General features: G+C 44.1%; 1 protein-coding gene and 1 long non-coding RNA gene across 3 annotated transcripts; one reads left to right on the top strand and one right to left on the bottom strand.

The window, feature by feature from the left end:
* Positions 1-23,745: 23,745 nt before the first annotated feature.
* On the bottom strand, positions 23,746-49,091 carry LOC132592807 (uncharacterized). The gene is made up of 3 exons (XR_009558331.1): positions 48,810-49,091; positions 34,438-34,550; positions 23,746-24,926 (listed from the first exon to the last, which is right to left on the bottom strand). It is a non-coding gene; the product is annotated as an uncharacterized LOC132592807 (long non-coding RNA).
* On the top strand, positions 48,304-65,979 carry FST (follistatin). Of its 2 annotated transcripts, none has more exons than XM_035100573.2 (6): positions 48,304-48,555; positions 50,737-50,928; positions 53,276-53,494; positions 55,627-55,851; positions 64,559-64,789; positions 65,600-65,979. In XM_035100573.2, the coding sequence occupies exons 1-6, from the start codon at positions 48,474-48,476 to the stop codon at positions 65,677-65,679; spliced, it is 1,029 nt and encodes a 342-aa protein (XP_034956464.1). In that variant the 5' UTR covers positions 48,304-48,473; the 3' UTR covers positions 65,680-65,979. The 2 variants fall into 2 exon arrangements, with proteins under 2 accessions (XP_034956464.1, XP_034956465.1); XM_035100574.2 differs by having other exon boundaries at positions 65,320-65,979.
* Positions 65,980-72,089: the final 6,110 nt, after the last annotated feature.

Here is a 72,089-nt window from a genome sequence, read left to right as displayed (position 1 = left end):
TGGACCATAGCACGCCAGACACTCCTGTCTTCCACTGCCTCCCGCAGTTTGGTCAAACTTATGTTCGTAGCTTCGAGAACACTGTCCAACCATCTCGTCCTCTGTCGTCCCCTTCTCCTATTTCCCTCAATCTTTCCCAACATCAGGGTCTTTTCCAAGGATTCTTGTGTCCTAGTCTGTGCTTTGGGTTGGAGGGGGCACCTGCGCAAATCCTTGAGCATTCTTAATCTGATGGAATATATTCAGTGGTGTTGCATCATGCGGCTAGAAAGTCCCACTACCTCGGAATGTTGCATACACTCAGAAAACAAGAAGACTAGAAGCTCTAGACCTGTGTTCAGAATCACCAGTCACAAGGAGGGTTCTACCCAGGTCCAAGTGAATTAAAGTAAAATGAACCTCGAAAACCTTCTCTGCTCAACACAGAATGGTTGGAACAAATACACTGGAATGAGCAAACCATGGGGAGGTTAGGAGTGGGACTTGTGTACAACCCTTGCCACATCCCTGCTTTTAAATATTGTGTGTTCAGATGAATGCCTGAGCAAGGCTTGAGAAAGTATGAAACCTGAAAGGGTGACCAAAATAACGGCCATATTTTTCTTCTTCTTTGACAATCTGAGAGACTGCGGTGCCCATCTCATTTTGTGTCTGCACATCTGGGATACTGGGGCAAATAAAGTTGAGGATCAGTTCTAAAACATCAGGGGGGAGATGCTGAAAAATGTCGGATGAGTATTAGAAGTTCATTGAAAACAATGGGGTTTTTTATACAAATGGTCAGAGAAATTAAACTAGATAAGTTGTTTAGTTTCAGCCCTTGATTAAAAGGGAATTAGTGTTAGTCAGCTGCTCAGTGTCTTCTTCATTGTTGACAACAACAATTGCTCTTATTATAATTGTGCCATGTACCAGGACAAGGCACTGAGCTGTTAATTTATTACAGTTAACACCTCCCATTTTCAGATATGCTCAAAGCACTTTGCATTCCTTGTGTCAATCAAGCTTAAAGCATCCCATATAGTTAGCGTCTGTTATTATCTTTATATTAGCAATAAAAATGGAGGCTGAAAGATATTAGCATGCAAATGCCGTCCATTGGTTTCATGGCTGAGATCAAATCTGAACCAGTGACTTGCCTGTTTTGCAAACAGCACAATCGTATACATGTTTACCTGAGGTAGTTCCTGTTGTGTTCTAATAAGTAAATAGGCGATGAATTCAATGAATGGGAATCAAGGATAACCAGATTTCATTAACAGTTAAGACAAGGGGGGGATCACAATTTAATATTAATCCAGGATTCTTGCAGTGTAGTGATATTTGTGCACATTGATCCCAGAAACAGGGAACAATTTATCTAAAATAAACTTTTATGTATTATTTACACTTGGATGTCGTATGATGCCACTCTCCTTTCATAGTACAGCAGGAAGTTTCTCACTATGTCCTATTAGATAACTTTCAAACGGCAGGATTTTAAGTGGCTTCTGCATAAACAAAGGGCTTACGTTGGCCATCTGTAAGCTGCTGCGCCTGGACAGCCACCCACTTGTACCCCTGACACAACTACTCTGCCTTTTTCCAGAGGAGCACTCCAAAGGTTATTTGGTATTCATCAGGCTGCCAAGGTAATACAGAACTGAAAACAAAGTCTCTCTTCTTCACCAGAGGTACCTGGAAACGGTGCCTTTAGAAATTGCTCCCGATCTAATTAGAAATGCATGTCTCCCGCCCCACCCCCCCAAATCAGTGGGCTGAGTCATGCATGCATGTACATTGCTCATTAAGATGTCACTTGATTTCTCATTGCTACGGCAGATCATTCTAATTAACATTTTCTGACATTTACTTGCCCTGTTCTATTACCCCTTCAGCTTCCCTTACATAAGAACATACAGAAGAGCTTGCTAGATCAGGCTGAAAACCATCGAGTCCAGCATCCTCTTCTCACAGCAGTCAATCAGATGCCCAGCGAAAACCAGCAAGCAGAACCTGAACGCTATAGCACTCTCCCCTCCTGAGAGTCCCAGCAACTGGTCCTCAGAGGCATACTGCTTCTGGCAGTGGATGCAGAGCATAGCCATAGCCTCCTGGTAGCCTGATCCTGAAGCTGAGGCTCCAATACTTTGGCCACCTCACGAGAAGAGAAGACTCCCTGGAAAAGACGCTGATGTTGGGAAAGATAGAGGGCACAAGGAGAAGGGGACAACAGAGGACGAGATGGTTGGACAGTGTTCTCGAAGCTACCAACATGAGTTTGACCAAACTGCGGGAGGCAGTGGGAGACAGGAGTGCCTGGTGTGCATGTGTCCATGGGGTCACGAAGAGTCGGACACGACTAAATGACTAAACAACAACAAGCCTTATCCTCTATGAACTTGTCTGATCCTCTTTTAAAGCCATTCAACTTGATGGCCAGCTCTTGCGGGAGCAAATTCCCTAATTTTAACGAAGTGCAGTGTGATGAAGTACCGTACTTTTCCATATATAAGACTAGGGTTTTTTTCCTTTAAAATACAGTTAAAAATCTGGGGACATCTTATACATGGATAGTGCATATGCTCATTTTCTAAATCTGGGGTCCCCAAAAGTAGGGGGCGTCTTATACATGGGGGCATCTTATACACGGAAAAATACGATACTTTCTTTTGTCTGCTTTGACTTTTCCAACATTTGGCTTCATTACGTGCTAGTCTATATGGGGAGAGGCCCATGTGTTTGCTTTCCTCCACTGGCAAAGCTGTGAAGACCTTTCAGTTCAGGTGAGACAAGCTGATAGGGTGTGTGACTGGGTAAAAAAAAACAGCCTACTCGTTCCTCCTCCCACTTTTGCCACCACTGGCATGCTGCCGCCACCACTACCACTCCAGAGTTGCTCAGACAATTTGACTCTCTCGCTAAAGAAATATTCCCCAGCTCTGCCTTAGATGAATGTATTGAACTGTTAGTATTTCTAAGACATAAGACATCTTAAAAAAAAGACAAATATAACTTCCTGGTCCAAGGCTTCAGTCCATTTCTGCTACTGTTTGCATCCATCTTTTTCAGTAGACAATGGATGAGTGTAAAGTCAAACCGTTGGAGAGTTACAGCGCCTGTTGTGGCTGTAGAGACCGATAAATGAGAGACATGCTGGGAATGTGGGTTTGGGAGAGCAGACTCAAGCTGCCTTAAGAAGAATATATAGCAAATGAATGTGACTTAAGTATAGATGTGTGGAGATGTCTGTTGAAGCAATATTGACAGGGGGATTTCCGTGCTCCAGGAAACAACCAGATAAAGCTTAAGATATTCTTGGCAGGAGGCTACAGCAGACATAATGAGGATTAGCAGGCATAATTGGTATCATTTCTATCTCCTAAAGGCATTTATGAGTCATCCCCTTAGTCACGTCCTCACCTTCCTTACTTCTGCTGGAAATGAAAAGTTACAGTTGTGCATGATTGGAGAGGGGCTATAGCTCAGTAGTACAGTGCATGCTTTGCAAGCAGAAGATCCCGGGTTCAATCCCTGATCTCTCCAGGGAAGGCCTGAAAACCCTGGAGAACTACTGCTAGCCAGTATAAGCCAGGAATGGAGAATCTGGCCCTCTAGACCAGGCATCCCCAAACTTCGGCCCTCCAGATGTTTTGGACTACAATCCCGTCATCCCTGACCACTGGTCCTGTTAGCTAGGGATCATGGGAGTTGTAGGTAAAAACATTTGGAGGGCTGCAGTTTGGGGATGCCTGCTCTAGACGATGGTAGACTCCAGTTTCCATCTCCAGGGCCTTCTTGGTAGTGGCACCCACCCTGTGGAACGGCCTCCCACCAAAGGTCAAAGAGAACAACAATTACCAGACCTTTAGAAGGCATCTTAAGGCAGCCCTGTTTAGGGAAGCTTTTAATGTTTGATGGATTTCTGTATTTTAATGTTTTGTTGGAAGCCGCCCAGAGTGGCTGGGGGAACCCAGCCAGATGGGCGGGGTATAAAAATATATTAGTAGTAGTAGTAGTAGTAGTAGTATCTGCTCAGGCCAGCATGGAAAATGCTCAGGGATGATGGAAGTTGGAACCCAATAACACCTAGGGGGCCACAGGTTCTCCAGTCCTGGTGTACATAATATGGAACTTGATGGGGCAATGGTCTTTAATTGTTCATATAAGGCAGCTTCCTGTGTTCCTAAGAATAGAGAGTCCTAAGAAATCCAAAAGTGTGTATGAACTCGTAATGGACAAAATGTTGGGTTGTTGTTTTTCCTGCTCAGTCACTACAAATCTTTGTTTGTCTTTGGCAAACATCTTGAGCAAAACAAAAACCAGAGGCAGCAAAAGGCCAGATTCTAAGGATGTATATTAAATGTGTTTGGCTTAGAAGGGCAAACCGCTTCCCAGTGGGAGCACACTTGATGCAGAGTAAACACGAGTGTGTGCATGACCTAGGACTAGGGTCACACTTCCACCATATCCCAAACTCTGCTCCCCACCCAGAAAAGAAAGGTAAGAAGATGATCAAATATCAGGACAGAAAGGCTGATGCTTGCAATGGGCCACTATGGCAGGCTGAGCAGTGACGGTGACCTCTGACACAAACAAATATATATTTCCCAGGAGCTGACAATACTCCTCACAGTGCCGGCCAAGCACAGTACCTTTGAGGGGCCCCCAATATCTGAAGCTGGATAGTGTAAGATTCAAAGCAAGAACTTCTTCATGCAGTGCATAAACTGTGGGACTTTCTCCCGCAGGAGGAGGTGGTGGCTTTAAAAGAGGAATGAACAGATTTGTGGAGGATAAGACTATCCATGACTACTAGCAATGATGACTATGCTCAGCCTCCACCGTCAGAGGCAATCATGCGTCTAAATATCTGGAAACTACAGGAGAAGAGAGTGATCTTGTGTTTGGGTCCTGCTTGAGGTATATGGGTGGCCACTATGAGAACAGGAAGCTGGACTAGGTGGTCCATTGACCTGACCCAGCAGGTTCTTTTTATGTTTTTATAACACAACAACATTGCAGCATATCTCGGGTTACAGCCGCTTCAGGTTGTGCTTTTTCGGGTTGCGCTCCGTGCCGAACCCAGAAGTACTGGAACGGGTTACTTCCAGGTCTTGGTGCACGCGCATGCACAGAAGCACTAAATCACGCTTTGCACATGCGCAGAAGCGCCAAATTGCAAGCCGTGCGTGCGCAGGCACGCATTGCGAACGCTGCGGGTTGTGAACGTGCCTCCCGCACGGATCACGTTCACAACCCGAGCATCCACTGTATACTAGAACTGTTAGCTCAGATAGCAGAACATGAGACTTCATCTCAGGGTCGTGGGTTCGAGTCCCTCATTAGGCAAAAGCTTCCTACATTGCAGGGGGTTGTGCCAGATGACCTTCCTGGTCCCTTCCAACTCTACAATTCTATGATTCTATGAAGTTAGATTTCACACCAATCAAAAAGAATTAAGAATTCACATTTGGCTGATTCTCCCCACCACCATAAAAAAAATCTGCAATTTGTTCTTGAAGGGTACTTTAAAAATCAATAATAAATAGGGTTGTTGGGGTTTTTAAGGCATAGACATTTGGCAGCATCCTTGCATATTCAATATCTTTACATTTCTCCCTCGAAGCAAGCTCATACGTCCAACATTATCAATAATCAGAAATGTTTTTCAAAAAATGCAATCAAATTTAAATCATTGCAATCAAATTCATGCCAGGAGAATTTGCTTTAGAACTATCCCTCAAATTCATTTTGAAGATTTAAGGAGTGAATAGTAACATTTAACTGTAGGGAAATGTAGTACAGTGGTACCTCGAGTTACAAACGCTTCAGGTTACAAACTCTTCATGTTACAGACTCCGCTAACCCAGAAATAGTACCTCAGGTTAAGAACTTTGCTTCAGGATGAGAACAGAAATCGTGCTCCGGTGGCACGACGGCAGCAGGAGGCCCCATTAGCTAAAGTGGTGCTTCAGGTTAAGAGCAGTTTCAGGTTAAGAACGAACCTCCGGAACGAATTAAGTTCTTAACCAGAGGTACCACTGTAAATGGATAGTCAAGCAAATGCAGCGTAGCAGAGAAAGCAGCTTTGCTGTCAGAATAATACAGTGAGTAAACTGAGTAGTTTTTTGCAGATGTTTGGGCCTCATAGAGTTTGGACGTTTGGCAACAGATCCTTAGCTAATGTTTACAAGTGTCCTCGTCTTGGTGGTTTCGGTGGAACACTGCCAATTTACACAGGCGGAGCATTTGATTCTTGGTTTACATGTGTGTGGGTTATGCATCCCTAATCTTACGCAAGTGAAAACATTCACGTGCTTTCAACGTGTAACCGGGCTACATTTTAGCCACGCTGCAGGCAGTCACTGGTGCTTAGCAAAGCTTTGAAATACTAAGCACAGTTATTTTGTATATTTGGAATATAGTAGAACACATCATTATGTAAACTCTAAATTATCCAACTCTCTTTATAGGGGTCAGCCTTGTATCACGGGAAAAAAATTGGCCTCCCCCGCACTCTCTGTTGATCACCAACAATGTAGACATTCTGAGCAACTGGCTCCTATATTCTTTTGTTCTTGATTTGGCTGCTGTTGCCATTGTACAATTGGAGGAACACTAGGTAATTGGCTGAAAATTGTTCCTACACCCTCCCTGCATGCCTCCACAGCAGCTCCTGCTCTGAAAAAAAATATTTAAGAACCCACCTCCCCAAACAGTGGATGCAGCGATTTTAATACAGCCTTCACTGACATTTATCCACACAAGCATGGAATGTGTTCACACCATAAATTTCCCCCAAAGATTCCTGGGGCTGTACTTGGTTAAGGATGATAGGAATTGTAGCTCTGTGATGGGTGAACTATAACTCCCAGGATTCTTTCACAATAGATGCTCTATGACTAGGCCTTTTGCTATACTGTATTGCATTATCTTTATTAAATAACCTCCCTTAGGGCCTGATGGTGAAAGATGGGTAACAAATATATAGTAGTAAATAAAGGACTGTAAAATTTGTGGGTATATATGCTGCTGCTTCTTTGCGATCACTCATAGCCGAGTAAGATTGTCTTCCATAAACACGGTTTTAACAATGGGTCCATAAGTGACTGTGGAGGCCAATTCTGGACCCTCACATCCTTCCACAGTGGGGACATTGGTTCCTGGGAAGGAGTTGATCACAGTGTGGATTTGCCAAGTGTGCCTTCCTCTTAGCATGTTTCTCCCTTGCGTTTTGAGTTCGAGTGTCTTCAAAGTCCATGACACCTTTGGTAAAGGCTGTTCTCCAACTGGAGTGCTCGCAGGCCAGTGTTTCCCAGTTGTCGGTGTTTATACTACTTTTTTTTTAGATTTGCCTTGAGAGAGTCTTTAAACCTCTTTTGTTGACCACCAGCATTACGCTTTCAATTTTTAAGTTCAGAATAGAGTACTTGCTTTGGAAGATGATAATCAGGCATCTGCACAACATGACCAGTCCAACGAAGTTGATGTTGAAGCATCATCGCTACTGGTGATCTTTGCTTCTTCCAGTACACTGATATTAGTTCACCTGTCTTCCCAAGTGATGTGTAAGATTTTTCAGAGATATGCATGTGTGACTGAATGAGCATAGGTGCATCACACAACTGAGACTGCTGTGGGATCGTGGGTTCCTGCTGTGCATTCAGCTACTCACAGTCATGTAGCCAGACCTTCATGAAAATAGGGACGTCCCATTCCATAATGATAATTTTACTATTTATACCCCACACTTCTTACTGGGTTGTCCCAGCCACTCTGGGCAGCCTCCAACATATATAAAAACATAGCACAACATAAAACATTTTTTTAAAAAAAATCTTTGCAGAGATCTGGACTAAATGCATGGAAGCTGCTGGACGAGGCCCTGCGTCTTAGTAAGTACACATGAATAAAACCAGCTGAAAAGGGCTACATCTAGTCTAAATAACATTTAGCAATTATATGGCAGAAAAGACTGCGAGTCTTCAGCTCATTTGGAACTCAGTGACAGCAGCAGGTTCCCTGTGTTTAAAAAACAAAACAAAACAAAACCACACAGCCTGTTAAAAATGGGTCACCTTACTCTTCTTGGAGAGATGAGGTCAGATCAGAAGAGTGATCCAGACTTCATTTGGAAATTGTCTGTCAAACTAGAAGTTGCTCTTAATCCTCCCTTCCTGTCTGTGTCCTACCTGTGCTGGCTTGCATTGAAAGTTAATTCTCCACTGAACCTACAAGAGATTTAGCACAGCCGGTGCAGCAGTGGCCAAATGCATTACAGTGGTACCTCGGTTTATGAACACAATTGGTTCCGGAAGTCTGTTCATAAACTGAAGCGTTCATAAACTGAAGCGAACTTTCCCATCGAAAGTAATGGAAAGTGAATTAATCCGTTCCAGACGGTCCGCGGAGTAAGCGTTCATAAACTGAAGCAAACTTTCCCATTGAAAGTAATGGAAAGTGGATTAATCCGTTCCAGACGGGTCCACGGAGTACTTAAACTGAAGCGTTCATAAACTGAAGCATGGGTGTAATTGGTTCCGGAAGTCTGTTCATAAACTGAAGCGTTCATAAACTGAAGCAAACTTTCCCATTGAAAGTAATGGAAAATGAATTAATCCGTTCCAGATGGGTCCACAGCGTTCATAAACCGAAAATTCATAAACCGAGGTGTTCATAAACCGAGGTTCCACTGTATTAGCATTCAACATTCTGCATGGAGAAAAGATGTGGCTAGCATAGCTTTCCCAGACATACCTGAGGGCTAAATAAAGCTGTTTCTGACTCCAACTTCGGACTGGCTTGACAATGGCCCAGCTCCCTCTTCATTACCATTTGGTGTGGAAATTGGGTATACATTTCCCATCTGTTCTCTTTGAAATATTAACTTTGCTCTGACAGTGCTTAGAACTGACTCCGATCTGCATGAAACGTTATAAGAGATGCACTCTGTTTAATCACGTTCAGGGATACTTGGGACACAGCTCTGATTAGTTCTGACACTGCTCAAAGGAGAAAACGTTGCAGTTGTACTCTTAAATGGAGAGTGTCTCATATTACAAAATGTACTGCATTGATTAGCTTTTTCTTAAAATAGACGAAGAAGAAGAAGAAGAAATAGCTGTTCAAACATTCTGAAGAAAGACAAAAGAACAAGAAAATAAAGATCAGTGCTCGGAAATTTAATTTCCTCAAAAAGGAAAAAGAAATGCATGCCTGTGGGTAAATTATCAGATTGTGGAATTTTTTTAAAAAAGGAAAGAGTTTCTGAGGATTACACAATCATTTGATTGTGTAATATTTGCTCTGTGATGTAACACTGCAGAGCACCTGGTGAATGAATAGCGAGGGCAATCTGGTAACATTCCAGAATAACAGCACAACAGAACTCAAATACCTCTCCTACTTCGACTCTACTCTAACTTTTTTGATACCCACTTACTAGGGGCAGTGCTGGTGGTTTCTCTGCCATAACTCCCCCTCTCAGCCTCACCTTGCCTCACCCTGAGAAAGCTGATGGGAGTCCTCCTTCAGAACCAAGCGTTTTAGCCAGGAGAATTCCTGTGCTGAGACCACGGTTTGCCACAGCAGCTAGAAATGCTTTTGAAACTTAGATTCTTTTTAAAGAAGAAGAAAGAGCTTTAAAAATTTCTTTCTAGTCACCATAGCAAAGCATGGTGGCGGTTCAGACAAGTGTTTATGGCCACCTCAAATTCTTGGTTCTGAAGGAGGTGTCTTTTTTAAAAATTGTATTCGGATTTCATAGTTTTAACACACCTTTAGTCTTACTGCATACAATTTATTTATTTCAAACAAAAATATTATGGAAAACTGAGGTAAATTGTGCAACTATCCCCTCTCCCCAGTTCAAAGCCCAGTTTGGTGCTTTAGACTGGGCCCCTATTTGGTACATGAATAGGGGTTCACTTCTTGAATAATAAGAATTATATGTCATTGGGGGGATCAGGATTTTAGAGATTCTTAGGTGGAGCATGACCAAAAAAAGGTTGTGAACCACTGACTTCCCTAATTTTCATACAACCCCCCCCCCCAGCATAACTCAAAAACTATACGGCATAGGAAATTTTTATTCACACCCATCGCTGACCTGTGAGATAATCCAGTACAGCAATTTAAATCAAAATCTGAGATGTAGTAGTTATTAAAAATAAAAAATAAGTTGTGTTCTGTTGTGGAACAACCCAATTGAAGAAGATAACAGTGCTTACCCTGACCTCACTGCTGGTTATCAAGGGGCCCCCAACAGTAATCTTCAGGGCCAAAAAGTAGGTCTGTCACTGCATGCAAAGCTTCAGGGATGTCAATTCTCTGCCCTCCCTTTGCCCACCAACTGAGACAATTGTCCCATTCCATTTCATTATTGGGCCAGCCCTGGTGATGGGATATTATGGAGGGTGTCCAATGGTACAGTTCTGTATACATTTTGGTGACCATTCTTTCCAGATTAATGGCTTGGTTGACTTGTTTAGGTATGAGAAGTCCCAAATACGTTAACCTGCCTCTTTGCCATGTGACTGGCCAATCGGTCTAGTGATTACCAGCAGAGAAATAGAAAGAGGATATTTCCGATTGAGGCATGCAAACAAGTTTGCATTCCTCAAGTGTTGCTAACTCCAGTTGTTTTTTTAGCGCTGTCATCGTCAACTTACAGTAGCCTGCACAAATATATCCAATTGCACTGAAAATATCTTGACCATCTCTGGGGCATCATCAAAGATCCCTGCATAAAATCTCTATTTGTCATCCAGAGTTAATGACATGATTTCAGAAGCACTGTAAGGCCCCAAACACAAAATGACTGAGGGGGAAATCTAGATAATTTTAACCAGTCATTTCATATGCTGGGGTTTTACTGCTTTTTTTGAACCTCTTCCAGTCCAAATGAAAAGGCTAACTCAGGTGCTAAGTCTCTGCCTCATTCCCTGCACACAACTCAATAGATAAATTATAAATCTGCATGCACTGTTCCAGTTAAAGGATAACAGAAGTAATTTTGGGTCTTGAGATCTAACAGACTTTCATATCTTCCAAGTGTCCTATTTTCCAGGGACAGTCCCAGAATTACGAAAGCCATTCCGGCTTCTGATTTGATCCCAGACTGTCCCTGTTTCCCCCACCAGTGTCAACATGAGGAAGGTGAGCCGGCACTTGTCCCAAGCAATGGCAGTGGTGGCTGCGAAGGAGCATCCCATGGCTTCTCCATGGCCTCTCAATGGCTGCCACTGCCGCAGCGCTGAAGCAAACCGATCAGGTGAGTGGGGCGGCACACGTGCCCTGTGCCAAGGGGCAGGGCCAGGCGCCGGCGAAATGGGGCGAGCTGGGGCAGGACGCTCCGTGGAGCCTCCAAGGAGTCTGCCTGCCTCCTCCCACTCAGCTAACCTACAGTTGAGGGGGAGGAGGCAGGCGGACCATTTAGGGCAGCGTGGAGCCTGCAGGCACCCAAGCCACAGCATCACTCCCAGGAGATACCCTTGGCTCGGGTGCGCTGCAGGCCCCTTGGTGAGTGCCACCCCGCATTTTGTCACACACACCCCTCAATGGTGACACTTGGGGCAGCCCGCCACCACCGCCCCCTCCTCTGCCCCTGCACTGCTGGCCTCCACCCTTGGGCAGCTTGTAGCAGCTACTGGAGACAAGTGAGGAGGAAGAGCGGCGGCCATCACAGAGGCCCAGCCCCACATGGTGTGCCAGCTCTGAGGGGCAGGCAGAGGGCAGGGTCATCCTGGGCAGAAAGAAAGAGGGAGCGGAGTGAAGCGCAAGGAGCTTTTTAAAAAATCTCTGTGCATCCACATCTAATCTCGCCCCTTTCTAAAATGTATTTACTGGTTTGCGTTTTTCTTTTTGTAAATCGACCAAAGAATAAAAACAAAACAAATCAGGATTAAGGAGTTTTCTCAGGATGGCAGAGGATATGGGCTTTTCTTCTCCCAGCTTACTTTGTTATTGTTTAGTCGTGTCCGACTCTTCGTGACCCCTTGGACCGACTTACTTTAGCAATGGCCAATTTCACTTGAATGAATTTGTGACGGGCGACTATGTATTATGCCTTTGAAGAGTAACTCTCCACTACAAAATGCATGTGTACATCTAATGAAGCACTTCTGGTGGTTCCCCACCTCCCTGTGATTCAACTGGCCTTCACTATGGACCGAGCGGTTAATTTGGCAGGCCCTGCCCTGTGGAACTCCCTGCCAATAGAGGTTCAGCAGTAAACATCCCTCCTTCCAGATGCCTTTTGAAAACTTTTTTGTTCAGACGGGCCTGTGCAAGATGATTTTTTTTCTTTTAACCAATCAGTATTTAATGATAGTTACTGGAGTTTCGCTGATGTTTTTAATGATGTTCTTATTGGTTTTATCCTTATATGTGGTACTCAGTCTTGCTATATTTGGTTGCTTGTAAGTTGCTTTCTGTTGCCTTGGGCAAAATAGAGCAACTAACAAGTTTAATAAATTGTTATGTAGATATTTATGAACATGGGATTTTAAAGCCATCTATTACAACCACCCATCTCTATCAATAGAAGTATTTTGCTTCAAAATGCATGTGAACAGGGGCGAGCTTAAACCAGAAAGCATGCATCACCAGTGGCAAGATATATCTTTAAAATCTGGCCTCGTGAAACAATACCTGTTAAAGTGCCAGCCCAACAAATCACAATGTAGTGTGCAAGGTTTCGAGTTCACTAAAACTCTGGGACGTGTTGGCATCATTGCTTCACAATTAACTCAAGTTGAAAATGTTCTCATTTGGATGTAAGATGCTTCTGTAGATCTGCACGGAATAAAAGAGTAATCAAATACAATCTGCCTGCCTCCTTATAAGTCTTAGCTGGTTACTTAACGTGTTCCTCTGTTTCCTCTAGCCTGAGAACTTTGAGGTCAAGATGAGGTCAAGCTGAGTCAGTCAGCTCTTGTGACACAGCAATACATACATCTGCTAAGCAATAGAGCCAAGGAAAGAGGGGGCTAGTTGGAAACGGAGGCTTCACGTCATTCATTTCGGTTACTACCAGCCATAACCCTTAAAAATTATTAGGCATTCGGGTAAACCAGGAACAGCTGGTTCATTAAAAGAAAGAGGGCGAAGAAAGGGCCCAGGAAAGATGGATCCACCCATAGAATAATTTTCAGTCTCCCTTCCAAAATCTGTTGATGACATTTTTGGGTCTTCGTTGCAAAGGATTTTGTCTTCGAAGGGATTAGAGGAATTTACAGTGTCAGCAACTAAGCTTTGGATCACAGCATAATGACAGAGACATAATGACTATTACAGCACCAAAAGTGGGTCATGCCATCACTTTCCAAGACCAGTCAAGGAGACAGATGAAGTGTCCATCACAGAGATAAAGCTTCACCTTCCAGAGGAGCAGGGAGCGGGGTCCATGACATTTTTCAAGAGTACACAGAGTACTTTCGATCTTGCCAACTCCTGAAATGGCACTGAGGACATCCCCAAAGGGGGCTGTTTGCTGCCTTAAAAATGCAAAGGTCAAATGATCAAAATGTAGTAAATTCCGTACAACAAAATATGTTTTTGAATGATCACATTGTTTTGGCACCAAGCCCTATTCCTTGGCTCAAGCAAAATGTGAAACTTGGTTTTGAGGGATCTTGGAGAATTCAGTATGCACAGTCCAGTTGTTTTATTTAAAAAAATGCCACAAAGGTAGTGTTTGTTTTCAGTTTGATACATATTTTAATTATTGATATATCTATAATTTGTACTGCAATTTATGCCAGAGTTGCAATCTGGGATCAGGTCACTAGGAGCTGTAGAAATAAAGAAAAATACACTTTGACCTAGGCTGCCCCAAATATTTTCCTCTCGGCTTAAGTTATCACAAAAGGTCACAATTCCTTTTTTACTTTGGTTTGCCCAGTTAAAGAACTGCATAGAGTATACGCACTAAAGAAGACTCATTTTAAGACTATTATTGAAAAGCTCAGGTAGATGGATTTGGCATTTCAAGGCCCAGGGTTTTCTACTTGCAGGAACACAAAAAGCTTTCTTTTCCTTGAAATTGTATTAATCACAAACAGCATTTACTGTATATATGAAATTTGATTTGCTTATAACCCACCCACTCTGATTATTAACTTTCATATGTAATTTAGTGTTAATATTAAAACAAGAAGAGGAAAATTTATTTACACCCTTAGGGCTTTTCCTGCAAGTTGATGTTCTTACAAAAAATAACCTGATCTTCCCAATTTTCTTTTTGCACAATTTGTTCACAAACTCCATTTGTTGGGATAATTTTCTCTATTCTTCAACAGCATCAAAGAGGTGTCTACGGAGAGATTAATTCACAGAGTCCTGCTCCGAGTAAAGCCTGATTGAAACAAACAGGGGACTTGCGGGAACTTTTATTTGTGAATGACTTTCCCAGAGCCAATTCCCATGACAAATGTGTCCTGAGATCACAGCCAACCATATCCTCTGAGCTGTGAGTTCAGCAAATGTAAATTGGGATCATCCTCACACATTCATAAAACTGTCTAATATAACAAAAGCCAACTTATGAGGCTTCGTCTAAAGCAGTTATGTGGTCCGAAGAATGCAAAGGTTGTAAATGATACTGAGCTGTGATCTCAACATGCATCAGAAAAAGTACCAGGAAAAAATTAAGTTTGAGGTGGTTTGATCCCACTCACCACCATAATGTAAAAAATATATACAGTGGGTTAAGAACCTTGGGTTTAATTCATTCCGGAGGTCTGTTCTTAACCTGAAACTGTTCTTAACCTGAGACACCACTTTAGCTAGTAGAGCCTCCCGCTGTCACAGCACCTCCACTGCACGATTTCTGTTCTCATCCTGAAGCAAAGTTCTTAACCCAAGGTACTATTTCTGGGTTAGCGGAGTCTGTAACCTGAAGCATCTGTAACCTGAAGCGTCTGTAACCCTGGGTACCACTGTACTGTGTAAATTACCTCTTGCACAGATGTAGCATCATTCTTACCAGAATCCAAATTATGTTTATTTTCTCCAGCAACATTTATGTTTCATTAATGTAGTGAAATAATCATTATGCTAAGGGAATTACTAAATGGATGCCACGCCAAGTGGAGAATATTATGATAAACATATGAAGGGCCACAACTGGAAGGGAGGGAGCAAATATGGCATTGAGCCTCTTTTCTGATGGCTCAGGCTCCAGGTATTGACAGAAGGTTTAGCCAATCAAAAGACTTCATAGGCCATTAATGGCCAACTGCAGGACCCTTGCAGGAATAATTACCGGTAGGTGAATGGGGTGGAGGTTCCCCAACAATGTCCTATTTCCTAACAACTCTGAAAAGGGTTATGAGGGATTAGGGTAAATGGACCACTAGGCAGGAACCACATCTGCAACATATAGGAGGGTTTACTAGTTTGTTTTAGTTTTTATTATGTTATTTTGCATTTTTATATTGTGATTTGATGTTGTAACCACCCTGAGACCTGTGGATATAGAGCGTTATACAAATTTTATAAATAATAATAATATTTAAAACACTATTTCGATATCATTGAGCAAAGGCATCAAGTTATTTCCTGAAGCATGCCATTCTTTCAAGTTGTTTTGGCTAGTGTTCCTGTTGTGGGTGATGGTACATGTGTGGTGTTGCTGTTTAAACTCGCCATAGACTGATCAGGAAAGGAGGAATAGGATAAAACCTGAAGAAAGAAAAAACAAACAAAATGAGGTGTCCTATTATCAATGACTTTTAAAGCTCTTTCTTCTTTGCTTTAATGCGTTTGAAAGGCTGCCCTGATGTTCTAAGGATCTATCGTAATGCCTTTAAACCTCTGGGTATTTTCCCATCCCTTAAGAAAATTCAGGGCCATATCATGTTTGGGAGGACTTAGGATAAAGTTATAAAAACAAACACATTCTTGCAAAGTCTCTTCTATTTTATTATGGGGCCAACGTTTGAAAAACACCCACTCTTCATTGAATGAAACTGAGTTGCCCTGGGTGTGAACCAAGTCCCAGAATCGAAGCCTGAAGTAAACAAACCTGAAAAAGAGTAGCATATCCTATTATCTGAGCTTAAAGGATCAAGCCATTATCACTTGCATTCCATCTGCAGGTACTTTTTAACACAGCCCAGGGAGGTCAGGATCCCTGAGAGGAATTCTCAGTAACTGTCCCATGTAAACTGTAACGGGTTTTGTGGGGGGTGACTTTTGAAATTGTTTTGTTGTGCATACAGTATATTCTGTGTATAAATGCAGGTGTGGGGAATGGATGTTGTGGAGGGGGGGGAATACAACCCTAGTACATTTTTTCACAGTTTTGACACCGAGTGTGCGAATCAGGCCTACTCAGTGGAGACCAATAATAATAATAATAATAATAATAATAATAATAATAATAATAACAATAATAATTTATTATTTATACCACGCCCATCTGGCTGGGTTTCCCCAGCCACTCTGGGCAGCTTTCAACAGAAAAATAAAACACAGTAATCTATTAAACATTAAAAGCCTCCCTGAACAAAGCTGCCTTCAGATGTCTTCTAAAAGTCTGGTAGTTGTTTTCCTCTTTGACATCTGTTGGGAGGGCGTTCCACAGGGCGGGCGCCACCACCGAGAAGGCAGGAATCTACACACATACAAAAATGGTATTAAAAATGCCTTTTAATAAACATTTTGGAAAAATATATTGGATTTGCCATAGTTCACTGTCGCCAGTGTCACATTTGCATATCACTTTGCAACACACTTAAAACATTTTATTTGCAGCTGTATAGCTGAATCCCCAGTGTGGTGTAATGAGAAGAGAGCTGGGCTGGGAGACCAAGGTTTGAATCCCTGTTCAGCTATGAAGCTCACCATGTGTTTACTTTAGGCCAGTCGCTGTCCCTCAGATTAATCTATCTCACAGGGCTGTTGTGAGGATAAAATGGGAAAGAGGAGAAGCACGTATACCACCTTGAGCTCCTTGGAGGGAGAGTAGGTATAGAAATGTAGTAAATGAATAAGTGCATTCGAGATGTGGCTCCTGTTTCAAAAAGGATGTAAGCAACAGTGATTTTGCAGTGTGGTTTCCCCCTGAGATCTAACGCAGCACCCCAAACACATGTTTTGGGGCACTGTGCCCAAGAAAATGAATTTTGGGGGGAGGTGGGAACCAAAGCACGAAATCACTCATGATGACAGCAACCAAATGGCCATTGTGCGCTCATGATTTTAAAAAATGGGGAGATGGTGTCCGGGAAAATGGAATCCTGGATTTTGGCTTCTAAGTGTGGGAGGGTATGAATGCAGACGCTCTAAGTGTCCCTGTTTTCCGTGGAAAGTCCTGGATTTACAGAAGCCATCCTGGTTTCTGATTTGATCCTGGAATGTCCTGCTTTTGCTTAGGACATCCCCATTTTCATCAGAGAAGTGTCGGAGGATATGGCAGAATGTCCCTATTTTCATTGGAGAAATGTGGGAGGGTGTGCTGGTCCCGTGGGTAATCTGAGAAGCGAGGTCCAGGTCCAGTCCGTGGCCCAAAGAGTCAATGTAGAGCCAGCCTGATGTAGCCGAAGCAGAGTGCAGGGCAGGAAACCAGGCAAGGTCAGGAACAGGAACACAGGCAGGAAACCTTTTAGCAATTTTAAACTTACAGTGACTCCCTTTCTTTTGGATACATATTGGAGACTTTCACCCTGATTGTCCTGTAAGGAAACAGGGAAGATTGAACATGGATACAATTTACATTGAAATGTGGCAGAGTAGAAGATAAAAGTATTTTATAAAAGAGCTTTCTGCTTTGATTTTTTTTAAAACAACAACAACAACAACCTGGAACTTGGTGGCATAGAAACGAAGCTAAACAGGGGAACTCTCTATCTACTCTGGGGGGGAAATTTCCCAGAGGAAAAGGAGAACCTGGAAACCAGGGCAGGGCAGGAACACAGGCAGGATCTGGCAAACAGCAAAGTTGCTCCCGCAACTGACTCTGCCTTTTATCTCTGACGGGGTAATGGCCGGTCCCGATCCCTGACGACTCACCACCCTGTCTCGCCTGAATGCGAACACTCCTCCTGTGAGTACCCAGGTCTCTCCTTCTCTCAGACCTGAGTCTCTGCAGCTCAGGAGACGCCGGTGGGTTTCTCGAGCCGTCTGAAGGCAATCCTGTATAGGGAAGTTTTTCAAACATTTAATGTTTTATTATGTTTTTATGTATGTTGGAAGCTGCCCAGAGTGGCTGGTGCAACCCAGAAAGATGTGGAAGCTTCCCAAAATTATTGTCGTCATTGTCAATGTTGTCATTGTTGTTGTTGAATAGGACATTCCTACTTTCATTGGAGAAATGATGGGTGGTCTGTGAATGATGAGGTTGTGGCCTCCTTTGTTATTGCTTAGAAAAAATGTCTCACTTGTATTGGCTGTTGGCACCACCTCACTGCTACAGATCTGCAAAAAAAGCCCCATGGCAGAAGTTTTCATGATATCTTCTCCTGGGCTTTGATGGAGAAGAGCCATAACTAAATAGCAGAGCATATTCTTTGCGTGCAGAAGATGCTAAGTTCAATCCCCAGCATCTCTAGGTAGGGCTGGAAGAAACCCTGTGCCTGAAATCCCATAGACTCACTGATAGCCAGTGTAAACAATACAGAGTTACTGGTAAATGGACCAATGATCTTACTCACTATAAAGCAGCTTCCTCTTTTCCTATGTGCAGGTGGGGACATCACATGAGGAAATGTTCTTCCATTATAAATCCTCAGAGAGCATCAGGGAATGTTAGAAAGAAGTTGATATTGACCATTCTAGATTTTGGAAGGTCCAGTGGTCACCATAGCTGCCAAGTTTTCCCTTTTCTCGCGAGGAAGCCTATTCAGCATAAGGGAAAATCCCTTTAAAAAAGGGATAACTTGGCAGCTATGGTGGTCACTTGTATTACTGACTGTCCCTCATATATGCACACTGTTATCTGTTATATAACCTGGGGAAGGAACATAGTTCAGGGAAGCGATGTAGCTCAGTGGTAGAACATCTACTTTACATGAAGGTTCTAGATTCAATCCCCAACAAAGATGGGGACACGGGTGGCATTGTGGTTGAAACCATGAGCCTCTTGGGCTTACCAATCAGAAGGTCGGCAGTTTCGAATCCCCACGATGGGGTGAGCTCCCATTGCTCTGTCCCAGCTCCTGCCAACCTAGCAGTTTGAAAGCATGCCAGTGCAAGTAGATAAATAGGTACCGCTGTGGCGGGAAGGTAAACGGTGTTTCCATGCGCTCTGGTTTCCGTCACGGTGTTCCGTTGCGCTAGAAGCGGTTTAGTCATGCTGGTCACTTGACCCAGAAAGCTGTCTGTGGACAAACGCCGGCTCCCTCAGCCTGAAAGCGAGACGAGCGCCGCAATCCCATAGTCGCCTTTGAGTGGACTTAACCATCCAGGGGTCCCTTACCTTCAGACAGGGCTAGGAGAGGCTCCTGTCTAAAACTCTGGAGAGCTGCTGCCAGTCAGAGTAGACAATACTAAGCTAGGTGGACCAACAGTCTGGCTCCACTTCCTATGTTCCTAAAAAGTGCAGGAGGCTGGCTTCCAAGTGCCTGGTATCAGGGCACTCACTGTTTTTGTTTTTGGTGTGTGTGTTTGTTTTTTTTAAAAATGCTCTGATTTCTGTACAAGTAGATGAAGATCAAACCTATCCATTCTTAAGGAAATCAGCCCTGAGTGCTCCCTGGAAGGACAGATCGTGAAGCTGAGGCTCCAATACTTTGGCCACCTCATGAGAAGAGAAGAATCCTTGGAAAAGACCCTGATGTTGGGAAAGATGGAGGGCACTAGGAGAAGGGGACGACAGAGGACGAGATGGTTGGACAGTGTTCTCGAAGCTACGAACATGAGTTTGACCAAACTGCGGGAGGCAGTGCAAGACAGGAGTGCCTGGCGTGCTATGGTCCATGGGGTCACGAAGAGTCGGACACGACTAAACGACTAAACAACAACAACAACAGATGAAGACTAAAAGTTATTTTAAAAAAATGTTGAACAACAACAACAATGAGCAGCTGTCAGGAGCATGGTAGGCAGCTTCCGTGACTTCACGTGATTATAAGAAAAACCAGCTGGGGATGCCTTGGGGTTTTCATAAAGTGTGGCCACCCTGGAAGGCTTCAGAATACAGACCACCGGAGAGAGGCTTTGCAGAATGAGAGAAATGGCTCCCGCAAACCCTCTCGGCCACTTCAAAATTAAGGTAAGTGCAACAGCAAAAATTCTCTGAAATATTTTTAATGATTTTCAAATACCAATTCTTTTCACATTACTTGATGAAAAATGGTTGTGGGGTGGGGGGGATGGAAGACCCTTTTTGGCACAGCATCGAATAGACATCCCTTTACACAGTGCATGCATGTTCAGTTACTCAGGTACGCATTTTTGAATAAATAAAGGAGAGGGGAAATCAGGCCTTAGCAAAAGAAGCTAACAAAAATAAACGACTGAAGCCGTTTAAAAAGACAAGAGCTTTGATCCAAGGCACTGAGTTTAGGCCTGCGCATCTCACAGGACAAGCGGCAAGCCCATCCTTGTTCTTTTCTGTTGCATCAATAAAGGCACGGAGGAATAGAAAAGAGCGAGAGGTTGTGACACTACCGGCCAACGCCAGAAAGATATTGATGACTTGGAGGGAGCGCAGAGCAGAGTAACAAAAGTGGTCAAAAGGGGGCGGGAGCTGGAGGAAAGATTAAAGATTAGAATAGACAAACGTGTAGTTAGCTAGTCAGGAAAGACAAAGAGCTCCAGATAAACAAAGACTGTCAATGCCAGAAGTGGGAAAGTGGGCTGAACAAAAAGGGGAGGGAAGTAAGCTAGGAATGGCCTGCCCGTGAAATTGATTAAACCCGGAAAAGGAAAAGGGCATTGGCCAAGAAAAGCAAGGGGAACCCCTATTACTAATTACAATTTTGAAAACTAAACTGGACTACATATTAGACCAACATTTCCCCATGTGGACAGCTCAGAAGATTGCACTATCTGTGCTCCAAATGCATAGGAGAGTCTTTAGAGTGGTATTTTTAGCAGGTCAGCTCAAGGCATTTTGCCACCTGACTGAGGGAGATCACCCAACTGCTGCTGCCACCTTCTTCTTCTTCCCCCACCTCCTCCATGACAAAGTGCAGTTATGACTCACTCTGAGGAAGAACTCAGATAAAAGTGGGGGGGCGGCGGCACAGAGCATTGCCACCCACTTTCCTGCAACACCCAATTTATAAATGGTTTTTGCATACCCTCCGACATTTCTCTGATGAAAATAGGGAGAACCTATTCCATACCCGCCAACATTTCTCCAGTGAAAATAGAGACAAAAGCAGGACATTCTGGGATCAAATCAGAAACTGGGATGGCTTCTGTAAATCTGGGACTGTCCCTGGAAAATAGTGTTTTTGCCACTATTGAAAAATGGAGGTGAGGCAGGCACTCTCTGAGGCCACCTTGTCCCACAATGCCTTGCTCTGTAAAAGGACCCTACATCAAGGTTTACGGTTCTTTTTCAGAGTGAAGCACAGGGGAAGCTACATCTTGGACAGCCTCAAAACAGCACTGCCATCCATTTTGCCACAACAGCAAATTCCATTTAATTTTTTTAATGTTTGCACTGTTTTTGCTGCTGCATTAAAGTAGTATCAGTGCCAATGATATCTTAAGAGGTGTCTAAATGCATGGCCAAAATCTATAACTAGATGAAACCATGTATCTAACCAAATGCATAGTGAACAAGCAGCTTTCAAAATAGTATAATATTGTTATTTTACACAGGATTTACCTTTGGGCTAGCAAACCTATGGTTGGAAGTTTAGCAAAATTAAGAAACAATGCAGAAGCCAATTCAAAGCAGAATATGCTCATTTAAAGTTAAAGCACGAAAAAGGAAAGGAAAGAAATTGTGTGGAATAATCGTCAGGAAGAATGACAGCAAAATGAATTGGATGAGCTCATTGTTCTGTGCAATCTTTAAACTTCTGTATGTCCATGAAAACAGTGCATTTTTCTGTGATGTGCTATTCGCAAGTCAGGATATAGCGCACCAGATGAAGAAAAATTAAGATGATAATATTTCACTCATAAAACCACTGGTGTGCTAAACACTGCCATTGTCGATTCTGTGGTTTTTTTGAAGAGGAAGAACGCCTGGTTCTTTTGAAAGAGTATTTTATTCCACACACTGACTTTTAAAATACGAGCTAGTTCTTCATTACACCAACCTTCCCACATTAGTGAGTGACAAGGATTTCTGTGGAGCCTGTTTCACATGTGGCTTGGCAGGTGCTTTACATTTAAGACACATGAGGTTTTTTTCAGATTGTGTTGAGTTGCTCTAATCATAACCTGAGAGAATCAGTCATTGTTTACTTTAATTCTATCATAAGCACATCTGGGCAACTCTTTTAGTAATGGCCAAGGTAATTAATAATGAACTGAGGTGGAAATCTGATAAAGTACTTATGACATCCATATTAGTGCCAAATGAATTCATCATGGCTGGAGTTATTGTAAAAATGCTGAAGGAATTAAAAGCCATTTGAGGTAGTGTTTTAGGTGTGTTACTAGCATTCATATAGGACAAAACAGAAGAAGGATTACTTTGCATCATGGGATAACACCGTATCTTTCCAAAATTCTGCTGTTCCTGTATTCTGCCTTTTCCCACTCCCATCAGTATGAATAATGATATGCTGTATAAAGCTAAATATCAAAATAGGAGATTGATTTGAGTTTTGATTTCTGCAAAGCTCTCTTTCTTATTGTACATTTGGAGGCAAACATCCACATTGATCTACCTACCCATCAGCATGTTACAATAAACAGTAGCCTGCCAACCTAGCAGTTCGAAAGCACGTCAAAGTGCAAGTAGATAAATAGGTACCACTCCAGCGGGAAGGTAAATGGCGTTTCCATGCGCTGCTCTGGTTCGCCAGAAGCAGCTTAGTCATGCTGGCCACATGACCCGGAAGCTGTACGCCGGCTCCCTCAGCCAGTAAAGCGAGATGAGCGCTGCAACCCCAGAGTCGTCCATGACTGGACCTAATAGTCAGGGGTCCCTTTACCTTTTACAGCATGGTCTACCCAAACTTGGGTCTCCAGCTGTTTTTGGACTACAGCTCCCATCATCTCTAGTTAGCAAGACCAGAGGTCAGGGATGATGGGAATTGCAGTCCAAAAACAGCTGGAGACCCAAATTTGGGGAACACTGTACCCATAACACTGACCCTACACATCTCCTTATACAGACATTATCGGGGGGCGGGTAGAGTAGGCAGGCCATGTAGACTAGGACTACCATGCGTCCAGACATTACTGGGATTTCAAAAGCAAGTCAATCAAAAGCTCAGCAACTTTTGGTGTGTCCTGGATTTTGCTTTTAGAAATATGGCAACCCCAATGTAGACACACAGCCTGCCTGCATTCAACTGGATCATGCCTTACATTCATTTATTGTATAACTTCAGAGGTTGTGCGTGTTCTTGTGTGCTTTTTCAAATTTGAATGTTAACTTTCCAATGGCCAGTGGCTATAGCATCTTACTGAAATCCTTACTTGCAGCACTCTAGAGGTCTAATGAAGTTAGTCAGTTTTGAGGCCTAAACACCAAACACTAAAAATGCACTTTGAGTACATTTATCTCATAAATTCAAGTTAGTTGGGCTTGTGGCCATTACATGACCGTAGCTGTCTGTGGTGGACAGTACCTTATATATTGAATTATTTCTTTGTTTTTCCTTTAAACCAACCTTTCCCTATTATACCCAGTTGTCCTCTCTTTTTTCTTTGATCACACATCAAAACCATTAAATCTGAATTAGTCATATCTCTCACACATCCATTGTAAGAAAATGTGGCATGTGATAAACGCAACAAGTTTTATTTTATTTTTCTCTGCAAAACATTGAACAGGAAAAGCAAATAACAAAAATGATCGTTGAAATCCTGGGGGGCAGGGGAAGTCTTTCAGAAAGTGCAAGCGAAAATTCATCAAAGGGAAGGCAGAAAAAATCTGGTTAAGTATATTAGTTACTATATAAATATATTTTTAAACCTGCCTCGTTGAGTAAACGCTTCTTCAGGATATGGAATTTTTTAAAAAGTAAATAAATAGAATTAATAAGTGTCTGGCATTAAGCAGCTACAATTCAAAACATTTGTTTCCGATGAATTCCAAGGAATAGGAAGAAAGGCCTGTGATGATGAGAAAATTCATATAAAATGTTCATGGTCTCATGGTTTTCACTGTTGAACTGCCAATTACTCATTGGTGTCCCTGTGACGTCCTGCGGATGTACTTGCGCAGATTATTTACAAAAGCTAAGGAGTGATTAAGAAAGGCAGCAATGTTGAAAACATCCCCTGTTATGGTTTTGCTATACTTGTGGGCCCTTCTTTGTAATCAGAAGGAGAGAGAGAGAGAGAGAGAGAGAGAGAGAGAGGGGGGGAGAGGGAGAGGGAGAGGGAGAGGGAGAGAGAGAGAGAGAAGCATATCCCAAAATTCTATGAGTCATTTGGTTAGGTTTCTGACATAGCTCAACTAAAAGCGCAAAGAGAAGAACTAAAAGAAGAGAAGTGACCAGATGGCCAATGATTAGGGAGCTCTGGCCCAACAATGATGTTGGGAGCTCTGGCCCAACAACATCCAGAGGCCACCTCATTGGCTAACCCTGGCTTACAATCCAACATAACAACATTACAATTGCGTTGATATAATTTTGAAAGATCTGTTGAAGATACACTATCAGTGAATCTCGCTCTTAAATGTAAATGTTTATATGATTCTTACTTGGCTGCTGTTGACTTATGGGGGTCCCAGTTGTATGGAAGCCTACACACAACAGCTCTTCACACTTAGATGTCCTCCGTCAAGACATCTCCGAGCGCCAACGCATGCCTGATGCTAACAGCAGGATCAGTGGCAGGTCCGCATTCTTCAGTCACTGTATGAACATGAGAAGAGTTTTGCTCTACTCTCACACTTGTAAAATTTAACTGCTTCTCCCACCTTTCTTCTTTTTTCCATCGTCAACATTTCATTACCATCATTGGTGTTATGAGTGGAGGGAGAACAGGATGGGCAGATAGAGATGAAGTGAGCATAGGAAATGATATAGGTCCTCTCCCTCACCAGTGCAGAAACCTGGACTGAGAATCCCCTAGACCAGGGGTTTCCCAAACGTGGGTCTCCAACTCTTGTTAGACTACAATTCCCATCATCCCTCCTCACAAGCAGGACAAGTGGTAAGAGATATGGGAATTGTAGTCCAAAAACAACTGGAGACCGAAGTTTGGGAAACACTGACCTAGATCTTTTATTAAATAAATAGTTGATTATTGTTTGTTTGCATTTATTTATTATTTATTTATTTATTTATTTATTTATTTATAATCCAAATTAGCATTGTTGGGGTGGCTGAGAAATCCCATACAAAACAACCCAACTGTACTAATGGTGGCCAATGCTACTTAGAGAATCTGCAACCAAACAGGGCAGCATCAATGATTTGAGGGTTTGAACTTTAAAATGGCATTTTCCCCACATGATGTCACAGACAGCTCTCGAGCAGGAGTCACAAGGTTAAGTGAAACTGTGAGCAAACTAAAATAATCAGGTCGCTTTTGGAACCTGCAAAATGAAACACAGTTATGAAACCAGGTAACTGCATGGATGGTTGCCTAATCACACCTGCATTTATCGAGCAGGTGCAGCAACTCAAACTTCCAATAGGAATTCAGCAAGAATCCTAAAAATGCCGGTGCCATTCCAAAGTATAAAAGGGAAAGCCACACTCTTGACGTTTTGCTCACAAGTCAGAATCCTGCAAAGTTAGTTGTGCCTTAAGCTCATTGATTTCATGGGGCTTAAGTGTACCTGATACAGTGCCAAACTGTGGCTGTAATTTGCAGGTGCACACACAATTAGGAGATTATTCATAATAATACCTTCTGCATGGAATTAGAATTCTACTTGCAACTGTAATTCACTAGCAAAATGTCCATTATTATGGGAGGTAGTGTATTTTGGAGAGAATATTCATATATAGTGGGGCCTGCAGGCAGTGTTCTTGTTGGAAGCCAGGCCACCAACTTTGTGCCATTGTTCCCCTGCAGAACTTTGATGTTCTCCATAGGTATGAATGGCAGCCATTCACTTATATGGGAATAAAGAATACAATCATGGGCACCGTTTGGTGGGACAAATGGGGCTAGTAAATCCAGGATCTGGAATAAAGAGCATACCCACCTAAAAATCAATTGTCCCAAATTACAGCTCCTTCACTGCCTGCTACCATCTGCAAAGCTTAGATAATGGCATTGCTCCCAAGTAAGGCCCCACCCCCTCAGTTCCTCCTATTCTACGTCACCCCTGTGCCAGCTGATCTGTGCTTTTTGCCTATGAGCTTTCTGTTCTACTACTCTCAAGGCACGCCTGGTTCTGGGAGAGGGAGGGTCAGGAATGCTGTCAAGAGGCACTGAGTCTGTCAGCTGTCTCTCCCCTGGTGCTTCTTTTTCCTGCTGCTCCTCCAATATTTCCCAGCTTCTCACCTCTGCAGCCTCTGAACTATGACCTTCTGCAAACCACTGTTCTAAATCTATACTGTCCTCATCTTCTCTGGAAGGTGCAGGGGGGGGCACAGCCCACCATTCCTCCTCAGTCCAGTCCCTGACATCCATTGACCCATTTGTCTACACTGGCTGGCAATAGTTCTCCAGAGTGTCAGACAGGTTCTTTCTCAACTCTACCTGGAGATGCAGGGAGTTGAACTTGGGACCTTTCGCATTGCATTGGGCCGGTTCTGAGTCTTGCTTCTTGCACCTAATTGATTCACATGGCTGGCTGTCAGACTTCTCTATAGTGGTGGTTCATTTTGTCTGCTTTGTTTGGGCATCTGGTGACAGTACACACCGGGAGGAAGAGACACAGGCCAAATGGATACAGCACACACAATTTGCTAAAGAAACACAAAACCCACAAGTACTGTGACAAGGCATATTCCCCAGTCCAAATATTATTTCTTCAGTTGCATGTTCACAACCCCTGAAAAAATTGCCACAATGGCCTTCTCACCACCACAGGGAAACAGCAGACTGTCTCTGGGATTCCACCACCTCATGGCACAATGGGTCAGTGTGTCTTGCTGTTAGCCAGAAGGTTAGTGGTTCAAGCCCACCCAGGGATGGCTGTGGGCAGGATGCATGCATTGCAGGGGTTTGTACTAGATGACCCTTGGGGTCCCTTCCAACTCTATGATCCTATAGCTCTAAGATTCCTCTCTGCGTCTGTATCGCTGAACAAATTCAGGCCACTCTCCACTGAGTGAGTTGCAAACATCTGAAGTTAATTTTAGATTTTTTTCAGAAAACATTGTGATGGGTGCTGCATGGGTTTTACCAGTATTTAAAAAGTACAGTTGATGCAAGGGGGGGGGAAATAGACCAAGTAAAAAAGAATAACTCAGGGGGGGGAACAAATCAGCTAGCTAACCCAAGGTATAACTGCAAGAAATAAAGGTGGATCTCAATGGAGCAATATCTCCAATACAGAATACAATGTGTACCCCAGGGATATAGAAGTTGTGACCCTCCAGTTGTTGTTGGACTTAAACTCCCACCAGCCCCAGCCAGCATAGACAATGATCAGGGATGGTGGAACTCTCCTCTAGCAGCTTTTGGAAGGCTCCATGTTTCCCATCTTTGGTACAACAGATCAATAAAGCATTAATCTCTCTCAACATCCACTGCCTTCCAGCCTCCTCAACTTCTGAACCTAGTTACACATAACTTGGCGCACCAATAAAGGCTTGTGCATTTGTATTGCCTAACCCATGTGTTTTCAGGAGGCTGGGGGGGAAATGAGGAACCATGTATCATAAAAGCATTGTTGACTCTCTTAAGCTCATGCCTCCCTGACACATAAGCTTATGACAAACCTCCCAACTCTTTTTAGATTTTTCAAGGACTGCCAATACTATTAGGGTTTTAAAATACTGGCGTTGCGGTTTATCTGATACACACACAGAGAGAGAGAGAATCTGAGTAATACGTGTTTTGGATAAAGACATCTAAATGCCGCGAACATTTCCTATGTATACTCTGAAAACGGAATTAAGCCCATTAGTAGAATGGAAGCTATTTGAGGCTTGTAAAAAGAAAGCGAGCTTGGTAGATTGTCTGGATTATTTCCCACTTTGAACATATTATTTTACTTAACTCAAAATGACTGGTTTATATTAATACAGTTAAATATTGAAAGAGGTTTTGGGTCACAGGCTGATAGTAATTCCATTAAAGCAAATTATTTTTCCATTTCCAGAAAATCTAATTAAAAATGTGAAAGCAAATGTTTTGTGTAATTTTTTAAAAAACCTTATTTTGCTACAGAATAATGCAGTAAACGTCTGGTAGTTTGCCGCCGCCGCCTGTTCTGCTTCTATTCTTGTTACAGTTTCCTGCCCTGGTATTTCTCATTATTTCTTCTTTGTTTCCCCCCGCTACTGATTCCAAATTAAAAATTTGTGTGTGTGTGTGTGTGCGCATGCACACACACACACATACCATCTCTAGGAACTGTTATGGGGAATTAGGCAGCCCAGAGTGAACTTGCTAGTAAAATGAGGCCAGAATACTACTATAATTTACTTTGAGTTAAAAGGTAACAAGCAGAGGGGAGAGGAAGATTGCCTTCATGAAAACCATTGTTGAATAGGAAGAGGGAGAGATTTACTCATTTAATTTACCTATTTATTTAGGTCATTCTACACCCTTCACCATGGGACCCAGGTGGTGCTGTGGTTAAACCACTGAGCCTAGGGTTTGCTGATCAGAAGGTCGGCGGTTCGAATCCCATGACGGGGTGAGCTCCCGTTGCTCGGTCCCAGCTCCTGCCAACCTAGCAGTTCGAAAGCACGTCAAAAATGCAAGTAGATAAACAGGAACCGCTACAGCGGGAAGGTAAACGGCGTTTCCATGTGCTGCTCTGGTTTGCCAGAAGCGGCTTTGTCATGCTGGCCACATGACCTGGAAGCTATACGCCGGCTCCCTCGGCCAATAATGTGAGATGAGCGCGCAACCCCAGAGTCGGTCACGACTGGACCTAATGGTCAGGGGTCCCTTTACCTTTACCTTTACACCCTTCACCATACGATCACAGGGTGAACAACGTATTAAAGCACACCAATGAATATTCGAAAAAACCGATTAAAAGATCAATACAAAATAAACACACCATAAACTTAAAAGAAATAATAAATTCAGTAGCAGAAAGCACACTACAAAAATTAACCACAGAAAGGTTGAGTAGCACTGAGGACTATTAAGTAATGAAGTGACATGCAGATACACAGCCCAAAGAAAAGACCAAAGAAAAGAAAAGCACTGCATAAGACTGGTGTTATGTACTGAGCTGAATCCTATAACAATAGGATTCAGAATCAGCGGGAGCTACCCAATCCAACTCCAGGTGGAAGTGAATCCGCAACCTGATTGGCCTGCTGGAGCATCCAATCAGGCGGCTGGCAGAAGTGAATCTGCTACCTGATTGGCCTGTAGGAGCAGCCAATCAGGCTGCAGGCAGAAGTCAATCCACAATATAATTGGCCCACAGGTGTAGCCCTGAAGTAGCCAATCACACAAGACCTATTGTGTAAATAATGTATATAAGCAGATGGTTTTGGGAAAAGAGCCATTCTTCTTCTCCTCTTCTCCTTGATGACTATGAGCTGAATAAAGAGCATGAAATTCACTCTCGACTCCGAGTACATTTCAACTGGTGAGGAAGTTTATCTCCATCCATACTATGCAGTACCAATGGTTTACATGATCAGATGCTCATCCCCAGCTGCAAGTTTTTGTTGCCACAGCAATCACTGCAAACGCCTGATGCCCATGTACCAAGTAGGATCCGGCATTCATGTTGTTTAAAATCCAGGGTGCTTTGAGAAAACAAATTATTGGAATGTGGAATTCAGGGTTCTAAAATAGATTTTAAACTGTTGTTCAGCCAACAGGTTTATGAGGCTGTTGCAGGGACACAGGATGTGAAAGGAAAAGGGGAAAATAGAGTGAGAGAGATTTGAATTTGAATTTGGTTTCATCAGCAGCCTCCCAAATCCAGCTGCAATGAAACTACGTGATGCTGTTAATTGAACAGATGTGCCATAAGGGCATAAAATAAAAATGGACCTTTTCTTTTTGGCACAGCTGCCTATTAAAGATTCAGGAGTACAAAATAACACATTGCCAGGCCACAAGAGTAGAATATCCGTACTGGGTAAAGCAAGTTACAAAATTGTACGTCCCTCTCTCTTTCTTCTCCCCTGCCTTCATTTTTCGCTAAGGAATGTGGTTAACTGACAGTCTGACCCTCCCAGACAAATTATTAGTAGCATGAGTTTTATAAAGCTTTTTATAAGAGGAGGGAGAAAGGTTGTTTTATGCTGCCCCAGAGAGGTGGACACGGAGCAATGGATTCAAACTACAAGAAAGAAGATTCCACCTAAACGTTAGGAAGAACTTCCTGGCAGTAAGAGCTGTTCGGCAGTGGAATTTGCTACCAAGGAGTGTGGTGGAGTCTCCTTCTTTGGAGGTCTTTAAGCAGAGGCTTGACAGGCATATGTCAAGAATGCTTTGATGGTGTTTCCTGCTTGTCAGGGGGTTGGACTGGATGGCCCTTGTGGTCTCTTCCAACTCTATGATTCTATGAAATATTAAATATGCATTGGACGATTGTTTCTGCCTACCTAATAATGGTATTAATATATTCCTCGTGGTGCTTTTTCAGCAGTTCTGGATAGGTTTTTCAATTTTGCAGCACTTTCTGTGGCTTAATTATCGCTCTTATCTTTGTAGCCTCAAAGAGGCTTGTCTACTGCAATGCAATCTATGTGGGACATCCTTCTAGAGAAGGATGTGAGAGTGGGAGCCATATTCACCTGTGCTCCAGTGTCTGATGAATCATGGCAGAGGCAAGACCACAGTTCTCTCCTATGCTAGTCCAATTTGCCACAAAGTGAAAATGAAGTTCAGTTGGCCATACTCCTTACATACAACTGGGCTGGGGGTTGTTGGGGAGGGTTGTTGTCACTGTTGATGTCATTTTTTTTATATCTTAATTTTAGATCTTATGATTTATGTGGAAATTGTTTGATTTAGTTGTATACTATTTGATGTTTTGTTTATCGTTTATGACTACTTTTGTTATGTTTGCAGTTTTGTGTAATTTTTTAATATGTTGTAAGCCACCTCGAGCATGGTCTTAGCTTTGGAAAGGCGGCACACGAATAAAATGATTGATTGGCAGCTCTCACTAGTTGTCTCTCTAAAAACACACAATATTCACTACGGGTCATATTAGAGTCTAACCAGCTGTGCCCCAAAGGGTAGAAATGTAATTCCACACAAATTCTAAATTCAGCAAAACATCAGTTTCCCAGAATTTCCAAGTTGTGCTTTTGGAATTCAACTTTGAGGGATACTGTTTTTAAAGTACTGTATCTTCCTACCAAAATTTAGCACTTTTTAAGTTTCACTGACTTCTGCAAGAGAATTAAACCCATGCTTCAGTTTATCTCATAGAATCATAGAGTTGGAAGAGACCACAAGGGCCATCCAGTCCAACCCCCTGCCAAGCAGGAAACGCCATCAAAGCATTCTTGACATATGCCTGTCAAGCCTCTGCTTAAAGACCTCCAAAGAAGGAGACTCCACCACACTCCTTGGTAGCAAATTCCACTGCCGAACAGCTCTCACTGTCAGGAAGTTCTTCCTAATGTTTAGGTGGAATCTCATTAAAAGTGTTTCTCTTGGACTGGGTTGTTGTTGTTGTTGTTGTTGTTGTCATCCATCAATGCATTTTATCATCATCATCATCATCATCATGATGATGAGTTAGCAGAATGTAAAAGTACATATCCACAAGCAAGACAAGAATAATTTATTTGAGATTTTCTTTCTCTCAGAATCGGTGAAGACCCCTGTCATTAAGAGTAATTGATACTGGAGGTTTCCTGGGAAGCGTAATAGAAACAGGGCAATTACAGACTAAGCATGAGATTGCAGTCCCTTGATAATCTTAACTAAATAGCCTTTGAGACACCTCTCCTCTGTGGATTATCTAGCCCTTTGTCAACCATACTTGTACTATTGCTAACTTTCCTCCTTTTCTACTCTAAGAAGTCAGATAGGAATAAAGCCAACCAACCAGCTACTGTTTGGATTTATCCCCAATTGCAGCACAAGTGCTGCCTAGCAGATGCACAATGCACCCTAGGATTAATATAATACAGGCTAAGCCCATCTTCTCAATGTGGGGTGGAATTAAGGGCAGAGGCAAGGCTCTGCATCCTTCACTCAGACAGCGTGTGCCAAAACCAGCTGTATGCTGTTCGGCATCTGCAAGGTCTGCTGCGGATTTGCATCCATGCCAGGGTCTCTCAAATTATTATTATTATTATTATTATTATTATTATTATTATTATTAATACCCCACCCATCTGGCTAGTTTCCCCAGCCACTCTGGGTGGCTTCCAACAAAATATTAAAATACAATAGTGTGTCAAGCATTAAAAGCTTCCCTAAACAGAGCTGCCTTCAGATGTCTTCTAAAAGTCTGGTAGTTGTTTTTTCTCTTTGACATCTGGTGGGAGGGCATTCCACAGGGCAGGTGCCACTACCGAGAAGGCCCTCTGCCTGGTTCCCTGTTACGTGGCTTCTCACAGCGAGGGAACCGCCAGAAGGCCCTCGGCGCTGGACCTTAGTGTCTGGGCAGAATGTCAAAGCAGCCCACACAGCCCACCAAGGTTGGGGAGTGGCTTCTGCCAGCCACCGTTCAACGGTGAAGCGCAGACATGCAGGAGGTTCCAGGTGCAACTCTGGCAACTCCAGGTTTCTTTTTCTCTTTTTAAAGGATCAAGTAGCTGGCGAAAAGGAAAACCTTTGTCTGAGACCCGGGAGAGCGACTGCCAGCGTTATTGAATTTGTATATTCAATATTAGACCAAAGACTCATATAAGTCTAGCATTCCTGTGGGAAGCCCATAAGCACAATAGGGTTCTTGTGGTCCCAGCGACGAATATTCACTGCCTCCAATACCGGAGATCACATAGCCACTGATAGCTTTATCCCCCATGGATTTGCTAAATCCACTTTTAAAGCCTGCTACACCTTGTGGTTGTGAGTTCCAGAGCTTAGCTATGCCCTGTGTGAAGAAGTACTTTCATCACCTTTCCTGCTGAATACCATCCTTTGGGCAACAGAAACAATGTGATCTGTTGCGGCGCAGAAAAGTTTAGGAAGGTGTCTGATAGCCTCTAAGCCTTTTAATGATGGGTGGAGACCAGCAGAACGCAAGGGATACTGTCCAATACTAGCATTGCACTGAAAGGAACAGTGATTTTAAAAAAAAAAACCACACACAACCCAAACCCACCATCCGGTAGCAGTACTGAAACCTATTTTTGGGGTGGGGAAAACCTGTTTGTTTTAACATGACCCAGAACCAAGTGTGCTAACTCTAAAGCACAGCATCATATACAGAGAAGTATGTGTTGGAACAGCTGTGGCCTCAGCATGAGTGCTGTGGATCACCATGAATTTTTCCAGTGTATCATAATTACAGAAACACCTGTGCCACACAGCTTACTCCTGATCCTCTATAAAAGTTCAGAAAGCCCTTCAGTTTTCTCATTTCTTACAAGCCTGTGCTGCCTGGAAGCCAAATCAGGGCTTCTCGATATGGGATGCTGTACAATTGCTCCTTTTCATGGTTGAAAGCCCGGGGGAGAACTGGGGCGGGGGGTGGTGGAGTGATGCTCAGGTGCATTTGTCGGCATATAATTTCATTGCTTGATTATTTGCTATCGAAGGCGTACGGTTTGGCATGCGGCTAAGACTGCCTAAAAATGCAATTCCAGTCCACGAGATTTAAGCAGCCTAACTGGTTGCACTTAGAGCAGCCCAAGGGCACTGCAGCTCAGATCATTTTTAATTCCAGTAAAAGAAAAGAAAAAGTATTTGGGGGGCATAAATCAGCTCCCACTGGAAATGTTGGAAGAACAAATCTTATGTGTGTTAATGGTATTTGGAGAAATATGCACCCTACATTTCTGTGGGCATAACCTATGCCTCAAGTATCTGTTTAGTTGATGTTTTGCTACAATATTGTGTTTCCCTGTGTGTATCGTATGATGAATACACTGCAGCCTCGAGCCTGAATAGCTTTGGTTTGGTTGTTATTCCACAAGTAACAGCAGCACTACAGCTGCATCTCCTTTGGGAATTGTTGGCTAAAGTCTATTAGATTATTTACATTCAAGAACGCAAGAGCATCAGCTTAGACAGGGTCATAAGAAAGTCATCCTTAGCAGTCACCACAGAAAGCATGACTGCCTAGGCTCGAGGCAGAGGTCCAAAAAAGGGGAGAAGAGAAAGTCAGGATTTAGCATTCCATCTCACCAGGCAAGGGTGGAAATATAGGAAAACGGAGGGCAGTGCATCCACGCGGCAAACTTTTGAAACTCAGTTCTCCTTCGTAGCCGTATCTAATGGAGCCGAATTTCCTCTGCGTCCTAATGTAAGAAAAGAAAATGGTAAGGATCCATCGTATCAGAAGTGGGCAAGTGTTTCAGGGCCAAGAGTTGTATTCCTCTGGGGGGAGCGTTTGGACCACATACTGGCCATTTTGGCATATAAGTGGTATATAAATTAATAAATAACAATGACAATAATTATTATTATACCTGTGGTATTCTCCCTTCCATTTCTTCTCTTTGTCTCTCTTTCTCTCTTGCATGCATGGACACGCATCCATTAAAAAAAAAAAAAAACCCACACAAGCACCCATCCTCCTTCCTTCCGCTTCATTTGTTAATCATCCTTATAATGATTATACCATTCGGTCTACTCCACTGTCTTCCTTATGTGGCACAAAATGCAGTAACTGAGGGCCCGTTCTGACAAACCTGAAAGTATGTTAGAATGAGAGTTTTACTGTAGACTCATTTGGGGTTGAGTTTTCATCCTGGCCATGACTTTTCCACTTTACTGTGTCAGTAAATATCAGTTCTCATATGCAAAAACAAAAAGAAAAAACACGTCTCCATTTCATTGAAAGCTTAGGTTCAGCCAGCTTTCATTGCAGTCGCTGTGTATAGCAAGCATGAAGAACTCAAGGCCTACAGGACAAATGTGGCCTTCCAGGTCTCTCTGTATGGCCCTCAGAACTCTCCCAAGACCACACACACCTAAGCCACACCCCTCATTGTCCCTGCTTGGCACCTCCTTGAGTGCTTTTCTCTAGCTTGAAAGTGTCATTGAACTCTGATGATGCTTCTTGCTTGCCTAGATGGGAGACAGAGTGAAGAAACTAGCCTACTGCGCAAAGGTGAAGTCTACATTTAATGCTATGCTTACTTTTGCCTCTGGCCAGCCACCACTAGAATATGGCCCCTAGAAGGGAATGTGGCCATCGGTCTTTATAGGCTATGTGAATCATCCCTATTAACTACAAGTGGCAAAGCCTAGCATTACGTACACAAGTGGAGGGGACTTCAGGTATAAAGAGCAAGGATGAAAAGAAGAAACAGGAGGAGGCGGGGGGGGGAAATAGAGACTTGGAGCTATTTCTGTGTAGTTGAGTGTAAATGCTACCAATGAACTAACACGTGCATCCCCAAACTGCGGCCCTCCAGATGTTTTGGCCTACAACTCCCATGATCCCTAGCTAACAGGACCAGTGGTTGGGGAAGATGGGAATTGTAGTCCAAAACATCTGAAGGGCCGAAGTTTGGGGGTGCCTCAACTAACAAGTACATGAACTAGAGCTGTGCGGGAAATTTTATGTTTGTCTTTTCTGGTTTTTGGAGGGATGGGTGAAACAAAAGCTTTCTGGAAAACCATGCAACCGGAGAATATCTTTTTCCCCTGAAGTCTTCAAAAGGAGTTGCCACTTACCTCACTTGACGATTAGGGTGGGGGAACCTTTTGTAACCTAAAGGCCACCTTCCTGAATGGGCACCTTCCAAGGGCCACATGCTAGGGGTGGAGCAACAGATGTGACTATTTCTCCATACTCTGCAAGTACATCTGCCCATCCAGACAAGCAAAAGATATTGTCATAGGTCAAGGACACATTCTAGCCAGACATAATAATAATAATAATAATAATAATAATAATAATAATAATAATAATAATAATAATTTATTATTTATACCCCGCCCATCTGGCTGGGTTTCCCCAGCCACTCTGGCCGGCTTCCAGCAGAAAAATGAAATAAAATAATCTAATAAACATTAAAAGCCTCCATAAACAGGGCTGCCTTCAGGTGTCTTCAAAAAATCTGGTAGCTGTTTTTCTCTTTGACATCTGATGGGAGGGCGTTCCACAGGGCGGCCGCCGCCACCGAGAAGACCCTCTGCCTGTTTCCCTGCAACTTGGCTTCTCGCATCGAGGGAACCGCCAGAAGGCCCTCGGTACTGGACCTCAGTGTCCGGGCAGAACGATGGGGGTGCAGACACTCCTTCAGGTATACTGGACCGAGGCCATTTAGGGCTTTAAAGGTCAGCACCAACACTTTGAACTGTGCTCGGAAACATACTGGGAGCCAATGTAGTTCTTTCAAGACCGGTGTTATGTGGTCTCAGCCACCGCTCCCAGTCACCAGTCTAGCTGCCGCATTCTGGATTAGTTGTAGTTTCCGGGTCACCTTCAAAGGTAGCCCCACGTAGAGCGCATTGCAGTAGCCCAAGCGGAAGATAACTAGAGCATGCACCACTCTGGTGAGACAGGCTGCAGGCAGGTAGGGTCTCAGCCTGCGTACCAGATGGAGCTGATAAACAGCTGATAAACACAAGACCTGGGGGAGGTCATGGAGGGCCTGAGATAAAGGTAGGTAGGTAGGTAGGTAGGTAGGTAGGTAGGTAGGTGGTTTTCCATATGTTGGTTTTGCTTCTCGTTTTTTAATGAGGCTTACTGAGTGTTGGTCGGCTTCTCAGAATGAGTTTTGGAGGATAAGAAAAATGCAAACACTATGCAGGATTGCAGGAAATGGAAATTGCTTTTAGAAACTGAGTGAGAAATGATGGGCTGCATGTTGGAGATGGCCTGGGTGGTGACTGATTTTTGTAAGAGGAACGCTAGGGTGTGAATTAACCATCGGTGAGACTTAGAATGTCTTTAATAAGTTCCAGCCGGGAGAAGGAGCTAAGGTTCACTGGAGGTGCCAGCCTGTTGCTTATTTGGGTTGTTCTCTTTTGGGCTTTGTTTACATTTAAATCTTCTTACTCCTCCCTCCCTCTCCCTCTCCCTCTCCTTCTCCCTCTCTCTCTCTCTCTCTCTCTCTGCAGACAAAATTTTTATTGTGTGGAGAGAAAGAAACGCCACACCCAGCAGGTAGAAATGGGGCTAACCACTTCTCTTGGTCAGAAATCTGTGCACGCTTCTTGCAACCTTTGACAATGATGTTCATCCTATCCTGGACCCCAGAATCTTAGGTTGCAGGTCTATACACATTTTGCTAGCAGCTGCAATGAGCAAATCTGTCAACTTCAGTTTCTCATTTTTCCCATCTCAAGTTCAGTTCTCCACATTTCCACATCAGTTTGCAAGATATATTTTTTTAATCCTCCTGAAAGTTCATCAGCATGTCTGGGTGGAATTCTCCTAATATACAGAATTTTATCTAATACCAATTTCTCCTAATATAATGGATTTTTGTATGTTATTTTCACCGACGAATGCATTACAAATACATGCACCCTTTATCCCCATCATCCCTGACCACTGGTCCTGTTAGCTAGGGATCAAGGGAGTTGTAGGCCAAAACATCTGGAGGGCCGCAGTTTGGGGGTGCCTGCCCTAGTATAGTATGTGCATTTTTCTACATGCTACAGTGGTACCTCTACTTTCGAATAACTCTACTTACGAATGGAGCTCCGTCCGCCATCTTGGATGGGGTTTAGATAGGATTTTTTCTACTTACAAATTTTTAGCTAGGGTTGCTTTGACTTTACAAATTTTGTCTCCCAATGCATTCCTATGGGATTCGTCTTACAATTTTTTTCGACTTACGAATGTGCGTTCGGAACGCATTAAATTCGTAAGTAGAGGTACCACTGTATTTGGCTGGAGAAGTGTATTGCAAAATTCAGAGAGATGCGTATTTCAAAGGATGGTTGTGTGTTTATGTGTTGTTTCAAAAAATGTGAATTGGGTAGGTTCACCTTTAAAGACAAACTGAATTGAATTTCTCCCCCATCCCTACCTGTGAGTAAACCCAGAGGGCACACAGTAAGACTTACAGTAATTCTGTTCAAATGTGCATAGGATGGCTCTACAATCCCTGCTTCAAAGAGAGAGAGCTTGTTTCTTTTCTACCTACCTTCTGTAAATCCCATCATTCTTTCCAGTGGAACACACAAATGAAAGTCAGTTTGGATAGAATCTATATAAAGGGCTGCTACATCAACTGCTGTTGTAAATCATCAGTTCAGAACCTTCAATGATCTGTGTTAAGATATCCATGTAAACAGATTAAGATGTATTCCATAAACTACTTAATCTACAATCCTAAGCACTTGAAAAGGCAAAGGCTTTCACACATTAAGTAAATCACAAGCCACTTTCTAGCTTTGTTGTTTATGGAATGTGTGTGCGTGTGTGTGTGTGTGTGTGTGTGTGTGTGTGTGTGTGTCACATTACAACTTCATGCTTTCCATTTGTTTTCTGCATAAAATGTCACGTGATTTGGTGTGGCATTCGTAGAAATAGTCTGCAAATGCATGTTGGCATTGATTGCTTTCCAGCCACCGAAACCAGCTGACACTAAAATGTTTTATGGTTCAATGGGTTTGTGGTTGTTGTTTTTTAATTAAGTGCAGACTTAAGTCATAAAAGTTAGGGAAATTAATACACTGCAAAGCATGATTGGGAATGGCCACAGCTCAGTGTTGAAGCACATGGCTTTGAATGCGCAAAAAAAATAAATCCTGGCACCTCCAGTAGACTGGGAAAACCTTTTGCCTGAGATCCTCAAAGGAAACTGTCTTATATTACTCTCATTCTGCATTGCCTCCACCAAGGGAAACCAATGTGCTGTCTTCTAGATGTTATTGGATGCCAATCTACTAGTCAGGAATGGTGGGAGTTGTGCAATACAAGCAGCTTAGATGTATATCTGAAAAGCGTTAATGGGTGAAGAAGTCCTATGTCAGGCACCCCCAAACTTCGGCCCTCCAGATGTTTTGGACTACAATTCCCATCTTCCCCGACCACTGGTCCTGTTAGCTAGGGATCATGGAAGTTGTAGGCCGAAACATCTGGAGGGCCACAGTTTGGGGGTGCCTGTCCCATGTGGTTGCAACTGTGGTCCTGTATGTTTAAAAATGAAAAATGGGCACCGTTTTCATTTGTTGTGTTTATGGTGGGCCCATCTAGCTGAGCCTTTTCTCACTTGCAGCTTAAGATCAGGGTGCAGAGCAGAGGAAAGGAAGAGAAGCAGGGACCCTGACTGAGGGAGGAGCCGCCATTTGCCCTCCCTCAACTGTCATTCCATCAGGCTACCTGAACTGTTTGCATCACAGCTGGCCTTTGTTAGAACTGTATCTTTAAGAAGTGGCACTGAGGTTGCTTTTTCTCGTTTTCAGGCATCCACAAACTGTAGCTCTCCAGATGTTTTGGCCTACAACTCCCATGATCCCTAGCTAACAGGACCAGTGGTCAGGGATGGTGGGAATTGTAGTCCTGCTCTTTTTCCTTCTCCCTCCCTTTCCCTTTTCCCTTCTGTGTCCTGTCTTTTAGGCTGTAAGCCTGAAGGCAGGAGCTGTTCTATTACGGAACAGGTAAGCTACTCTGAGAGATGTTTTTTGCCTAAATGGCAAAATAAAAGTTCTATCTGCGTAAATAAATGTCATATTCCAGGGGGGTTTTAATGTTTTATTTTGCTTTCTTCTCTTCTCTTCCCTTCCTGCCCCCCTCCCCACCCATTTTCTGGTAGCTTCTGGGCCCTCCCTTGACGACAGTGCACAAAACAGCCCTATGAGATTCCAACCTGCCCTTACGTTTTCTCCACTGTCCGACTGTTAACAATGTGTGTCAAAATCTATGACCTCAAGTAGGGACACAAGGGTCTGCTATTACTATTTCAGCTACCAATAAACCCCAAGCACGGGTAAGTTTGACCTTATACAGCATGTGCAGATTTATTTGGAGGCGTTTGGGAATGCCACCTGCTCGCATGCCCTTTTAACTATATCCACACAAAGCATTTGTCTAACCACACACAGTCACCACAGTCCTTAAAGCTTCACAAGAGGCTTCTTGTATTTAAGGTCACAGACAGCCAGCACAGACACAACACCCCTTCCCTATCCTTCCCTTGGCTCGTGATGAACCAAATACGCAAAAGAGACAACTGGTCTAATAAAGCCACTGCAAAATGATTCAGATTTTTATGGAGACAGTGCAGTGAAGTTTCTTATGGTGGTTTGCTTGATGAACACCTGAGAGTGGAGGAGAGAGTGCTGGTCTGCCTGGATTTGTATACATAAAAGCCAGGGGGGAAACAACAACAATAAGGTCATGTCTATGTTTATGTGTATGACCATTTTTCTTTCATAATCTTTGTAGGTTGCTTCGAGTTTTTTTGTAAAAAAAAAAGAAGTAGTAGTAGTAGTGATGAATGAATAATAATGATGATGATCAACTAATGAAAGTAAATAAATAATGTAAACTTCCCAAATAGATCTAATTTGCACTTGACAAGCTCACATACAAATTTCCAATAGGGTTTCAATAGTATTAAGATAACGGAACTTGGCTACTTGAACTGGTTCTAAAACCAATGCAAATATTTGTCACTAAAGTACCATATTTTTCCGTGTATAAGACGATGTTTTTTTAATTATTAAAAATGTTTAAAATTGGGGGTCGTCTTATACATGGATAGTGGAGAGGGGGAGATGGGCGATTGGTGGCAACCGCGAGCCGGAGATTCTCAGTGGCGATTGTGCGGGTGGTTGGTGTCTGCGGCAATTGGGCGGGTGATTGGCAGCTGAGGCAAGGTCTGCTGGTGATTGGCTGCTGCTGTGGCAATTGGGTGGGTGATTGGCAGCTGCGGCAAGAGCTGTTGACAATTGGTGGCTGCTGCGGAAATTGGGTTGGCGATTGGTGGCGGCTGGCGGCGAGTAGGAAGACGATTGGTGGCTTTGGCGAGTTGTGCGATTGGCAGTGGCAGTCAGGCAGGCAATCCCCCCCCCAAAAAAAAGCTCAACAACTCCGGGCAATCTCCCCGCATTTCCTTAATTTGGGGTCCCAAAAAATAGGGGTTTTCTTATACACAGGGGCGTGTTATACACAGAAAAACACAGTACTATGTGTTAAAATTAAGGAAGTTCTTTCCATCACTCTTTTCCATTTCTGATTTATTGATGCACTGAAGGCACCTTCAAGTCCCACTGATTTCAAAGGTAGAGCTTTAAACATGTGCTTGGCTTTCGTATGGATGCTCCAAATGGCAGCCATAACACTTGGAGCTTTGCACAATATGGACCACCCTGACCATCTGGAAAGCATAGCTTTCTGCTGGCAGATAGTGCTGCCCTGGGAACTCTGCACGTGAGCTGAATGTGCTGAGAATGCCAGAGTGTCTACGGAGGAGGAGTGAGGAACCTTTCTCAGTTCACTTTCCCACGTTCACTTCTAGGCAACCTTCCAGAGGTCACATGCCAGTGGTGGGCAGGGCCAAAGGCAAAGGTGAGCAGAGCAATGGATATAAATGTAGGCTAATTTCTATACACACATGCACATACCTCTCTCTATATATATACTCTAAGCAAGAGTCATTATTAGAGTTCAATGACATATTAACATCCTCTCACCAAGGATGTCAAACTGCACAACCAACCCGATTTGAGCGGGACATCTGGAATTACAGAAGCCATCACGGCTTCTGACTGGATCCCAGAATGTCCCGTTTTTTGGTCCGGCACTGTGGCATGAGTCAACTAGCTCCCATGAGACCCTGAGACCAAAGAAAAAACTGAGTTGCTTCATAGATGTTTTAGCTGAGATTCCTGCATTGCAGGGGGTTGGACTAGATGGCCCTCAGGTCCCTTTCCAACTCTACGATTCTATGAGTGTCCCTATTTGGATCAGTGGGATGTTGGAGGATATGGGGTATGAAGCAAGGCCAGTGCAAGGCATGTGGCCTGGGAAGTGTGACACCCTAAAAATGGAACAATCTTTTCTGGAACAATCTAAGGTAGCTGATTTAAGAAAAAGACCTAAAGCAGGGGTCAGCAAACTTTTTCAGCCGTGGGCCGGTCCACCATCCCTCAGACCATGTGGTGGGCCGTACTATTTTGGGGGGGGGATGAAAAAATTCCTATGCCCCACAAATAACCCAGAGTTGCATTTTAAATTAAAGGGCACATTCTACTCATGTAAAAACACCAGGCAGGCCCCACAAATAACCCAGAGATGCATTTTAAATAAAAGGACACATTCTACTCATGTAAAAACACGCTGATTCCCGGACCATCCGCGGGCCGATTTGAGAAGGTGATTGGGCCGCATCCAGCCCCTGAGCCTTAGGTTGCCTACCCCTGACCTAAAGCAATTGGCCAAAGATAGTGGATTTCTATTCTTAGCTGCTATTTTTCTCCTACTCCCAAGTACTTACAAGATGATACTCCTGCCCCGCCAGTCCTGGCTACAGTGTGTTCTGGGTCTGTGAACTGCCATTTTAAATTTCTCAGAATGCCCCTGTTGTAGCGTTGCCCCAAAGTGGGGAATTTTAAAGGGAGACTCGGAGCCACCAGCCACCACTTCAAACTGAGCCTGTGGCCAGGAATCCACTAACATAGGAGGTCGCCCTTCAAAGGACAATTTCCCAAAGATCCCCACAAAACTGAGAAGAGTTTGCTTGTGGGAAGTATCTCGGATATGAGCATAAAATCTTCTTTGTTTCCATTGTCATTTATAAAATGGGACTAACCATGTTGAAAATATTAGCTCAGTATTACCCGCTCCCCCCCCCCAAAAAAAACTCTTCTCATGTTGAAAATGTTAGCTCAGTATTACCCGCTCTCCCCCCCCAAAAAAAAACCCTCTTCTCATGCTAGAGAAGCCATAACATTTTCCAAACCTGTGCCTAGACTGTGTTTAATCTCTAGTAGGAAAGATTTTCTATTTACCACACGCTCGGGTGCTTTGCTTCACCAAAACATTCAACAGGTAGAAATAGTACCTCATGCACACATACTGTTCCTACCTGTTAAATGTTTTGGGGAAGCAAAGTACCTGAGTGTAACAACAGAGAAACAAGAACAATTATCAAGGAAAATGGAACCATCTGACGGTGAAGGTCATCCTTCTGGAGGGCAAGATAAGCCTTGGAACAGGCGCTCGAGAAAATTCCCAGTGTTTACTAAAATGAAAACTGATTAAAATGACAATAAAAATAACATTCCTTACAAAGACATACTGAATATGGTTCCTCACAAGTTGCCTCAAAGAACCATTTTCCCATGAGACAGGGCCGGGTCCCCCCTCATTGTTATTTTCCTCAGAATGCAGCCAGACATATTAAAATGTATAGGCTTCTGAAACAAGCTAGCTTTTTAATGAGAAAACGCAAAGCTTGAGAATAGCAGCATTCTTGTGTCCCGTGAGACAATTCGTTTACAGAGTGGGCATTATTGTTGCCCTTACTGTAAGTTACATTTTGTTGTCAACAAAGCAAGAGGAGGGAGGCAGAGCAGTCAAAAATGTAGGCCTGCTGATATATGAAAGGAAGATTTCAGGTCCAACAATGCTGCTCCCCGACATTTAGGTGCAAGCAAAACCAAATGTCTAGCATTTGAAGAAGCCAAAACAATAAAGGAGACTGCAGCTGTCTCTATGCGATGTCAGAAAACAGGTGTGATTCAAGTCTCCATACCAGGGCAATCATATTGATCTGCCGATGATGCACATCTGAGGCGCATATGGGACAGTTATGACCTGTTATGAGGTTTGCTTCCAGGAATATGGGCTGTTAAAGCTGCCCAAGTAATAGCAAATACTTTCTAGAATTGGGATAAACATTTTGCCCAGTGGATCAATACGAAGCCAAGGTGAAGCATGATCAAGGTGGGAGAACGTGAACCATTCTCCAGAGCAAACGACCCTCCTTTTTATCCACACTGATCCCACACACTGGCTCAGTCCTTGACCTGATGTAACCAAGTGCTTTGCTACATGTGTGAATCGGGGAGAGGGAGTAATCTTTTCTTGAATTGCCAGGATGCTGTAAAGAATGAAGGCAGGTAAATTTTAATTTTAATTTTTTTTTGTTACTCCATCCTGTTGGCCTAGTTCTTTCTGCTGCTCTGTCCCTGACTATGTTTGCCACTGATTATGTCTCGTATTCTCATTGCATTACTTTTCTCCTTGCAGACCAAGATTAGCTGGTGACACCCAAAACCACAAAATTTCCAACAGCTGATATTTAAATCAGGGCCATGATGATGCAGAGTTTTAGTTTGCATAATTTTTCATTTAATATGGCAATTTTATCTTTTGAGTTTATATAAGTTTGCACACAAATTGCAATGGCTTTCAGGAATCATCTCTCTCTCTCTCTATCTATCTATCTATCCAGTATCCAACATGGATTGAAAGCTGAGATCCTGGGCCCACAAATGCATTTCATTTCATACTTAGCACCAACAGGAGGTACACAAGTGAAAGTTAACTGTATTCCCATCACTTCCATCCAAAACCCTCTCATCTTGGGAACCAGCTGCCTTCCAGATGTTGTTTTGTCTGGGGTTTATGGGAGGGCACCATATTTGCAAAGGGTGTAATAGATAGAGATCTACGGGGTTGTGCAAGATGAGGGTCTGTTAGGCTCAAACACGGTGCTTTTCTTCTAGAAAAAAGACAGTAGTGTACAGTTGAGTAGTGGTAGGGACACAGGTGGCGCTGTGGTCTGAACCACTGAGCCTCTTGGGCTTGTCTATCAGAAGGTCAGTGGTTCGAATCCCCGCGATGGAGTGAGCTCCTCTTGTTCTGTCCCAGCTCCTGCCAACCTAGCAGTTCGAAAGCACGCCAGTCCACGTAGATGGGAAGGTAAGCGACGTTTCCATGAGCTCTGGTTTCCATCATGGTGTCCCATTGTGCCAGAAGTGGTTTAGTCATGGTGGCCACATGACCTGGAAAGCTGTCTGTGGACAAATGCCGGCTCCCTTGGCCTGAAAGCAAGATGAGCGCTGCAACCCCATAGTCACCTTTAACTGGACTTAACCATCCAGGGGTCCTTTAACTTTTACCGTTGAGTATCCCCAGAAAAAAAAAAACACTGACTGGTATAGTAACTGTGTGACTACTTCCTAGTTCAAATATTTCCTTGGCCACAAATTCGCTGGAAGTGGCCTTAAGTCAATATGGCACCCACAACATCTGGATAACAATACCAGCTCATTTTGCCCAGATCTTGCAATACATTATTGGGGTGCTGTGTGTGCTGTGCTCTGAGTCAAATATGTGGTACAAAAGGTGGGGTGCGGTGAGGTCTGTAATCAGCCTCAGGTCACAAGAGACCCTTTTGCATCTTCGTCCGTTGTGACTTTGAGAAGAGGGTGGAAAGCCAGCGAGCTTATCCGGCTTTCTCAATGGCTAATTACTGTATTTCCTTAGAACATAAGGCAGAGATAGCCAACCAGGAGCCCTCCAGCTGTTCTAGACTACAATTCCCACCAGCCTCAGCTTTGGAGGGCCCCACGTTGACTTCCTTTGGGGGATGGCGTAAGGCTAAATCGGAGAGGCAGGACGTTTCAGCGGTAACATTTACAAGCCTGATTCATAAGGAAACGAGCAAAGTTTCAAAAGAGTCAGTGTCTGGGAAAACACCACCCGCTACGTCCGCGCGTGTTTTTAAGGGAAGCCAGAATAAATAAATAAAATATCCGGCTTTGTCAAAATCGTGCGGGAACACCGGGATCCATCCTAGACTCTGTCGCTACCTGTTTTCGACAGGAATCCCGCATTTTTAACGACGGTACCTGCAGAAGCCTGGCTTGTTTTATTCCATCCTGTCCGTGCATAACGGCATCTGCCATAAGAGGGCGCTCATCAACCCCGCATCAGGCGTGCTATTGAGAGGAAGAACAGGGGGGAAAGGGAGAGCGCGGCTGAAATGATTTGGGGAACGGGGTGAGAAGGGGAGTGGGGGGGGCTGCGGCGGAGGATGCAAAGAAGCTTCTGAAATTATCAAAATGCCCCGGAGCTCGCCAATGAAGATCATAATGACTATACACCCACCACCACCACCACCCAAATATATATACAGTATATAAATTGCAAGGGAGAGGCCAGTCATTTACCAGTCTGGTTGTGAATGGGTGTGACAGGGGGAGGGGGGGAATATGCCTCGGCGTGGTATTGTGATTCATGCCCATTTTTCAAAGGCGGGACCGTGGCCCAGTCTGAGGCACCCAAACAACTGTCTTCTAATATTAGCACGGCTGTATTTCTAGATCTATTATAGTCTGTCCAGACAGATCCCATTGTAATGGGATCTTTTATTAAAAGATTAGCACTATCTCCTGCAGTTGGTGGAAAAAAATCTGTTATCACTGAGTTATTTGCAGTTGTAGGAAGGGGGGTTGGTGGGGGGGCAGAGTGAGAGAGAGAGAGAGACTTGGGGATGGAGGGGGGAGAAGGGGCAGACGGGGGGGATAAAGGGGGGGAGTCTGAAGAAGGATCGGCCGGACTTCGGTACAAATCCCAGTGACCTGGCAGTAAGCAAGAATGTTTGCATTTTTTGCTGTCTGTTGCCTTGTTGGTAAGGGCCGGGCACTGGAAGAGGCTTGGAGGAGAAGGGTGTTGGGTGTGTGTTTTTTTATTGCTGTTTTTTAAAGAGGCGGCTTTTTGAATCAACACTCCCCATTTTTTTCCCGTTAAGTAATCGTTTGGTATAAAAGGAAATATCGCCTACTCAGTTTCATTCAGCGGTGCCAAAAAATGTTATTATAAATGAGTCCGCCAACTCTTCTTGAAAGAAGCCGAGAAGAATGCCAGACAGCGCTTAATAGACTAGCAACGCTGCAAAAGTTCATTAGGCCTGTTGCAATCGCGTCCGTCCCGTCTCTCCGCCTCCCCCGTCGTAGAGGAGGATGGCTTATTATTTTATTCTTCGGGGAAAGGGACCGCCTACGTCGCCTCCCCATCGCCAGTCCCTTCTCCTTCTCCTTCCTCCTCTCCACCGCCGCCACCACCTTCCATTGCAACTCCAAATACTCCAGACGCCCCCAAGTGAAAAGACTCACACTTGGGTATTGAACCGGGCATTAAACTTTGATTTGTTTTTGACGAGTCCCAGAGAGGGCGAAATATGTGCGCGCCAGACACTTAACTACTGTTTGGAGGTGTGAGGGTTAGAGATTTATGAGTAGCCACAACATCTGGGGCGCGGGGCTGGTGGTGGGGAGACGGCGGGAGGGGTGGGGAGACTGTGCAACACCCCCACTCCAAACACTTCCATGGAGAGGGGCGCAGGAGAGACAGACAACGAGGACAACGCCAAGGCTTCGTCCTTTTTCTCTCGGGTGGAAACTTCGTGACTGCTCAGTCGCCGTCTAGCTCAGCTGCACCTCCTTGCATGCATATATCTCTGCACACACAATTCTCTTCCGTTCCAAACGCAATCGCTGTTTTGCAACTCGCATATTTCCCCACCACCACCCGGCCAGGTTGGGTTGGGAAGGGGCAACTAGGGTGGGAAAAGCAGGCGCTGCAAACCAGCGAAATAGGCTTTCGAAACAGACTCCCTAAGAAGTAGCGTCTCCTGTCTAAACGCGCCCCTCTCCCCCCTTCTTTTCCCTGCGCCCTGGTTTCTTATTGGAGCCGGAGGGGTGCTCTTCTTCCCTCAATCTTTATAAGCTTGCTTCTTCTTTTTTTCTTTTAAGGCTATTAGAAACGGAGGTTGTTAGCTTTAGACACACGCACACAAACCACAACAACGAACGCTCCTTCCTTCCTGCTACCGCAGACAGTAAGAAAGGTGAGGCGAGTCCCTTTGGGTAGGTAGGGTCGGTCTAACCGCCAGTGTGGCGAGTGGAGTGCCTGGCTTGCGGAGCGTAAAGACTAGATGGGCGCGCGTGTCTGTGTGTGCCCGCGCGCGCGCGCACCCCAAAAAAGGGGGGGTCGGATCATTGGAAAGGGTTTCACACTGATTCGCACTCAACTTTTAAAAATCTCCAACACTCTCCCCCCCCCTCCGAACACACACAGACACTCACTCACTCTCTCTCGCGCGCGCACACACACACATTAGGAGACCGCCCACCGCAGAGCTAAGACCCCATAGATTTAAAGAGAGGCAGCATTCGGAGCCTGACGTTCATTCAATAAGCAGGCTTGTCTGTCTGGCGTGCTCTTTCGTTTCCCTCGTCTTCCTCCTGCCACTTGAGAGGTTGCGTCTTCTCTTTCCGCTGGAGGGAAATAACTAAGGATGTTAAATCAGAGAATCTTCCCGGGCATGGTTTTTCTCCTGCTGTTTTTCTGCCACTTCATGGAAGATCAAACAGCACAGGGTAAGATGCGCGTTTACGCCTTTTTAATGTGCAGATGTGCCTATTCTGTCATCCGTCTGCCTAGAGAGAGTCTGTCTGTCTACCCTTTCTGCCTTCTTTCCCCCACGCTTTTCTCCAGAGACTCCCGTCAGATGAGCTGACTGTGGAACTCAACGGGGCATGCCTCTGAGCAGACATGTCTGGGATTTTGCATGTCTACGGCTGCCGTCTCGGACATAAATAAACAAGTCCGTTCAACTCGCACTGGGACTTACTTTTTGGAGCGGAAACGTGCTTAGGATCGCTCTGCGCGGGCTCCTTGGCACAAACGGCGCAGAGGTGACAGGGCGATCCGCGTTTGGCCGGGTGCATCAGCCAGAGAAGCTAGGCGCAATCATCATTAAAATCTTGATTACCTTCATCATCATTAGCTCTACCGTAGTCCCTTTCTCAATAGCTTTTATCTTGCATCCCTAACGCGCTGCAGCTTAAATGAGCCGCTGCAGCAGCTAAGAACTTTTCTGAGTTCGACCACCACGGAGGTCTGGTTTTGAACATGTGTGAATCTGTGTGTGCTCCCGCGCGCGCTCTGAGAGAGGGAGAGGGAGGGAGGAAGGGAGAGGCAGAGGCTGTGCAGTTTTGTTTTTGTTGTTGCAGCTTTTTGGTAAGGTTGCTGTTTAATTTGCTAAAATCATCTTGGCGCGACGAGGATGGGAATATGGGCTCCAAAAGGAACTCATTATTATAGTTCACACTCCTAGAGGAAAAGGAGTTTTTTTCAAGTTTGGATAATTGTTTTATGTGCCCCTGCTTTCCTCCAGTTTTATGCCATTCTGTGAACTTTGGCAAAGGATATCTTAGGGTGATTTTTTAAAAACCCACAATGTAACCACGTAGTTACAACTAAAAGCGTTTCGCCCCATCTCCACTCCAGTATTGATTATTGATTAGATGTGGATTGAGGAGTTATAAGGATACCTCTACAGTTTAGACATGGGGTATTTATTTCTGTTTGCTTTGTTAATGATTATGCCTCCCTTGGTGCTATATTGGAACCTTAGACTGACAGCAGCTATAATACGATAATTATTATTGCCATTACCATTTTGAAGTTTTCAGGCGGATAGATTTGGGGCTTGGGACCATGTTAGTCGTGTGTGTGTGTGTGTGTGTGTGTGATTTCCTTCTGAATTCTTTGCTCTGGCAAAATTCCCATATGGATAAAGAAGCAAAATTCCCATATGGATAAAGAAGCAGAATCGATTGCCACTGAGTGTGTGGAGGAGTCACATTGGTGGTTCACGAGGAACTCACCCCCCTCCCCAAAATTCTTCATTCTCAGAGAATGGGGCTACAGGTCAAATCAGTATTCTTGGTTCGGATCCAGCAGCAGCAGACAGCCGCAAGGTTGTTGTGGGTAACCGTGTGTGTGTGTGTGTGTGTGTGTGTGTGTGTGTGTACGCGTATGTTCCCCCCCCCCAATTGTTTTTCTCTAGTAAACCCGTGTAAACTTGTGTAGCTTAATCCGATTCTTCTCTGCTTCCCTCCTGCTGCGTTTAGCAGTACGCGTGCACACTTCGGTCACTCACTCCTCCACTACAAGCCATCTATTTCTTCTATTGATGAAATCAGCAAAGTTTGATGATTTCGAAAGACTACGGTTTTATCATCGCTGCTACCACCGTTGCCAAATCCTATACTTTGGGTGGAGGAACGGGAAAGACTTATAGTGAATTTTCCCCGTCTGTTGTGTGTGCGTGCTAACTTTTATGTATTGATTAAGCAAGGGGGGGGGGTGGAGTGTGGGATGGACAAATGAGGGGGAGATAATAAGCGTCATTTTTTCCTTACGATCTTCTCCTTCCTTCCTTCCTTCTTTTTTTTAAAAAAAATAATAATTCCTGAGATCTATTTCGAACCCCTGTCACGTGCAATTAAGTCTTTTCGGGCCCCCACCCTACCCTCCAAAGCTACAGCGCTTTCTCCATATGGAAAAGTAAGACGTCAAATTGACTTGATCAGGTTATTGGAATAGCGCTTCCATTTGGTCCAGAGGAGAAGCTTCAGGTTATGAAACCGGACAAATAAAAAGTAAACAGTCTAGTAAAAGTCAATGAAAGCCGCACGTGTTGTGTCTGGGTCACTGGTAACTGACATTGATATGGCTGGGTCTCCTCTCTCTCTCTCTCTCTCTGAATGCAGCTGGGAATTGCTGGCTCCGGCAAGCCAGGAACGGCCGCTGCCAGGTCCTCTACAAAAATGGTCTCAGCAAGGAGGAGTGCTGTAAAACCGGCAGGCTTACCACTTCTTGGACCGAGGAGGACGTCAGCGATCACGTGCTTTTCAAGTGGATGATTTTCAGCGGGGGTGCCCCGAACTGTATCCCTTGCAAAGGTGGGGGCCTCTTAAAAATAAAAATAGGAAAGGACTGTATTTCTTCGCCAGCATATATAACGCCAGCGTGTTACATTCAATGAGTTGTGTGACAGCTTTGTACCTGTGTCCAGCGTAACGTGAATGAAACTGTTAAGTTGCACAGTGCTGAGTCAGACACCATTGGTCCACACTGACCAGTAGTGTTTGCTCTGACCAGCAGCGCTTCTCTCTCCAAGGTCACACAGGCAGAACATTTTTCCCAGTCCTGCAACCTGAGAATCCTTCTTATCCCTGAAGCAGTCAGAGGTGGGACTTGAGTTCTTCTGCATAGAAAGCTCTAAAACTGAGTTGCCTCCCCTTCCTAGGAAGGAGGGGACTTCTCACCCCACCCACCACAGCCTAGGGCTTCATAATTTGTGCCAAGGCTCAGAGCCCAGGCATCTGTTTTCAGTGCCGTGGGCTCAATCATGTTCCACCCTGAGATCATCTGGTGAAGAGCGGGTTACATGCTGAATAACTAACTAACCATGTGATATATGTAGCAAGGCAGAAGAGATTAAAGTGCCCCTGAGCTGGGTACAGAGTGCATTTGCCTTGCCGTTTGTTGACTAGCGAAAGCCCTACAGTAACAGAGAGGGCTTCCAGATCTCAGGTTGGTGTTTCTAGGCAGTCTGCCATCCAGTGTCTCTTTCTCTACAAGAAAATAAATGCATTGACCATAACAGCTTCTCCTTATAATAGATGTGGCTATTTTATTTTATTTTATTTTATTTTATTTTATTTTTGAAGGAGAGTTCCTGGGGCTCCAGGACTGCCTCGAGCTAATTCTAGATGTGTTTAGGGGCAGCTAGATTTATGCAGAAATAAATTCCGCAGGTAGGCTTGCCAGCAGTTCCCCCTGTGCCTCTAACAGCTGCACAACAAGCAGAAGTTTGGCAGGCCACCCTTTCCCAGTCAATTCATCTTCATGCTGGGAGCAGCTTTTTGCCACACAGCTATTATGGCCATGGGGGCCCTGCCAGAAACAACAACACCCCTGTTCCTCTTACTGACCACCAGAGTCCAAAACCTGCTGTGATGAAGACTCAAGTTGAGCTCTGGTTACATAGGGGGGGGGGGGAGAGAGAGACATGGTGTTTGAGGAAGAGGAAGGTGGCAACCACTATGAACTTTCTTTTACTGGCAACAGTGTGCAAAGTTCCACAGCAACTTTTGTTCACCTGGTGCCTTCCTGCACTGGCCGGGGCAGATGGGAGTTGTAGTCCAAAACATAAGGAGGGTGCCAGGATGGCGAAGGCTGTTTTATGAAGAACTAAGGTGTAGTAGCAACTCACTTACCCAAGTATCTTGGGCAGGATTATTCTAGAATAATAATTTTTAAAAGAAATGGATCGCAGCCAGGGCTTTTCAGAGAGGCACGTGCAACCTTGGGCTATTTAACTTAAATGACCTCCCCAATGAAAGAGGGTAGAGAACAAAGGTCAGGGGTGCTGGATGAGCAGAGAATAATAATAATAATAATAATAATAATAATAATAATAATAATAATAATAATAATAAATTTATTGTTTATACCCCGCCCATCTGGCTGGGCCTCCCCAGCCACTCTGTGTGGCTTCCAACAGAAAAATGAAATAAAATAATCTATTAAACATTAAAAGCCTCCCTAAACAGGGCTGCCTTCAGATGTCTTCTAAATGTCTGCATAGCTCAGTCAGTAGAGCATGAGACTCTTAATCTCAGGGTTCGAGCCCCATGTTGGGCAAAAGATCCCTGCATTGCAGGGGGTGGACTAGATGATCCTCGTGGCCCCTTCCAACTCTACAATTCTATGGTTCTAATGGACTGGAGAAAGGGAGGAGCTGAGGCAGATTTCCTCAAAGAAGCAATCCTTGACATGCATCTCACTTGCTCGTCCTGCGCATGCAGTTTCTCGTTGGGGATTAGCTCCTTTGGCATGCCATCAGGCGTTTAAATGGATAGCATGTTCCACCTTTTCGGGGGGGGGGGGTCTAATGTCTGTTGCTACTGCCCAATGATTGCTATTGCAGGTTAATAACTGGGGAGTACACAGACATGATTTTGTGCCTATTGCACCAGAATAAGGGGCATTTGGGAAGGAGTGGAGTGGATACAGACTTGTGCGTCACATTTAAAGCTCAGCAGATGGGAAGATCCTGTGTTTTTATTTTATGGCCTTTTGCTACGGCGAGGGGAGAGGGGGTAACCTTCCTTGTTTTCTGGGTCAGCCTGTGGTTTGTGAAGCTGTGGCGAGGACTCTGGGTGTTTCATTAAAGCAATGTCTCTGGGTTTTTCCTCCACCCGCCCCCAACACCGCCCTGCTCCCTTCCCATTTCCACTTTAGAAACCTGTGAGAACGTGGACTGTGGGCCTGGGAAGAAATGCAAAATGAACAAGAAGAACAAACCTCGGTGTGTCTGTGCTCCAGATTGCTCTAATATCACATGGAAGGGCCCGGTGTGTGGCTTGGATGGGAAAACCTACAAGAATGAGTGTGCCCTTCTGAAAGCCAGGTGTAAAGAGCAGCCTGAACTTGAAGTCCAGTACCAGGGCAGATGCAAAAGTAAGTTTGCAACAAATCTGTTCTCTGGGCAATGCTGGGGGGAGAAGGTATATCTGGAAAATCAGGAGCTGCTGATGCTCCCGATATACTACGTACTTATCATGGTATATAATACAGGAGATACCAGTGCAGAAAAGTGCCTTGTGGATTCTAACTCAAGTTCCCCCAATAAGGATTGTGTACACACCATACATTTAAAGCACATGGCTTCCCCTCTAAAAAAAGAAAGAAAGAAAGAGGAAAAAGAATCCTGGGAACTGTAGTTTGTTAAGGGTGCCGGGACGTCTGTCCTACCCATGTGTAATGGAATGAGGTGGTAGAGTCCTCAGGCGGTTGGCTCAATTGTTCCTCTTCAGGCTATAGGTGGGGAATGCCACTTGAAAATTACCCCCCACCACCACCAAAAAACAATTATACAGTATGTACAATTAAAACCTATGTACAATTAAAAAGCAAGAATCATCCTGGAGAATAGTTAACGCTGCCCCTGCTCCTTGATGCCCTAGTTGTTTTCATGCGCTGGGAGCTGTTACTTTTTCCACAAGAGAACATTCACAGTGTCACACTCATCCACATCCCGGGGTGGATGTTGGTAGTATGGCGTCCCGGGCAAGAACAAAATTTGGCGCGCACCCCCCCCCCCCCGCCTAAATATTTCTTATTTACAGTTGTTGTTTTATGGCTCTTCTCAGTAGGGACCCATATAAATATAGGTGGTGGTGTGGTGATTTTGTGCCCTCTTGGCTTGGCAAGGGTTCACCACAAGGGGCACTGGGATTCAGACGATGTGACGCCTACTTCAAGTTTTGAAAACTGCATTGCTATCCATGTTGTGGCTAGTAAACCAAGCAGGGGTAGGGAACTGGATCTGGCCAATGGGCCGGATCCTTATGTCCCCTTTGCCGCCACAGATAAGGGAGACTTAAAACATAGCAAGTTCATTCCCTCCCCCACCCCCCCCACTGTGTGTCAATTCACATTTGCATGGTGTTGTTCACACCAGGCAGGAGACAGATGTGTCTTTGCCTGGATGTGCATGGTTTTGCAACCCTCTCCACCTGGAATTCCTGCTCTTGCAGCTGTCATCTGCCTCATGTGTGGCGGCTGTCACACACACACACACACACACACACACATCCTTCTTAAGTATGAAGTAAATGCGGCTAGTCAAATTGAAGCTCTACATGGGGCTATCTTTGAAGGTGACTCAGAAACTATAACTCATCCAAAATGTGGCTGCCAGACTGGGAACTGGGAGCGGCTGCCGGGACTATATAACTCCGGTCCTGAAATATCTACATTGGCTCCCAGTACATTTCCTAGCACAATTCAAAATGTTGGTGCTGATGTTTAAAACCCTAAACTGCTTCAGCTCTGTGTACCTGAAGGAGCATCTCCACCCCCACTGTTCAGCCTGGACACGAGGTCCAGCTCTGAGGGCCTTCTGGCGGTTCCCTCACCGCGAGAAGTGAAGTTACAGGGAACCAGGCAGAGGGCCTTCTCAGCAGTGGCACCCTCCCTGTGGAATGCCCTTCCATCAGATGTCAAGGAGATAAACAACTACACAACCTGCTAAATACATTTGAAGGCAGTCCTGTAACAGAATTTTATATTCTGTTGGAATCTCTCCAGAGTGGCTGGGGCAGCCCAGTTGGATGAGTGGGAGGGTAATAAGTAACAAATCACTATTATTGTTGTAAACTGCTTTGAGAAAAACAGCAGTTTACATCAAGGAACTAGAGGATTCACCTGGATTGCAACAAACTTAAAAAACTGGAAATGGGAGCCCACTAGATGAGGACTAAGCAGTCTGACTTGTTTTTGCCTGCTCACGCTTTACAAGCCCTGATGTGTGGGGCAGACAGATATATTTGTAGGGGTGGAGCAGGTGGGCCAGAATGGTTTGAGAAAAACAGGCCTAATTAGCCAGAGATGGGCCAGAGACTCCCCATCTGAGACAGAGAATCGTAAGTCGTCATCTCTTCACTGTGTTCATTTCCATTAAATGTAAAAAGCTACTAAACAACTTCTCAATGATGGTTGTTGGTGCCACATGTTATTCTAGGCTGCTTGGTAGTGGAGGTGGCTCCTGTTGTTGCTCACAGGCTTGTCCCCCCTGTCTATTCTTTCAGAGACCTGTAGGGATGTTTTGTGCCCTGGCAGCTCCACGTGTGTGGTCGACCAAAACAATAATGCCAACTGTGTGACATGCAATCGGATTTGCCCAGAGCCTACCTCCCCTGAACAGTATCTCTGTGGGAACGACGGGATCACATATGCAAGCGCTTGTCATCTGAGGAAAGCGACCTGCCTGCTCGGAAGATCCATTGGTCTAGCCTACGAAGGAAAATGTATCAGTAAGTACCATGCATTGGGGAGGGGGGGAAAGCGAGAGGCCTGAATGAAGAAGGCTACACCATCCAACTTGGGACCTGTGCCTCATGGGTGGAACCAGATATTGTGAGGGAAGCACAGGGCTCCCTGCTCGGCGTCTAGTGGAAAGGCAGCCACAGGAGAGAACTGACAGGTGGAAGGAGTGTTTATGGAAGGACCTTGGCTCAGTGCTAGTGCATCTGTCCTGCCTGCAGAAGGTTGAATCCCTGCCATCTCCAGGCAGGGCTGGGAGAAAACCCAGTTTCGATTCCTGGAGAACTGCTGCCCATCAGTGTAGACAATACTTGGCATAAGACAGCTTCCTATGATCCTGCGTTCAACCTTTACCCTGACCAGTTCTCCTCTTCAAGTCATTTTAAATAGATTTCCCCCATCTGAGGACATACACCCCTTCTTTCTGCCCACAGAACCTCTTCTGTGTGGGCTCTCCACCAGTTATCTTGGTAGGTTTTCTGAGTTAACCTCAGGTGAGTGAGGGCCAACTGTATCTATGGAACAGTGAGGAAAATACTGTTTTATAGAATCACACTGCAGGAATGTAGGACTTTGAACACTCAAAAGGTGCTCTATGAACATTAAATGTTACCATTTACTGTTATTGTAATCCTCATTCTGCTTCCTCTTGTCTCACGGGGAAGTTTACCAATGTGTGGAGCGGCAAATGACTTGTGGGCCTACCCTATCGGGAGTCAGAGAACTTCCAACAATCGCCTTAACAAGAAGGGCAATGAGCGCCATACAACAGCCAGTGTCAGGGAGTGTCTGTTCAATATTGGCTGGACGAGACACCTGGATTTGGGCAACCTGCTTTCAGGGTATCTGTGCCCCTCAGAAATAGGTGGCATAAGCCAGCAAGGCAAATATATATTCATTTACTTTACACACACTGGCCCCCACAATGATTCTGTGAGGTATGATTTCCATTTTAAAGTTAAAGAACTAAAGGCTGTAAGAGAAAGAAGGTGTGAGACTTGATCAAGGCTACCTGGTGATTCTGTGAGAGGGATCTTATTTCAAACCACCTTTGCCTGCTCTCAAACTACATTTCTATTACAATTGAGATGCCAAGGTTCAGATCAGGGGTGAAGAAGCTGCTGACTAAATATTCCATCATTGCTAAATGTTGGCTGTGCAGGTTGGGGCTGATGAGAATTGGAGTCCAACCATGGTGGAGCCTCAAGTTCCCCACACCTGATTTAGTTGCTAAATTGCTTAGATGAATCGATTTCAAACAATTATATTGACTGAAAAGGTGCCCTGAGGTCAACTTGAAAATTATTTTTAATAGCCATCGTTGTGAACACTGCAGACAGAGAGCATCATCTTGCAAGAGGCATTCTCTCCTATGTGAAAGGGGAATACCTCTTACAAAATTCTGATGTATACATCATTCAAACCAAATTTCAGCATGCTTCCCTCTTAAGAACTGCTGTGGCTTTTTTCCTCTCATGGGAAAATGTACATAGATTGATGGAAAAATCCTAACACATGTGGTCCATGTCAATGACTTGAGATGTTAGGAAGCTGCATGGATTCCTCCCTGCTGGCCTCTGCACCACTAGTATGGGATGACTCCACTGTGGCAGAGGCCCCATGCTATCATACCCCCCCCAACATTTCTCCAATGAAAATAGGGAGGTCCCATTCCATAATGATATTTTTTTTACTATTTATACCCCACATATCTTACTGGGGTGCCCCAGCCATTCTAGGCAGCTCCCAGCATATATAAAAACACAATAAAACATTAAACATTTTAAAAAAAAACCTTCCTTATACAGTAATACCTCCACGAACGTCCGCCTCGTCTAGCGTCCATTCCGGCAAACGTCTGCGGCAAACCCAGAAGCGCGTGTGCGCAAACGCAGCGCTTTGCCCTGCGTCCTTTTTGGCTAGTGGCTGGGGCTCCGGAACGGATCCCAGTCGCAAAACAAGGTATGACTGTACAGGATTGCCTTTAAACAACTCAAGGGTCAGATAACTCCATAACCTCCAACATTTCTCCAATGAAAATAGGGGCATCCTAGGGGGAAGTGGGACATTCTGGGATCAAATCGGAAACCTGGAATGTCTTCTCTAAATCAGGGATGTCCCTGGGAAACAGGGGCACTTGGAGGGTCTGTGCTATGCCCAAGTGGGCACAAAAAAAGCTCACGAAGCCCTAAAATAGGGCTTTCCATTGTGGGGAGCCACCTGCTTTAGAGCCACTGGATCCAAAGCCCTGTGTATCCCCTGAGGTCCCCTGCCCCCACGATCCATGAGCTGATCTAACTAGTATTTGGATGTGGTGGTGACAAGTAGACATCTTTAGTGTTGCACTGTTAATCAATTAAACTATCAGGTAATAATAATCCCCTAAAATTTCTCCTTCATCCAGCAACCATAATCATTCTAATACAATCTCTTTACAACAGAAGAGGAGCAGATGGCAGTTTAAGTGACAGCAAGGAGAGAGTCTCGGGAGTTGGGCTGGTGCTGAAATTCATAACTCCAGGCTTTAAAAATGCAGATTTGGGTAACTCCAATAGGAAACTAGTATTGTGAGCCCAAAAACGCAAATTTGGGTAACTACAATATGAGGCTGGTATTATGAGACCCAAATTTCTTCTCCGGTTCAGATTTTAACCTGTGTCCAATAAGACCTTCAGTCCTCCTTTCCATCCTATCACCAAGGCTAGAAAGTGGTTTCTCTCATCCCTTCTTTCTCTGATGCTATGGCTATGCACACTACATGGCTTCACTACAAACTGTTATTTCCCACTCCTGTGAGAGATCTAGATTTTTTTTAAGGGAGAAAAGCTATTTTCGGTCCATGTAAAATAATATTCCCCATGAATTGTTGTTCAGGCAGTTGTTTCTATTGGAATCCAGTTCTATTGGAATCCAGTTGACTTCAACACTGAAGCCATGTGGTCTGAAAACATCTTCAAAGATCTGGTATCCTCATGTATTAGGGGTTCCAATGGGAGGTGGGCCAAAGATTTGTCCTCAGTAATTGTCAGCGGAATTAAATCGAAAGTTTTCTTGAACTAAAACCTGGATTTCTGGATTCCAGGAATACATTCCTACTTGGTTTTTAAGTAATTTTGGAACTTTTAGCATTTTCTTCTGCTGTGGTTTTGGTGTAGAAGATGAGGCATGGAATGTGTTGTGCAAGGGGTGCGCCAGTTTTTCTGTGCTTTTTGGTCAAGACTAACCGTTTCAGTGGCATGGAAATTTCTACAGAAAACCCACTTTTCTAATTCCATTTACCTGGCTGCTATATCTCTGCCATTCCCCCTCTTGCTGCAACTTCTTGCACATTCTTCATAGATCACCGTACCCACTGAGGAATTAAGTATGAGATATCATTACAATTTTGCAAAGCCAGTCAGATTTGTATCACAGACGGCAGCTAAGGGATAAGTGAGGGCAACTGAAACAAACCTTTTTTGTACACCCCAGAATTGAGACTTTCATCACTGGCAGAAATACAGTCAAATGCAGTTAATACTTCTAGCCCTAGTTAACTTGATAATTTTTCTACAAAACCCAGTTCCCTGCTGATTCCAGTATGGAACTTGAAGATAGAGGGGTGGGGTTGCATGTGATAGGAGACGGCTTTTGCCTGTTTCCACAGAACACACACTCCTCTCCATCTTCCAGAAACTTTCTCATTAACCTTGGAGATGCTTTATAACTCTGTCCTATTGGGGAAACATGGGAGTTCAGCTCGTTGCTCTTCCCTTTCTCCAAAAACGCAGGCTTTTGAAGAAAGGGCTTTTTAACCTCATTCCACAAACAGTGGACAGCATGTTAAACTGCCAGTGCTGTACCAATTCAGATTGCAGCTATGGACCTACATGATCAAGTGCTTCTCCATACAATAAATAAATAAACGTAGTAGAAAAGTAGATCAAAAAGAGAACTTCTAGCTTAGCTTTTTTTCCCCTGGCATTCTAGTTTTCTAGGGATTTTTGCAGGGATCTCTCTCTCTCTCTCTCTTTTGCATTCAGCCATTTGAGCTCATATATGCAGTTCGAATCCCCGCGACGGGGTGAGCTCCCGTTGTTCGGTCCCTGCTCCTGCCCACCTAGCAGTTCAAAAGCACGTCAAAGTGCAAGTAGATAAATAGGTACCGCTCCAGCGGGAAGGTAAACGGCGTTTCTGTGTGCTGCTCTGGTTCGCCAGAAGCGGCTTAGTCATGCTGGCCACATGACCCGGAAGCTGTCTGTGGACAAACGCCGCCTCCCTCGGCCTATAGAGCAAGATGAGTGCGCAACCCCAGAGTCGTCCGTGACTGGACCTAATGGTTAGGGGTACCTTTACCTTTAATACAGTCTGAAGAGGCATTGTCCTGGCAAAGTTTTACCACCTCATCTGCCATTTGTGGGGGTCAGAGTTTAGATTAGCTCTAATCTATCCTGTGTCTTCCCCAAGACCAAGTGGTGTGCATCACAGCTGAGCAGGGTTCTGAATGTATGTTTAACTTATTTTAATCCGGCACTCTATAGACACTACACCTCAGTAGCTCCTTTGTACTTACACTCCCTTACATTAAGGACTCTATCCTGCTCTGCCACCCAGGCAGCTTTCCTAAGTGCTATTAAAAGCACATTTTAGTTCAGAATCCATCACTTGTGAGCATTTACAATGGATGATAAAAAGCAAAGAACTTCATATTTTAAGTCTGTGACTTCTACAAGTGGAAAATGCAGAACCCTAATTGAGCATACCTGTGGAGATCAGCCAATTGGTGATATCTGCCAGTGTCAAAATTAGTGACGGGGAACCATCACTACCCACCCTGGTCATGCATGGTGCTGGGCTTGGAAAAAACAAATTCAGAAAAAAATAAACTCAGCCTGTTGTCTCCCTGATGATATCACTGACAGCATGACAGGTTCTGATCACTCCCTCAGCTGCTTCAGTGAGCTTTCAAGTCATCCCCCCCCCACTACCCACTTGCATTCTCATCTTTCTAGGGCTGCCATATGTCTGGAATACGTGCATCAAAAATGGCACCCAGGTGGCATTTTTGGAAATCAGTCAATATGTCTGGGGAAACCCAGGCATATGACAGTCCATATCAGAAATGTGGTTTTATTTGGCAAATAATATTTTTTTTTAAAAAAAAAAAGCGCTCAACAACCGTTTTTGTCCGGATTTTCAGTTTTTGAAATATGGCAACCCTACATCCTTCCATTTATGTTTGGTCAAGGGATTAAAGCACATAGTGGACATTTAGGTTTGCACAATTGAAGAAGATTGAAGTGCTCTGGGGCCTTAGTGTAACAAATCCACTTTTAAAAAAATATCAACAGACTTTCTGCAGTTAGGAAAGTGACGGGGAAGTACACTGAAAAGTGTGGGATGAAGGAACGATTAACACGAAGCTATATAAACACTGCACAAGCAGAAGATGAGCAAAACAAGGGGACTTTCTTTCATATTCACCTCTCTTATGCCTGGACCATTGAGAAATTGAATTTCCGCAGTGGGGGGAAACTAGATACCCCACAGGAGTGAGGGAATAACAGTGCAGCCATGTCAGCATGCATAATAGCCATAGCATCAGAGAAAGAAAATAATACAGGTTTCAGCTGAAAGTTGTACAACTGAATTCCCTATATAATTTACTGATTTGATAATTGGTTGCAAATTATATATCTTGTACTGAATTTATGGACAGAAAGAAAGGCAACAGCTACAATCTAAAAAGCACCTTGCATGTGGCCAAGATCTTAGATTTTTAACAGCAGCTCTCCCCCCCCGCCCCACCTCACCACTGCCCTATACACTCACATGCGAAAAGGTAAAGGGACCCCTGACCATTAGGTCCAGTCAATAAAGACTGCAGTGGATCCTTCAAGGTAAATAAATTTAACCTGGTATTAGTGTTCATGCACCACAAGCCATTGTACTGGTTGCATGAAATGTTGTCCTCAGTTGGCTGTAAATATTGAAGCTAAAGGACCTTGACTTGCAAAATGTACAGCCTGTGACATTCCTATGCAAATTCAAACATAGGCAAAATGAGTACAGCGACGGTTCAAAACAGAGAGGTTTCTGATCACGCACTCTTCCCTTGCTTTGCTGTGCTAACTTAACACCTAGAGTGGGAGACAAAACTTTGATCTTGATTGGGCTCCTTACTGTAACACGAGCTGATTTTGCAACTCCTTCTGGTGTCATAAGTGGTTTGCTACATTATCTGACCCTTCTGAGAATGCAGAGTTAGTCATTCAGTGTGACCGTTGCGGCTGGGTCTTCTACTGTTTATAAAAATAGAAGACTAATTGAGCCCTAGAAAGCAAGATGCTTCTTCCTCCCTCCCTCCCTCCCTCCCTCCCTCCCTCCCTCCCTCCTCGCATGCCTTTCCCTTAAAAATCCTATTCTGATCTTTGCACTCTGGTCTCAAAAATCTAGCATAGGGGTCTTGGGATCAGCAGCAATTACTAGTTTATAACATTGTGCCAGCACTGGGAGCTGTCCCTATGCTCAGAGTTGGCTCAGCAGCTCATGTGGAAGCTGTTACATTGGCAGTAGACCACAACCTCTGACCTGGAACATCAGTAGGACACAAGAGCCACATAGCCCACTTCTAAGTCCTCCTGGATTCCATGGGATTTTCTCCCTAGAGAGTATGCTTATGATTACGGATCTCAGTGGCAATGTGTGTCTCCAACAGCCCCTTTGTCAGGCAACCTAGGGCCATTTTGGAGGCCGTCATGTGTTTTCTTTTATTCATAGGGAATGGGCCTTAAAAATTCACCTTGAATCTCTGCCTTTTTAAAACTCCGGTTCCTTTCAAGGTCACTCTGAATTCTCTCTGCTTTGATTTGTGTTTCTAGTTCCCAGGCACCGTGTCTAAAACAACTCTGTGTTTCTTCATTCGCTTGTAATGGGGAATCTAACATTAGCTAAAACCTTTCCCCTATTTTGGCCAGAGTGGATGAAGTTTGTAGGCACAGGAGTCCTTTCAGAGTGGATTATGCCTGTCAAATTGCGGATAAATTGATCCAAGTGTTTTTTTGGTTTTTTTTGTGAGGGACATAAAAGGGATTCATTTTCGTCCATAATCCTGGGTGGGCGGGCCTGTCTGTCTTTTTGACATGGCCCTTCAGCATGGGAGACAGGGCAAGACTTCTGAATCACTCTGATTCACCTTGTTATCCCAGGTGACAGAGAGCTGACACTCACCCCTAGAGCTTCCCTATAGTCAGGGCCAGCCCTACCACTAGGCAAAGTGAGGGAACCACCTCAGGCAGCAGATGCTGGTGGGTAGAAGCAGCAACCACCAAATGTTCCTCCTGAGCTCTGCAGCCATTCCCTTGTGTTGCCACACAGCCTCTCCTGGCCTCTCTAGGTGTGGTTAAGAGCATTATCCCGTCATTAGTGTGGAAGTAAGATCCAACCACCAGCACAGTTGGTTTCTGTATGTGGAGTAGAGGAGTGTCACCACCTTGTCCTTCACCCCAGACAACATAATTTTAGGGGCTGGCACTTTCTGTGGTGGCTCTTGCCGATAAATCAGATTTATAGGATTTGGACTTGGCCATGGCAAGGGTTTCAGCTTGAGCCATTACACCCAAAGGCAAGTAGAGTAAAACAATCTTAAGGCTAGCAAAGGAACAGATGCATAGCTGTCAACCCTCCTGTTTTTGGCGGGAAACCCCCGGATTTAAATCTGTTTCCCGCCGCACCCCCCGGATTGTTTGATATCCTGGAAATTTACTGGATTTCAAATGAAGCAGCTCCTCTCCCTCCCTACCGGCTCAGCACCGGTAAAACGCCTCGCTCGGCGGCTGGCTGCTCGCTCACTTGCCAAGTGTTGCCGGAAATCGCCGCTCTGCCCATGTCTGGGCACTGAAAATCGCTTCTGCGCATGTCTGGACATGTGCTGAAGTGATTCCCAGTGCCCAGACATGTGGACACGGGCAGCCCGGCACTGGAAGTCACTTCTGCACATGTCCGGTCCCTTATTTTCCAATCCGGAAGTTGACAGCTATGAACAGATGGCACTCTTCAACCTTCCATGTTCAGAAAGTGGATCAGGCTAGCAAATGAATCTTGTTTCCAAACAGGAGAAGGAACAGGATTCTGCACCAAACAGGAGGATAGCAGTAAAGCTTATGGGGTGCAGGGCAGGCTGGGTAGCCCACACAGCTCTGCTACCCATCACCTCACTGCTATGCCTCTCAGCCACCAGCATCGTGACCCTGTCTCTCTACCTAGGGACAAAGCCAGAATTAGTTGGCCCTGCCTATCATTGTCTCTTGTTCTACCTGCCGTTGACTCTGGTTGCATCTACTGTTGGCCTAAGGGGCACCAGCCTCTGCTGATTGAGAGTGTTGGATTGAGAGTGTTTAGCCTCCAGTGCCTTTAGCTGAAACCCTCTTCTAGCTAAAACTTTCAGCCAGGGCCCCAGCCTCCATCAGAAAACCAGGAGACAAGTAAAACTCAATTTTAAGTCCTAGCTTCTCCCCACACCTCCAGCTCCACTGCCTCCTGTTGGGCAGTCACGGGGTTGTTCTTTTTGGAATCGTCTTTGTAACCCTGCAGAAATTGTCAGAATATAAATTCACAGTTACTTTGCTTTTGTTCTTTTTTAAAAAAACAAGCAAGCAAACGTCAACCTCTTTCCCCCTCCCCTCTTTTTTTTTATTTTTAAATGAAAATCTCTTGTAGAGGCCAAATCTTGCGAAGACATCCAGTGCAGCACCGGGAAGAAATGTTTGTGGGATTTAAAAGTGGGCAGAGGCCGGTGTGCCCTCTGCGACGAGCTCTGTCCCGAAAGCAAATCGGATGAAGCTGTTTGTGCCAGCGATAACACCACTTACCCAAGCGAATGCGCTATGAAGGAGGCAGCGTGTTCACTGGGTGTACTTTTGGAAGTAAAGCACCCAGGATCTTGCAACTGTAAGTGAGATTTTTAACCTTCCCAGGAACGGTTACCTTCTGAAGGCAAAACAGTCCCCAGTTTAGGGAAGACTGACACCCTTATTAAACATTTAAAGGGAACATGAGAGGGATCTCATACAGAAAGATTTAAGTATTATACAGACGTCTTGTGGTTCGTAAGGCATAACAGATAGCCAACAGCGGACATTTTGGGGAGCCTTTTCTCATTGTAGGAAAGGGTCTGCTTAACATGATCAGAGGGCTGCCTTAAATGCATCTTCCGGGCGATTTCCTGCCCTCTCTTAATATTGTTTGCTTCAGTGTGCTTTGATGTTTGCTTTATTAACACTTGGCTACAATCTAATCGCACCCTCCCTCCCCACTCCCTCCCGCAACCCCCACCCCCACCCCCACCCCGCCGAAACTAGCTTAACACTTAACCACGTGGGCTGCTGTCTCCTTGCAGTTGCCTCTGAATGAAGGACTCAAAAAATAAAAAAGCAGTTTAAAAAACCTAGAACACAAGAGCACTTTTTATCTAATTTCAGGAATCTGCCAAAAAAACCTGAGCCATTGAGTCTTCAGAACTTGCTGCAGTTATGACTTCATAGATTATGTAACACACACACACATGCACACCAAAACTTTATTGCGTAACAGCAGGTGCCAAAGCGCATCTCACTACAAGCCACGGTTAAAAAAAAAAGAGAGTAAAAATGCAACTCTCTACCAAGGCTATGCAGGGGGCTTTGAAAACATGCACTGAGCTGCTTCTGCGCTGTTGTTGTCCGTGTTTAAACAACAGCTCCCCTGTATTCTCCCATCTAGCCATTAATGAAGATGCTGAGGAAGAAGAAGAAGACGACGACCAGGACTACAGCTTTCCTATATCTTCCAATCTGTGGTAAAACTTCCATCACTTTTGGAACAGCCATTGGGCAAGAAATACAATGTCCATACTGTACATAAATGTATGCTTATTTATTTGGGGAAGAAAAAAGTATACATATAGTTGAATCTTGTAGACATTTATTTATACTGTGTCATGTTTTATAATTTATACATAAAAAATGTCCGATTGACTGTACACCTTTTTTTTTTTTGAAAGAAATTTAATCGTTATGGGATGAACAGTGTTATTTATTGTGAGGTCTCTTGCCTGTATAGTAAAGCTTCTTCTTTTTTTTTCTTGTAAACTATAAATCCATTCCTTAGAGCTTACCCCTCCCCTCCCAATTCCCGTCACAACTCTTCATATCCTTGTTTCTGCCAATGTTAACTCTTTTCCACTTTAACAAAACTTTGCATGTCAGTTTCCTGTTACATTTTTATTTATTGCATTTCCTTGCCGGTTCTGTACATACATCCACAATCCCTCGGGTATTTGTTTACAAGGAATCTTGACTGACCAAAAGGCGCTGTAAACTGACTTAACTATATATTTGGGGTGCAATGAGGCAGTCTTTAAGGAAACCTCTCCCCCTTGGTTATCCCTTGGTTATGTTCTTCTGATTGATTCATGTTATTGAAGTGATCTCAGTGTACTGGACATTTCTGCTGTACTATGAGAATCCAAACCCAAAGATCGGATTATGAAGGCTGTTAATAGCTATATGGCTAAATGTAATGAGAGCATAATTTTTTATTGAAAAAAAAATACATTGTGACATGCATCAATGTTTTATTTGATGTTTCCTTTAAGATAGTCCTGAAGTTCCATTTTTAAAAGTCCTTTTCATTTCTCATCCAAAGTGTTCACAGAATATTATATCAAAGCTTTATCAGTTCAAGTTTCTTGCTTTTCATAATACTTTTTTTTCTGAGGCAATTTTATATTTTCAAACATGGCGAGTTAAATATAAATTCATTTAAATATATAGTTTTGTACTTTTCTACCATGTAAATGTGCAATGTATATAAAAGTTATAATGTGTATTTGTAAATAAATTATGAGTGAAAAAAATAAAAAAATGGATTTCTTTTCCCTATAATACATTGACTTCAGTTATTGGTTGCTTAATGTGGTTGCCCCGCCCCCGCCCTACCCCAGGCTTTTTGAATGTGGAGGGAGTTAGTTTTAGGAGGGTTCAGAGCCGGCTTCCCAACTTGGTACCCTTCAGGTGTTGAACTACAATTCCCATCATCCCTCACCATTAGCTTTGCTGGCTGAGAAGAATGGGTATTGCAGTCCAAAACACCTGGAGAGCACCAAGTTTGTGAATGCAGGTTGTTATTTCGAGCCCCGGGGAATTGTCTGAAGTCCTGTCAACTAAAAACTAAGCAGGTATAGCCCTGGGCACGCTATGAATGGAAGACCAGGAGGTAAATCCCTTATATGCTACTTTGAGTTCCATCATGGAAGCAAAATTGCACTTTTCTTTGGGTATATATATATATAAAAATCCCAATCTAGTGCTGGATGAACTCCAAGAGTTGGTGCTGACCGTGTTTGAAAATGGCTGCTTGCCTCATCACATGTGGGGAGTAGGAATAAGCGTCACATGATTAGGAAGGGAAGCATTTATACGCTGGGAAAGTGGTGGTGATGGTGGAAGCGGTTTTCTTTCAGATGAACCAAATAGAAGTGGACTAGTAAAATAACCTGTGGGCTAAGTAATTTTTGCAGTATTGGCTGGTGTGGAAGGGTGAAGTCACCCTCCAAACACCAGTGTCACTGCAGATAACCTGGATGGGGATTGGGCAGGGCTATGGTGGAGGCAAGCCAACACTCCCACCTGAGTGAGCCACCCCCCAAAATGTTTACAACCCCACTGCTCTGCCCTCTCAAGTTAAGTTCCATACCCACTACACTGGCCACTAGTGGTCTTCTGAAGACTTATTTGCAGCGCTGCTTTAAACCTTATATTTGATTGGTGGATTTACTACTCCCAGCCATATCGCTTACTGAACTCACTATGTGATTTGGGGCCACACTGGTGGTGATCAGTAGCAGAGAGTGAAGGAAAAATTTCACTGTGTGATGGGAGGAATACACATAGTGGAGTCCAGTAGATCATTAGAAATTGCCATGAGGCCTCTGGCAAAATGCCTAGCATAGGACTGGAGAATCGGCATCCCTCCAGAGATGTTGCCGATCACCTCTGACTATTGCCTGAACTGACTGTGGCCAGAGGTGGTAGGATGAGAGTTGAGGTCCAACAACACGGGAACCATTGGTCTCCTGTTTCTACAGCTCTGAACCATAGTAAACCTGAAGAAATGAAATCTGAACCTTAGTTCACTGGGGGATGTAAAAGGAACAGGGTTCGAGGCAATACAGACATTTTAGAAGTGATCAATTAGAGCTATGGGAAAGTGGTAAACAAGCACAGATCAAATCATTTTATCTACTATTATTTATTCAACCACGATTGAGTAAAAGGGTTGTTCCACACAGAATAAATGTTTCATTCTGGTGCGAAGTCACATTTAGATGCTAGAAAATTGTACTCTAACTTACTTCCAATGTCTCATATTGAGGCACCTGAGAGCTAGTAGTGTGCAGTAGTGTTTAGAATGTTAAACCAGAACGTCAGAGATCCAGGTTCGAATCCTCACTCAGCTACAAAGCTCATGGGGTGAACCTTCACCCAGGCACGTTCTCTCAGTCAAACTCAACTCACAGGGTTGTTGTGAGAATAAAATGTGGGTTATACAATGCCCTCAGCTTCTCGAAGGAAGGCTGAAATATTGTAATAAATATTGTGACAGTTTTTGTTCCTCTTTATGTCGTTAAGAGCTTAGTCCAGTTTCAAGAATCCTTCCGGGGACTCTTTCTTTATCCTGTAAAACCATACAATGTCAATATAACCATGTATTTTGCCTGCATACAATAAAGCTTTTATTGGTGGACACTGGGATCGTGAAGTTTTAATCGTGTATTAACAGATCTACTTGCTGAGGAATTAATTCCTTGCACCTAGTAGTTCTATGCAAACCTAAAATGATAGCTGGATTTATTTATACTTGGTGGTCTACAAAAAAATATGTGAATAGACACCACGGGGCTGTATACAACACTGTCACTCAGCTGGCAAGAAGACTTCCACCATCAGTGGAAGCCTCTGAAACACTCTGATACAATGAGCAAAGTGCCAGCAGAACCCTTATCAAATAAAGAATGCCTAACTTCTGGGAAACTCCAGAAGGATAGTCAGATTAGTCTGGTACAGCAAAATCAATTTAGTTTTCTGAAGCACCTTCAAGATCTATTTTGGCGCAAGCTTCAGGGGGAAAGTATCAGCTTTATCAGATGCATGAAGTGTTATCCTCACTTGGCAGACACAGATACAGAAACTAATTTTGTAAACAGTGAGGCCAAAAGGCCATGAAATGCGAGAGGTCTAGGAGATTTGTGACGTTTGTCTTTAGAATTGTAGAGCTGGAAGGAACCCCAAGGGTGATCTAGCCCAACTCCCCCCTGCAGGGTAGGAATCTCAGCTAAAGCATCCCTGACAGGTGGCCATCCAACCGCTGCTTAAAAATCTCTGCGGAAGGGCAGTCCAAGGGAATCCAGGGCAGTCCAAGGGAGACCTTTCCACTGTCAAACAGCTCTTGCTGTCAGAAAGTTTTTTCTGATGTTTAGTCGGAATCTCCTTTCCTGTATCTTGAAGCCATTGGTTCAGGTTCTGCCCTCCGGAGCAGTTCTACAATGGTAGAATTTTGAACTGGTAGAAGTTGAATCTTTAGGGAGTTCCACACAGTGAAGTGCTACAGTGAAGGCCTCGATGTTTCTGCTCTTTGGTATAATGATAGAAAACAGAGCAAGATGTCTTGGGTAGATTTGAAAGACCAGGAAGGCACATATGGGAAGAGGAACTCTTGGAGATAGGCAGGAACCAGGCCATCTGAGTCTTTAATGGTAAGCCCTAACACTTGAATTGGCCCTAGAAGCAAACAGGCAGCCAATCTTAGCAAGACTATGATTTCTCTTCCGTAAAAGAGCAGCTGGTTTCTGCAATAATCAAAGCATTCCTAACCGTCTCTAAAGGCAGCCCTGTGTAAAGTGCTTTACAGCAATCCACAGGAGATTATCAGTGCATGCAGAATGGATGCCAGCTCATGATCTGAGAGGATCATAATACAAATCAAAGCTGGTAATCGGCCATCCTGGCTACTTTTGCTACTAGTGTATATAGCAGCAGAGCAGGATACCAGGACTGCAATTCTGACACTTTAGAGGCAGTGCAAGTTGAAATTTCTCAGGAGGTATTTTTCAGAGTTCACATTCTCACCCCTCTTTGCTAGAAACAAGGCCATTTTGCAGAAACTGGTTGTGGTGCCTGCCACACACCCACACACTGAAATGGGATACAATTTGCAGACATGGTAGCTCTTCCTAAGGGAATAAATCCTGCCAAATTTCAGAAGGATAGTGGCAGTGCTTTCCTTTAAGGGCAGCCTTTGTAGCCTTGGAGTGGATAAAAAGGATTCACTTAATCTCCCCAAGTGATCTGTGGGCAATTGGTCTGCAAATACCAGACATAGGAGAGGTGCCTTGAGGAAAGAAACATGCCAAATTACAGACAAATAGGTCGGGGTGTGTGCTGTGCTAGATGTCTGTGTGTGTGTCTGTGTCTGTGTGTGTGTGTGTGTGTGTGTGTGTGTGTGTGTGTGTGTGTGTACCTTCTATAACTTTTTTAATTTTGGCAGAATTAGATCAAATTTTCAGGCATGTCCAATGAAACCTTTAATGTTTGGTTTTTTGAAGAAAAACAACAACAACCAGTTGGTTGGAATATAGCAGGCATGTGAGAGGTGCCCCTAGTTAAGAAACCTGACAACTGCAAACAAATGGGTCCAGCAGTCTTAGCACTGACTACCATTAGAGTTGATTTTCAGAGAGAGGCAAAACTAAAATCTATTGGTTTTTCCTTTCTGAAAATACTGGGATTGGAGTGTCTGGGTAAAATCATCTCTCCTGATTACAAGCTTGACCTGACAGTCACAATCTCCCCTACCATCTCCCTTTTGCCCTGTCTCCCCCTTTCCCCTCTATTCTGATGTTTTCCTTATAAGGTAAGGTTAGAGAAATGAGTTCCACTTTTAGCAGACACTTGTCTGTAGGGGCATCTGATTCATTCAAGCACTGCAAGGTGCTTAGCAGAGATTCCTGGTTTGAGTTGGGGTGCCTTGTACTGATTCCACTTCATCTCAGACAAGTCCCGATTTGCTCCAAAGCACCCTGCTTCGGCTCAGGATTTAGGCTTCCTCCAAAGCTACTTCAATTCATATGTATCTATAAGGTTGGCATCTGTCTGTCTCAGAAGACAATGGAAGAGTGTGCCTTTGAGGGTGAAGTCAAACCTTTGGAGAGTTACAGTGCCTGCTGCTGCTTTAGAGACCAATATGGGAGAGACATGTTTTGTTGCAGCTGGAGCAGATGAAGGTGTACCATGGCATTTCTTCTTTTTGCACTTCTCCCAGAGGTCATTCCTCCTCTGGTTACTGCTGTGGATACATAACCTGACATATCTATATCTATACCTCCAAATTATTGTTCCTTCCATTTATATGAGGCAGAACAGTACTCATCCGATTCTACCTTCTGCTACTGGTCCTGATGCAGACATGGAATACTGGTCTAGAAATGGAACCACTAAACAATTATGTCTAAACAATTACACCCAGCTTCTTCAGCCAGCTCACAAAGCTTTGATGATCAGTTGTGTCAAAAGATGCTGAGAGATCCAAAAGCTCTAACAGAATCTTACTTCCTCTGTCAGGCTCTAGATTAGGGGTGGGTAACCTGTAGACTTCCAGGTGTTGCTGCACTACAACTTGTATCATCTCTGACCATTGGCTAAGCTGGCTGTAACTGATGTGAGTTGGCATTCCCCAACATCTTGGAGGGGCACTGGTTCCCCATTTCGGCTCTTGATGGAGATTATTCATTCCAAACTGCTACAATGTACAGTGGTACGTTTACTTATGAATAACTCTACTTACAAATGGAGCTCTGTCCGCCATCTTGGATGCGGTTTAGATAGGATTTTTTCTACTTACGAATTTTTAGATAGGGTTGCTTCTACTTGTGAATTTTTTCTCCCAATGCATTCCTATGGGATTCGACTTACAATTTTTTTTCTACTTACAAATGTGTGTTTGGAACGCATTAAATTCGTAAGTAGAGGTACCACTGTATATGGGTTAGATCAGCTGTCCCCCCCCACCCATAGGCCCCTGCATCCCCCCTCTGGAGAGTTGGGGGAATCCCTAGAACAGATGGGGGGTGCAGGAGGAGAGGGAGGAGAAGTTCTGTTGCACATGTGGAAGTCCTTGCGTGAATGGGGATACAACACTATGTGTCCAGTTTAAG

The sequence above is a fragment of the Zootoca vivipara genome, chromosome 11, assembly GCF_963506605.1.
Source record: "Zootoca vivipara chromosome 11, rZooViv1.1, whole genome shotgun sequence".
In the NCBI taxonomy this organism is placed as follows: domain Eukaryota; kingdom Metazoa; phylum Chordata; class Lepidosauria; order Squamata; family Lacertidae; genus Zootoca; species Zootoca vivipara.
Note: the sequence above shows the minus strand (reverse complement) of the source record. Positions and strands in the feature narration are given on the sequence as shown.

What these genes read in the sequence shown, in the direction of transcription:
- FST (XM_035100573.2), top strand. Translation starts at nt 48,474, where the DNA reads ATGTTAAATCAGAGAATCTTCCCGGGCATGGTTTTTCTCCTGCTGTTT. An exon ending in CTACGAAGGAAAATGTATCA is followed by an intron (nt 55,852 to 64,558) that starts GTAAGTACCATG and finishes AATCTCTTGTAG; the next exon opens with AGGCCAAATCTTGCGAAGAC. An exon ending in GCACCCAGGATCTTGCAACT is followed by an intron (nt 64,790 to 65,599) that starts GTAAGTGAGATT and finishes TCTCCCATCTAG; the next exon opens with CCATTAATGAAGATGCTGAG.